The following is a 62,244-nucleotide window of genomic DNA, read 5'->3' as shown; positions in this document are numbered from 1 at the left end:
CACTACTTATCAGTAGTTAGCACACGAGGCAAACAGTTGCACATGCCGTGCACTCAACTGCACCAAGAAGCAAGCCCGAGATTTTGTCTTTTTCCATTTCATTTTTAGATATCATAACACTCATAAACTCACAGGACTACTTGCACATTCCAGAAAGTCTATTCTCTATCTGACAAGGACAGGGACAGAGTACTAACCAAGTTGTACGGATATTTGCGATTTTGGCAGCTTATAGATATATCAATCTCGTTAGTTAAGCTCTCTTGTTGGATAAAACCTTCGAGTTCTGCTAGAAAGGTTCACACCCCCACGCTCTACAGGACAATGCAAGCCACCCATCATTGGCTTATTTACAAGATTACAATGCTCTCTTAACATATCATTCATGCAGCTGCTTGTTTACACGACAGTACTGCTTACTGCAGGAAAGAGGTATCTGATAAGCGACAGTTTCTCCACATTCCACAACCGCATTCTATGTCCGTTTCTGGCAAGCAGTTGTCTTCTTACGATGCTTTGGCTGCTAATTCTGCAAATCGATTTCAACTTTCATGGAGCGGGAAAACTCTTTGTACATAGCAAGTGACATCAACCCTTATTATGTAGTGCAAAATTTCGTGCAAGTGTGGCACAACAGCTATTCCTTTGTGAGCAACATCACTGTTGGAATCGCAGACCAGGGGTGCTATTCTGGACATTGTCAAATTCCGCCATGTTGTCAAATTCCGCCATGTTGATGATTTGATTGGTCACGCGAAGTCGTTCGCATTGTGGCGCTGCAATGGCGTTACGACACAGGAATCTGCGATGACGTAACGTGCCAAAAAATAGTAATTTTTTCCGAAGCAACGCTTCGCCGTACTCTGTCATGTAGAATAAAGGTTTGGGTGAAAGAACGAAACCGAAATATGGTACTCAGCTGTGCCTACGGTCTACTTGCGGTTTATCGAAACTACTGCTCGCTTGACGAAGAGCCGCCATGTCTGCAACACGATTGGACATTGCACTGATGGCGCCCATTGCGTCACAGGATCTCACTTTTTGTAGCGTCAAATTGACGTTGCGTGACGTTGCATCCTGCCAAATTTGCAGCTTAAAATGTGAGAACGATGAAGTGCCCAAAATTGGCCGCCCATATTGTTGTAAATTGAGTTGCTTGTTCGATGTTCAGCCTCACGTACGTATGTGTAGATGCCATTCCGTGAGTTACTTTACAAGCATGTTTCGGTTAGTAATATTATAAAGTGTTGTACATGAAGGTTGCTTGTTAAAATAAAAGGTTATTGCTTAATTTGGCTTGTTCGAATTTGCGGTTCTCGCCGCAAGAGAACGCCAGATAAGCGAAGAAAAATGGCGCTGCCCTTTGTTGTGTAGTGGCTGGAGCTGCAGGAAGCATCGCGAGTACCGCGATGCTTTTGTGATGACCGATCAATTATTTCACTGTGGTGCCGGCTGACGAAGGACACTGTGCGATGGCTTGTGCGGGGAGCTTCGCCAGGACCTGGAGAGGCGGTGTACGGACACGAGAACAGCCCGACCGTTGTTGTTGTTTTTGTTGAGCTACAAGTGCTTTGCGCCCTTCGCTTGTTCGCCACCGGCAGTTACCACGACGCGATCTCGAACAACGAGGACGTGCCGACGAGCTAGTCCAGTGTGGGTCTCACGATTCATGCTGTCATGGAAGCGATCGTCGAGCGCCTCGGCAATGAGTGGATCGCCCTCCCTGCCAAAAGGAAGGCTTTGTCCACGCAGATGCAAGATTTGAAGGCTGCGTTGAGGTGGTCGACGACACGTTCGTGTGCATAAGTGGGCCGTATGAAAAGGACGACGGCAACAAGGCTGCTTACTTTTGCCGCAAGAACTTTTACGCCCTCAGCGTCATGGTGGTGAGAACAAATTCCATCTTATTCAATCTCGCGCATGCTGTCAGTAGAATGCAAATGAGGAACGTGCAAGACAGCTTTTCGCCACTCTCCAGTATTTTAACGACATTTGCCGTGGCTCCAACTGCAGTGATTGAAAAGAACGCAGTAGTCGCGGTAAACGAAGTTTCCGTCACTATTTAGTTTTGGCAGGGGTGACGTGACACCATAAAAAGTTCATCGAGCTTCATATTTGATCGTGGTAGCTTTTAAGAAAAATAATGCATGAAAGGAAATCAACGTGCTGATTGCGCTCTAATTTCATAAACAGTGATATGCAGACTTGCAGTAACTGCCACATATGAAATGAAAGATACAGCTGTCGAAGCTGCGCTCCGAAAGCAACTCGAGAGAAATAAGTGCGTTGGACCACACAGTTACAGTTGTTCTGCATGTAGCTGGTTGTATTGCTGTTGCCGACTTCCTTCCAATTGAAACAACACTCTGCAGGTATGTGACCAATCCTGCCGATGACTGCCCTCGCACTCGGGGCCCGTGCACGACGCCTTTATGGGGAAGACATCCACCGTGAGCCAGGACTGGGCAGTGGACGCCGTGGCCAGGTTGGTGTATAGCTGCTTGGTATGCGAGCGTGAGAATGCTTGTGTGGTGTCTTAGTGTAGCAAAAACATTATTCATGGTAATTTTATTACACGCTGCGTGGTTCTTAACTACTCAAGTCTCTTTGTCCAAATTTCTGCCCCGTATGTTATTACTGGCAGCTACCTTGGTCGAACACTATCTACTTTAGTGGCACTCGTGTTCCCTTGAATGAAAATTCTCTCATGCACACATTTGAGAAAACAAGTCATACTGAGACCCGAGGCGGCACACAATAATCCGACTTGCTCTCAGTGTATAATTGCAACTTGTCTTTCTATGGTCATGGGAAAGACTACTAGTGCAATAGAAAGGTCAAGCATGAAATAAACTTTCATGAAGAGATTGTATGATCCTTTATTATAAAGTGGTGAAATAATAAATAGAAGCATGCGATGATACAGAAAATGCTACACTCTGAGGTTATGTTAAAAAAAAAGAATACATCAAATACAACTGCCATAGATGTTGTACATTCATAAATACAATTATGTGTAGAAAGGACAACTTGTATAAAAAATACAAATAAGCAAGCACAGCCATGTGCTATATAGCAATAAAATAAGTCAACTGACAACTCAAAGGTATTTCAGTCATGGTTCATAAAAAGCACTAAAAAACAACTCAAACGGTTGCAAAAGAAACCTGCTGTCACGTTTCATTGACGGCCTAAGCACAAAAAAAAAGAAATCTAACGGAAACCAAGCCTTGAGTGCGCTGACCGTCTGCAGCCGCACATCAGTCCCATGCAATCAAAAGAAAGCACAACACCCTTACCACCAAAGAAGATGCGCCTTCTGTCACTCGACCCTTCTTCTCTATGAAAGAAGTTAAGGGCTGCAGTTCAGTAGCTTCGTTGTCATTCCTCCTGACGAAGGAATTGAGTTGATAAAGCCATTTTTTCGTTGGAGCATTTCAAAAGCCGTAATTATGTAACCTAACCAGACAAGCAATTCAGTGAATATGTCTAGCTGTAAAAAAAAAGGAACGCAGTGCATATCAGTGACACGATGTCTTCGAATAAGTTAAAAGAAGTGAGAAAGGAATAGTACATATTCATGTATACATTCATGTTATGCTAATTGGAACACTGTCCTCCACAGGTGATAGTGCATACTCGCTTCAACCTTGGCTGCTTAACCCCATCCCTGGAGCACATCCTGCAGAATCCTCTGCTGCCCGGTTCCACCGCACCCACTCTTCACTGCGGTGCGTCGTATAACTGTCCACTGGAGTCCTCAAGGCCCACTTTCGGTGCTTGCAGAGGTACAGAACACTGTACTATGGCCCACTCTTCACGTCGAAGATCATCGCAGTTTGTGTCGTGCTTCACGGCCTCGGTGTTTGGGAGCAGCTGCCTGAGCCAGACGACATCCCTTGCACTGAAGAACTCGAATGAGAATATGCGGACCTTTACAGCAACAATAGCGACGATACGGCTGCAGTAGACATGAACCAGGCGGGTAGGCAAATGCAGGATCACGCTGTGTAGTGGTTCACAGCTGGGCACGACTCGATGTAATGGGTGTACATTCCTGCGAGGTGTGCACAGAAATGTGAAACACAAGAAGCTCTTGCTGTTTCTCATGACAAAGTAGCCACTTGCATTGTGTTCGATCCTATACCTATCCCCTGTACTTGTGTTCTTGCAGGAATTGTATTCTGACAAAAGCTTCATTGTGTTCGTTCATTGAGAGCATGCTAATTGTACCAAGCAGTTAGGCAAAAGCATGCTCAGTTTCTGCCGCAAATCATAGCAGAACTAGTTTGTTGAGACCATAGTGACTCTGTAAACAGCCTGTGTTATTTTGCAGCAGTGCATGCAACATTGAATGCCATTCCAGAGCATTGTTTTCGGAACTTTATTCACAATGCGAACCCATGTGATGACTGTACGAGTCTGGCAGGTGTGTACGAAAGCTCTATTCATGTAGTAGCCACTCGTACATGCAAGAGCACAAGCTTGCTATGGTTGGTAATCTATGTAAACGCTTATAGGCACAAAACGAACCAGTACCGAAAGGGGCAACGTGGGCACAGCACTGTGTAGCTACTTTCTGTCCTGGTTTCTCTGGTGGACAATAAAAGTTTACATGCAAGAGTAATACATGATATTTCATAATGTATTGTGAGTCAATTGATCTTCTTCTGTTAATTCATCATTGTGAGTCATTTCATCATCCTTGCAATAATAAAAAGCAGTCAAGTTGTCTCATTGCTTACATCATTGTCTTATCATTCACTGCTGCCAACAACAAAGGCTGCCTCTAATATTGTACCAACCAGTTTTGAAACCAGCACATCTGCATAAAAGACATCGCTTTGAATGCAGTTTGTGCACTTCTTAGTGTTGCCAGTCCAATGTAACATCAACTGCATGAAATACTACAATTCCACTTCTTTGTTGTGGCCATTATGCACTTCTTATCCGTATGTTGTAAGCAACGTGGAAGTACCTTCCACAGTTAACACCTTCGGAGGTGCATCACTTCTGTGGATTGAGATTCGCCTAGACTTTATCTTTCAGATTCAACTGATCGCGCGTAACGTGAGGTCCTGAAACTTAACTCTTATTGCTTCTGCTTATGTATATTTACATGATTGCAACTTTTACTTACAGTAGTCCTTACGCATCCTCAGCAAAACATATAGCACCATCTTAATGATCACGACAGTTCAGGAAGATACTTCGCGCATCGGAGACGTTATAAATAACTCAGCTGGCTGTTGGGCTAGTTGGCACATTACTTAAGATAAACTAGACGCGGAACAGCCACCGCAACAAAAAAGACAGAAGGAACAGAAGGGGCATTATTAATACTTGCAATGCTGTGCAGCTCCTTATAGCGCTTCTGGACGCCGCGGGCCCTGGGAACGAAGGGCCACCGCAGCCCAAGACGGGGTCGACGCGCATACTTGTAAGGATGCGGGCGTCGTCCACCGAAACGTGCGTCGCCAAATCGAACAGCCATCCGCCTGTTCTGCAATAAGCATGTGCATAGCTGAAACTTCAACACCACCCGAGTGAAACGCAAGCTTACCTGACTGCACCGTCATTCCGCGCCTCGAGCTCGAGCTGCCGCCACTCCGGCGGCGCCCTGCTGCTGGGGCCCAGGTGGTAAAGGCGCTCTGTCATCGTCTGTCACGGCTCCCATCGTACCTCCGGTAGTAAGTTGCAAACGACCCTCCCCATACAGGGACGATCGGTAAAAAAATGCAACATCGCGGCCCACTGTTCGCGATCTGCCGACATAACCACAGAACACGTACGCAAAACAACCAGCGAAATAACGATGTCGGCAATGTCGACGCTGGCTTGGCTGGCTCGCTTATTGGCTAAAAAAGTTACTATGGCTCTGTCGCTCATCTCCAAATATGGCGCTAAATTGCAGACGTTATCGTCTGCTTCACAACTTTAAAACTAAACGCTTCACTTTTCTTTTATTTTTTTGTTGTTACATTAACAATTTCAGATACAAAATATTATTTAATTGCACGTTTCTTTGCATCTTATGTCCCCTTCACGTCACGTTTCGCAAGCATTTCATGCGTTTGCGTCATCATTGTGTACACGTCACGCCTACGTCAAATTTGACAGAAAATGGCGGAAGTCCAGAATAGCACCCCAGGGCAATGGAGCGGTACTTCCTAATCGGGACCTCTGCGACTAACACCTTTGTTTGAGTGACGTGTTGTGTGTGAATCTTTCCAATGTGCTATGTGTTCCGTTGAGTTGTTGCGCTATTCAAGTACAGAATAAAAAGGTTGGCATCACGTGCTAATCTGCAAGTCGTTTTTTTCAGCTCGATGCAAGCTGAAATCGATTTGCAGAATCAGCACTCAAGCACCAAAGACGACGACTGCCTGCAAGAAACAACATAGGACACAGTTTCTGGAATGCAGAGAAGCTGTCATTTATCAGATACTTCTTTCATGCGGTAAGCAGTATGCCGGGAAATGGGCCACTGCAGGAATGATAGGTTAAGAGAGCATTTTTAAAAGAGCCGAGCGAATGTTGGGTGAGTTAGTGTCTCGACATAGTAAATACCATCGTAAGTAGCGCAACTAGACAGGACAACAGTGTTCGTCTGTTCCTTTCTGTTGTCCTGCCTAGTTGCGGTACATACAATGGCATTTATAAGACAGCATTGTAATCTTGTAAACACGATGGACGTCTGGCGTTACAGTGTAGAGCATGTGAGTGGGAACCTCTCTTTCAGAACACAAATGTTTTATCAGCTAATAGAGTTGATAAAAAGGCGGCCTCAGCAAGCGATCAAGGAAAAGGGGAAAAGAGAATTGTCGCTTCTACACATCACACACATGGTCCAAGAACTAACGAAGTTGATAATAGAAGCTGCAAAAATTGCAATAGGGGGTATCAATTTTGTTAGCGCTCCTCGACTGTCCTTCTCGAATGAAGCACTGACTTTCTTGATCATGGAGTAGTTCGCGAGGTGATCAATATGCCGTATATTTTGCTAAAATAAAAAGGAAGAAGACACATCTCTCTGCATGGCACCTTGGTTAAGCTTGAGGGAACCACCCCATTGTCTACAAATGCCTCGTGTGAAATAAACCATTTTTTTTTTAAAGTTAGTGCACAGATTGTCCCACTTTTTTCGGCTTTGTGTTGCTTATGTGCTAAAAATTTTTACCAAGTGTGTTGAGGTCACTTATGAGTACAGAAAACAAGATACTTTGGAAATTTCAACCACAAATACACACAAGCACAACAGCAAAACCTAGTTAACAGTAGAAAACTTGTAACAGCCAAAGGAAAGTGCAGCTGAACAGTTGATATTGCCCACACAATGCGCTTAAATTAGGTATGTTTCAGAATCCCGGGTAAGCAGAATCAACGAGTTCCTCCACAACGGTGGCCATCACAATCGTGTCGTGGTTTCGGCAATACTCAGAACTTTATTTTCATCCTGCACGCAAATGGCACAATGAAGTCAGCCAAGCATGTGCGTGCAACAGCTTACCCTATGTCTTCCAAAAATTATGACAAATCGGAACATTTTCGAAGCATATGTTTTGTCGCCTTCTGCACATCCTTCTAAGGCCTCACAGCAAAGTTACTTGAACACGGGCATGAGCTGGCGCTCTCATGTATAATTCGTTCAGGTGACCTGTCGGCGGGTTCAGGTGACGCACTTTCACATTCATCACCCTCAACACAGATTGTAGCCAGGCAGGCATTGTCTACGCTTTCAGTAGTTGAGTTTTGTGCTGAAAGGTTACTTTCATTATTTTGCATCGAGGCGGTCTGGCGAAAAAGCGGCTCAACTGCAGCATGAAGTCGGCGATGTTTTTGCCGACGCGATAGGGAGCCGATAGCTTTCTTTTTTCTTTCCATGACAGACCCTTTCGCGCGGAAAGCTAAAAATGACACTTACGTCTGTTGGATGTCTGGAAGACAATGAGGTCCTGGAGTTTTGACACGAAAAAATAGCAGGACGAACAAGAAGCACATTCCGAAAAGACGGAGAAAGGATACTCAACTTGAAACGCTTGAAACTACACTGCGCAGTTATCGTCGGTGGCTTCGGTGGAGAGGGAGCGAGAGCGCCAGAGCGGCGTCACGGGCGGCCAATGAGAGCGCACGACGCGATGACGTAGAATGACGAAGTGTGTGGCGACCAATGGCGACCATGGGTGGCGACATGTCTCGACCATGGCCTCCGAGATGGCGGACGCGCCCGCCATCTCGGAGGCCATGTCTTGCCTCGCGACGGCGGGAGGATGAGGCGAGGTTGTAGAGAGGAAAAGACGCTTTTCTTTCGCCCTCGCTAGGAGCGCGCCTCAGCAAGCATGGTCTGCGCGCGAACGAACTAACTGGGGATGACGCTCGAAGGGTCCGGGGGCACTCTCGGTCCCCATACTGCCCATACATTGTATCACATTTTATTTCATCAATTAAGCGATGGTGATCGATGTTCGGCGAATGATTTTGTATCCTTCACGTGCATGGTGGGCTAAAAGATGGGAAAATTTGGTTTACCGATCTTCACATGTTAAAATGCGGAGAAATATAAACGCGCTACCCTTTCTTTTTATTGCGCATGCGGTTCAGGCGACCAATATTTGCGATTACGAACGTATACGAGCGACCGAAGTTCATATGTGCGCATTTTAATGGCAAAAGCTCTAGAAAAACAGGTTCACTAAACGTTTTAAAAAGACTTCTTGTAAAAAACGTTTTTTCACCGTCTTCTAAAAAACTTCTTGTGAAAAACGTTTATTCAACGTTGCATAATATACCTAGATGTCTGCATACCTTTTTAGTCGTTTCAAGAAGTTTTTTAGAGGTTTTGTGTTTCGTGGGGAGCTTCTCGTCACGTGCTCGCACAATATACAGTGACGTTTCCACGGCCGCTCCGCAACGTGGCTCCGTTGGTGACGCAGAAGCGGACATTTTGGAAGTTTTGATGACGCACAAGCGGCCATCTTGGAAGTTTTTGTACCTAACGTCATCACAACTAGCCAGACTGCTGCGTGAAGTAACCAGAATTTGTACTATAGCCTGACGTCAAGCTAGTGTCGATGTCAGTAGGTGCGCCATGGAAAAATTGACTTTAATATCAAATTAAAATACCTTATCAGCATTTTCTGAGCTTCACACTTGCTCAGAGCCGTCTCTGCATACAGGTGATATGCATGGCACAGTAAACTCGCCTTCGAAAAAAGGTGTCAGTACCCCTTTAACGCTGCTTGCCCTTCTTCTCGCGGCCGCGCGCCCAGAGAATGAGGGGATGACGTACATGAGAAAATGGCCCTACGTAGATGGTAATGCTGTGACGTCGCTCCTCTGCGTAACGACTGCGCTCTGACGTCGCCAACAGTAGCACGTGACACTGCGATAATTATTTGACACGACGCGTACATTGTGTAATTTGTTGCTTGAATGGATCAATAAAACTTGAGAGCAATAATAAAACACACAAACGGAATGTGTGCGTTTTATTTTTTAAATTTTACTGCGAATCGAAGCGAGATTCTAGACTAATCTACCTCCGTTTCGCACGCGTTCGTGTTCTCGTGCTTTGCGCATTGTGCAGACGCCACCCTTTAAACGAAACTAATTTTCTGCCACGTTCCAGCGCTCGTTAGGTTCATTTATCCTCCCACGTCTAACTATATGTTCATGCGGCACACCGCTTGTCTCGCGTCCGTACAAATGTCGCAGCTTTCGGGCTCAGTAATAGGTTGAAAGCCAAGTGATCGGCGAGGGCGCATTCGGCAAACCTTGCAGAGATAAAGCGCAAAGAACGCCGCCACAACACCGCTCGCGTCTCGGGGGCTCGGGCTGGTTCGGGCACGTCATGCATTCGGGACATTTTGTGCGCATGACGTGTTCATGCGTATGCGTTATGTGATCCTCCCGTTCGCGTGCCAAAGAGGGCGGGAAGGGATTTGGCTTGCAAACGCTACACGGGGCGAGCGGCAAGGGTTTGCAGCTCGCCTCCTCGCATCACGGTTTCGCGCCTCTACAAATTGTTTTTCTCAGCTTCTAATGGACCGATTAGAAAAAATTTTGTGGCATAAAAATTCAGCAGATCCTACGTACCGTGGGAATCGATGTTATGCGAAGCATGCGCGGGAAAGTGACTATGGCGTATCTTTTCACATTGAGCGAAACGTGACGGAATGACGCTAGAGAAATGTGCAAATGATATACGCACACAAATATGTTGAAAAGTCATACATGTATTATAACCAGTTGTTTACCGTTGCGCAACGATGCAACGTGGGTGCAACAGCAACATGGGTGTAAACAACACCAGACGCGGTAAGCTGATATGTAGTGCTTATATTCTTCATTACTGAACAGCACAAATTTGAACAAGACAAAGAAGGAACACAGATAAACAGGACAGTCGCTACTCGTATTCAGAAAAATTTGTCTAGATATATACACATCCGAGTGGCACGCGCCGGTGCACTGCACGTACACGTTACAGTCACAGTTGTAGCTGTTACAGTTGCGCTAAAGTTGTTATGTTTATACTTATGCGTTATGACGGACAACGCACGCACGTTTGACGAACTCGTGGGCATGTGTGGAAGGCGTTCTTGACAGTTCTTTCAACAAGGTCACCATCACCGTGATCAGTGAGCACGAGCAGCTGGACAGGACTTGTATCAGATCCGTTTCGTCATCGCGACTAGAGGGGTCTAAGTGTAGTGAAGTGCGAGGTATAGTACAGCTGGTGGAAATCGTGGATGCCTCTTCCGAAGAAATGATCTGTGATGCCTCCTGTCCTGGATGTGGCAACGAGGTCTTGCGATGCCCTGTTCACATCCAAGCCGTCTTTCGGCAGTGCTAGCAGCAGGCGCTGTTGGGTTTGATAAACCAATGTTGAAGTCACCGGTAATGATGAGGAGTATGGTCCTCTCGGCAGAGTTATTGTAGGAAGCATTGACCCCGGTTTTTACGTAATCCACGTGGTCTACGTTGCGGACCACCTGGACGAGTGGATGGAAGTTGAGCGTCTTCCAGGGGTGTTTTGTCTTCAGCTCCCTCAATTTGTTTGCGTCGCCGCGGTGGTGTAGCGGTTACGGTGCTCGGATGCTGAGCTGAAGGTCGCGGGTTCGATCCCGGTCGCGGCGCATGCATTTCCAAATGATAAAGGGGCGAAATGATAGAGGCCCATGTAGTGTGCGACTTAAGCGCACGCTAAAAAACACCAGATGGTCATAATTTCCGGAGTCTTCCACTACGGCGTCTCTCATAATCATATCTTGATTTTGGGGCGTAGAACCCCAAGAATTATTATTCTCACTTTCTTCGCGTGTCAATGTGTGTGTTCGCAGTTAGTCTGTTGACTGAGGCTCTGTATCACCTGTGGCACATACCCGCATAACATGAACTCTGGTAGGCGGGTATGTGCCACACATGACTGAGAGAAAGCTTTTTATGACGTACGCGACAGGTATTTTGCGTTATTTATGTCATGACCAGTGAATCGTGTTCTTCATACACTGCTTCTCTGCTGTGCGAACTTTGGTATATTACAACCTATCGAGACAACCAGGAGAGCCCCCAGACGTAAGCGGCTAGATAGATAGATAGATAGATAGATAGATAGATAGATAGATAGATAGATAGATAGAAACGGCCAAAGTGCCTCGCGTTCGCTAAGGAATGCTTCGCATTTTATAATCTTTATTGGGATCGCAATAACTTGCAATGTCTAACTGAAATTCGTTAGGTCACCTAGTGAGGGGCCCTTTAAGTTAAGAGTTGTCCATGATACATATGTCATCGGAGCATAAAAGTTTAGGTAATACAAGAGCCAATAAACTGTCAGACTAATGAAGGAAAATAATCAAATGAGTTCATTGAAAAAGCAGACAGTTTGCTTCTGAAGAGCTGGCGGATCATATCTAAACCACGCGCTTCTATATACGTGCCCTCTGAGATTCGCTTCGGCAGTGCTACGGCGCGCTGCTGGAGTTGATTGCGGAGGCCACGCAGTGGTAAGGGCAGCTCAACTCGTTGATTGCGTTTTAAATTAATTGAAAGAGTTCACTGAAAAAATTTGGCCGCGTATCTGCGTGCTTCGCTGCAAATGTCGTGTAAAGACGATAGAAGAAACGCTGCGTGAGATATGAACGCCATCTGGCAATACGTCAGGAAACGTGAATGCTGTGTTGCGGGCTGGTAGTCCCGGCGCAGCAGCAGGCAAGACCGGCGGGGACGGCCAGCCAGCCCGAACACGCGGTTTGGCGCGAAGCGCCGAAGCAGAAGAAACGTCCGCACTCAACGAGTACTCTCCAACACTCTTTATATTCACGTCGCCTGGGTAAAGCAGGAATGCCAGAGCGGAAACTGAGCTCGCTCGCTGGATTTCAAGCAAGACGGACGTGCCTGCGCGATGTCCTTGATTACTCCTCGTACCTCTCGCGACCGGCGCCCCGTGACGGACTCCTCGCCCGCTATGCCGTGCGCCGCTCATCGACGGGGCCTTTGCCCGCTTCGCCGATGTGTGTGCACCGTGCCTCTAGCTGTGTTTCGCGGACCCGTCCCTGAACTCCCGTGACGTTTCCCATCTTTCCTGTCCTCTTTTCTCTTCGTTGGATGGATGTGCTCTATCACTTTTCTCTCTATTTTCCCACTATTCTTTATTCCCTCCTACACCCACCCTACACGGCACTGCGCCGTGTCGCCTATAGGCAGAGAGAAATTAGGTGCTTTTTCCTTTCCTTAATAAACAGACGAAGAAGAAGAACTGAAACCGAAACACAAACAATGAGCTCGCGCAGAGGGCAGGCACGGAGGAAGCCAAGTTTCGGCGCCTAGTCGCATTTTCAGCGCAGCTTTAAGAACTAGGGTCTCTAGAATTAGTATCTATGTTATTTTCTATTAAAGGAACACACCACCTAATACTTACCTAGTGATGTTGCGCCTCAGATATGCGTAATGTTTGCTTTTTGATCAACCACTGTATGACAAGTACTGAACATAGTGAGCCGTTCACGTATGAGTTGGCCCCTTGTGCAAGGGGTTCAACTTTGGCCGAGTGGCTGAATCGAGGGACGTGCCGACAAACAGAAAGACAGACCAAAATTTCTGCGTTTAAGTTCCCCAAGAAATACTATCGTCTTTAAAAGCAGGCTGTTTTCCTGTGGGGGTGTGCCATTAAGGTGGCACGTACCCTCGACAGAAAAGTCTCATTTCGTTCTAAAGTCTTCCCGTGTGAACCAAAAGTTGGCATAGCGCTAGAGGCTAGCGCCAATAAAGACACTTAAACGGCACATTAAGGCAGCCTAAAGTTTTTTTTAAAGTTCTTCATCGGCGAAGCTGAACAATATAATCAAGCCTGGTTACTCATGTACTGTGATTTTTCGCTCACAACCAATGCCGACGCCGCCAGCGCGGTTTCTGCGCGACGGGCTCTTCAACCACTGTCACGTAATTACACGGATGTTTGTTCATTTCTCGACGGCAAATGTGCCCCCATGACCAAGAATCGAACACGAGTCCTCACATTTTAACAGCTAAACATCACTTTAGCTGCTGAGCTACTATTGTTGCTTCTGTGTGAAATGCGAATGTCCTGAATGAAGGTAATGTTGTGAATGCTATCAGCTTCCGCACTGACATCTGCGAGACGTCCATGAACGACCTGTGGATGGTAGCTGCGACTCTTTCTCAATACTGCACGAATTATGACCACTTTTACGTGAGGATAGCCACTGTTGTTCGCTTTCTTAAATCTTAGTAATTTGCTACCTTATTTCATTAGGACTATTTAGTACGTAACAACACTCGCATTATTTGTTTCGACGCCAAGGAAAGTTGCTAGCAATATTAAGCTACGTGTATTCGTGTAGGAATTCCATTGACATTGAAAGATATTCATTTTTACATTTGCTCCAGGAAGGGGATAGCACTGAACCGGCATTTTGAAGCTTCACGCCTTGTGTTAACCGAAAGCCATGAGGCAAGAGTGATCATGTTAGGAGACTCGCCATGCCGGTACCTCTGAGTAGAAGTAGCAACAAACAACATCAATAAATAAACAAAAAGTGTTGGATGTCAGTTTTCCAGCTTTTTCCAACATATTTGTCCCCCGTATTAATGCAATTCCTAGCGGCCGTACCTTATAGGTTCTTTAACCATCTCCGCCCCGCCACGGTGGTCTAGTGGTTATGGCGCTCGACTGCTGAACCCAAAGGTCGCGGGATGGAATCCCCGGGCCGCGGCGGCTGGCATTTTCGATGGAGGCGAAAATGTTTGAGGCCCGTGTACTTAGATTTAGGTGCACGATAAAGAACCCCAGGTAGTCGAAATTTCGGAGCCTTCCACTACGGTGTCTCTCATAATCATATGGTGGTTTTGGGACGTTAAACCCCAGATATTATTATATTATTATCTTAACCATCTCTGGAAACTATGGTCGGATTATTAGTGGTGCGAGCAACGTGTCACGCTCTTGTTTCTATGCAGGAAACAAGAGTTTCTTTCTAAATATTAAGAAAAATCTTGTAAAATATAAGACTGGTACGAAATCAATTTTTTCCGATTTAAGTTACGAGATGATACACATAATATCGGAGAATAAGCTTCCTCATGTGAATAAACTCTAAGGATAAATAATGAAAATTAATTCAATTAGTTTATTGACAGAGCAGACGGTTTTCTTGTCAGCAGTTTGGATCCTTGCGGTAAATGGCGGAACAGATCTCAACCACGCACGCTGCTACTTTTACCTGGGCTCCGAGATCCGCTTCGGCAGTGCGACAAACACAAGGTTAACCCAAGAATTATTAGGACAGACGAACGCCGAGGTGCGAGTGCCATTACCGGCACCTAAGGGAGGATCATACTCACCTCTAATTTTTCCTTTACATTGAATGACACCGAAGCATTCAAATTTAATCACAGTGCCTTAGAACATGCACAAGCGTACATCGTTAAGACCAGACACAGAATACTGCATTACCACCTATTTGTTGGCACGAATTCTTGTAATTTTTTAGTATTGCGCGAACATTTGCATAATAAAAGAACAAAAAATTCCAGCTTGTCATTCCAGCCATCCCCACGCCGTGTAAAACCGTCCGAAAGGGAAGCTGTCGTGCTTTGATTCAGGCATTATGTTTTTATTCCTATGTTTTCGGCGTGTTCACTAAAGGCACGTTCACACCGGGCGCAGATCCCGAAAGCGGATGCGGATTATCCGGAAAAGGCGGAAACTGCCGCTGCTTGTCCGGATCGCTCCCGGTCACAGCAGATCTCACGAAGTATCGTGTAGTTTCGCCAGATCTCGAAAATTTCTTGACTGAGACATATAAGGCTTTCGACTTAAAACGCAAGGCGACCTTTATGTAAGACATGTGGCTCGAGAGTGCGCTGCTTCTAAATGTGTCTGCAAGCTTGAATAACTGTCAGCCATCTTCTTTTTTTCTCAGACAATGTATTAATGCGTGCCCCCCTCACTCCCCCAGCCCCTCCCCCACCTTCTAAAGCTTTCTGCATCTGACGTGGTTTGCACGTCCTCCATGATCGTAAGCATTGCAGGGCTTTTGCACATCAGGTGGAATTGCACTGCCTCCGGGATCTGCATACCTCCGACTATGCGATGACTTCTGTGATCACGTCATCACATGATGTCATCTTATGCAACGTCAGTGGCACGTCACGAGAATCATAATGACGTTACAAGTGCTCGCAATCTGTGTCTTCATGATGACGTCACGAACCCGTAATCACCTCATCACGTGACTTTTTTTAAAATTGCGTCGACGCCGACGGTCACTTTTCTCGCTTGGAAGGCAGTCTAACTCTTTTCCCTGATGAGAAGGAAGCAAGGTGACTTTTAAGGGCTCGTTTTTCTTTGTTAGACACAATATTTATGAGAACTAACAGACAACGACAACCAGAGTTTCGTAACCAGTTTGCCGGAGCGTTTTATACTGATGTCAACTAATTATATGACTTTAGTTTTTAATTTAAGATATACCTTAATACCAATCTATCATAGATGACCCTTAGCCTAACACATTTCTTATTTTCAATTTTTATCGACATTTTCACACAACTGTCGCCGGTGATTGACAGTGTGACTCGGTACACTTACGATTAAAAAATTTGGGGCAGCTGCTCATTACTGGTCCGAATGCTGTGGACACAGGGGAGTTGGTGCCCGTTTCCTCCTCCATTCCCTCCTCCTCACCTCACTTCACTTCTCTTCACCCCCACTCTTATTCTCACCCCCATGCTATACTGTAGTATACGTGGCTAAGCAATGCTTTACCCTCTCCCGTCCTTCCGTCCCTCCTGTTCACACTCATTTCCTTTCCGATCCCGTCACTATATTATATCATGCGTGGCTCTTTTTCAATACCTTTTTTCTTTTCTCTCTGTTTTCCTTTTCTTTCTTACTTTCTTTCTCGTCTCTTCCTTTTGTTGCTCTTGTTTTCTGGTTCTATTGCTCTTAGCAAAAAATAATGTGGTTCCCATAAATGCTTTTTCTCCTACCGTGCCTGGATTGCCGAGTGGTTACGACACTTGTTTTCGGAGCGTGGGAACCCGGGTTCAAATCCCACCTCGTCAAGATATTTTATTTCGTTTGATTTATCTCTACTCGTGCTCCTTTCTAAACATCTACTCCTTCTTTCTTTCTGCTCTCCATACCGCCGAAGGCAGTTTTCGCTAAACGATCGCTCCCTCCTCCTTTCCGGCTCCTCGCCTCAGCACTCCTCGTTTTACTGCGCTTTACTCCCTCCCGCCCCAGGCTCTAGCCTTCTTCCCCACCACTCCCCATCACTCTCCATATATCCTCTCTGTCCCTCCACTGTCTTCGATTTCCCTCGCACCTGCTGTGCGGCATAGTTGCGCAATTCCTGTAGAGCATACCCGCCCGAGTTTCGCAGACGGCACGCGGAGTTCTGCCAAGCTTCAGCAGCTCCGCTGCGAAAAGGTGTCGAGGTGGTACACAGAGAACGCGTACAACTACAACGCCGTGTCGCAGCGTCATCACGGAACGGGTGTATTCTCAGCCTGGGCAAGGAATGAAGCTACAAACTAAGTTTTGAAGTATCATTCATCATCATCAGCCTGTCTGCGCCCACTGCAGGGCAAGGCCTCTCCCATGTTCCGCCAATCACCCGGTCCTGTGCTTTCTGTTTGCCACGTTATACCTGCAAACTCTTAATCTCATCTACCCACCTAATTTCTGTCCTTCCCCTCACGCGTTTTGCCCACTCTTGGAATCCAGTCAGTTACCCTCAATGACCACCGGTTATCCTGCCGACGTGCTACGTGGCCGGCCCACATCCATTTCTCTTCTTAATTTCAGCTATGATATCCTAACCCCGGTTTGTTCCTGACCCACTCTGCTCTCTTCCTGTCTCTTAAGGTTACACCTATCATTTTCCTTTCCATCGCTCGCTGCGTCGTCCTCAATTTAAGTTGAACCATCTGTGTAAGTCTCCAGGTTTCTGCTCCGTAGTAAGTACCGGTAAGATGCAGCTTTTATATACCTTCCTCTTGAGAGATAGTGGTAGACTACTATTCATGATTTGATAATGCTTGCCAAATGAGCCCCATCCCATCCTTATTCTTCTAGTTATTTCACTCTCATGGTTCGGCTTCCGCGGTTACTACCTGTCCTAAGTAGACGTACTCCTTTTACAACTTCCAGCGTCTCGCCACCTATCGCGAAGCGCTGTTCTCTGCCAAGATTGTTCCACATTACTTTAGTTTTATGCATATTAATTTCAGACCTATTCTTCTACTTTCCGTATCAGTTCAGTATCATGAGCTGTAATTCGTCTCACCGCGTTACTCATCAATGCAATGTCATCAGCGAATCGCAGGTTACTGAGATACTCTCCATTAACTCTTACCCCTAATTCTTCCCAATCTAGGGCCCTGAAAACCTCCTGTAAACACGCGGTGAATAGCATTGGAGAGATCGTGTCTCCCTGTCGTACGCCCTTCTTTATTGGGATTCTGTCGCTTTCTTTATGAAGGACTATAGTGGCTGTGGATGCCGCTGTAGAGTTCTTCCATTATGTTTATATAGGCTTCGTCGATGCCCTGATTCCGCAGTGCTTGCATGACTGCTGATGTCTCCACCGAATCAAATGCCTTCTCGTAATCTATGAAGGCTATGTATAGGGGTTGGCTGTATTCCGCGCATTTCTCTATCACCTGATTGATAGTATGAATATGGTCTATTGTTTGAGAAGCCTGTACGAAATCCTGCCTGGTCCCTTGGTTCTTATTCATAAAAAATATAGCTGGCAATATAGAGGAATACTATAGCATTAATGAGAGGGTGTTATGTATCGTGATTAAGTTTAATAAGAGGTACAGGATGAAGGTGATTACAGGCCTACGCGCCAACATCCAGCCACGATGATCAACTGGTTGAACGCTTCTACGAAGACGTGAATCAGCACTGAGTAAGGTAAAGCACAGTATACTGTACTGAGGGGCGACTTTAATGCAAAAGTAGGCAAGAAGCAGGCTGGAGATCATGCAGTTGGGGAATATGGCATCGGCTCCAGAAATTGCCAGAGGGGAGTTACTAGTAGAGTTCGCAGACGCAATAATTTACGGATCTTGAATACCTTCTACAGAAAACGGACTCGTAAGTGGACGTGGAGGAGTCCTAATGGCGAAACTAAAAATGAAATGACTTCATAATGTGCGACCACCCGGGCATTATACAGGATGTGGAGTAGTTAACAAGATCCGATGCAGTGACCATAGAATGGTAAGATCTAGAATTCAACTAGACGTGAGGAAGAACGCAGAAACTGATACGCAAGAAGCCGATTAATGAACTAGCTCTGCGAGGGAAAGTACAGGAATTCAGAGTTTCACTTCAGAATAGGTACGCGGCTTTAACCGAGGAAACCGACCTTAGCGTTGACGCAATGAATGATAATCTGACTAGATCAGTAAGGAGTGTGCAGTGGAAGTCGGGTGTACAGTCGTTAGACAGGAGACACTGGTAAGCTATCCAAGAGACGAAAAACCTCATTAAGAAACGTCAAGCCATGAAAGCCTAAATGCAACAGACAAAAATAGAGCTGGCGGAGCTTTCGAAGTTGATCAATAGGCGTAAAGTAGCCGACATAAGACAAGTATAATATGAGAGAATGAGCATGCTCTAAAGAACGGAGAAGCCTCAAAGCTACGAAGACAACTGTGCATAGGCAAAAATCAGATGTATGCTATTAAGGGACAAGGATGGCAAGGTCACAAACCAATATGGATAGAATAGTTGAGGTAGCGGAAGAGTTCCTACAGAGATCTGTACAGCAGCCGAGACAGTCAGGATGATAACGTAAGAAGCAGTAATATCCCAGAGGAATCTGACATCCCACCAGTATTAACAGGAGAAGTAAAGAAAGCCCTAAAGGGAATGCAAAGAGGCAAAGCCGCTGGTGAGGATCAGGTAACATCAGAACCTGTTGAAAGACGGTGGAGAGCTTATGTTAGAGAAACTGGCCACCCTGTATACGAAGTGTCCTCTCGACAGGGAGGCTACCAGAATCTTGGAAGAATGCCAACTCATCTTGATCCATAAGAAAGGGGACGTCAAGGACCTGAAAAATTACAGGCCCATCAGCTTACTGTTCCGTTGTCTACAAAGCTATTCACAAAAGTAATTGCTAACAGAATTAATACGACATTAGAGTTTGAAGTATGCTTGCCAGCAAAACTGGGCCCATAATATTGCGTTGTCAGTCTTTGGATCGTGCTTGCGAAAAGGTGAATGAAAATAAACTTTTTTTCTTCAGGAAGCACATAGAAGCACCATCCCTAGCAAATATTGTTCATTAGTCACTAACTAAGTATCTGAGAAAAACTAGCAAGTTATTGCTAAAGTGGATGAGAAGCTTTGTTTCATTAGACATAGGCTTCTGTTTAGAGAAATCGCTCCGACAGCGCTTCCAGGAGGCGCAGGTACTCTCCAGCTTTATATTGTCACGTGGTCGCGACGTCGACGAACAGCAGCAGTCGGCGTTTGTAGGATGAAACGTTTATTTGGCCGAACTTGTGGCCGGAAAATGGAGAACTAGAACTACAGCAATGCACGCCGTACAATGATAGCGGCGAACAGGGCGTCGTCCGGTCGATCAACTGACAAGCGATCAAGCGCGGTCGGCTTTTATACGGCGGCTATCGAACTTTCCAGCAATATCGCTGGTGGCGGCGTTATCTTAGACAAAACTGGAACATTCGCGTGCGGGGCCGCAATCTTAACCAAACCGATCTACTACAATCGCGACGCTTCTAGAACACTACTTCGCGGACAGCGCTCGAGCGTTGATAACCTTCCCGTGATAACCGGGCGACGGTGAGCGGGAAGGTCGTCGTTCTGCCACTGTGTGCCTGTGAGGTAGTCGTCGATGTCGCGAGGCGTTCGCCTGGCTGCGGGCGCGGCGCGTTGACGGGGAATCCGCGTAGCCCTATCTGACGGTAATGGCAGCGCGGTACGTGTGGCCGGCCTCCCCGCAGTGGTAGCAGAGCGGGCGGTTGTCAGGGGCACGCCAGACATCGGTCTTCCTCGGGGTGTAGCGCTGGCCGACAGGTGGGCGGTAGGGCGTCGGTGGCGTCGGCCGCGTCTGGCCGACAGGTGGACGGTAGGGCGTCGCTGGCGGCGTCTGGCGACTGTACTGCGGCGGTGTGTCGTCTTGGCGTGGGCGTGGAGGAGGAGCATGACGGCGGGCTGCAGCAGCATAGCTCTAGCTTGCGGCTGCGGCTCTGCTAGCTGAGGCGCCACGACTGAATGCTGGATCTCCTGGCGCACGACCGTCGGCGATGGAATCCACTTGAGGTTGCGACGAAGGTAGAATTTTTCGCAGCTCCTCTTCCACGATTGCTCGAATCGTCTCACGCAGGTCGGCGGATCCTAGTGGTTGAACGTCGGCGTAGCGTGTGGTCGAGAAGCTGGCGGTTGTATTGCCGTGTTTCGCATCTCAAGCGTTTTCTCGATTGTTGTTGCTTCGGAGACAAATTCTTCGACGGTATTCGGCGGTATCCTCATAAGTCCAGCGAAGAGCTGTTCCTTACTCCTCGCATGAGGAAGCGACTTTGTTGTCCTCGGGCATGGCAGGGTCAGCGTGGCGAAATAGCCGGGTCTTTCCTCTGCAAAGATGGCCACGCTTTCATTTGGAAGTTGGACCCGTGTCTCCAGCAAGGCTGCGGCCCTTTCCTTTCGGACGACGCTTGTGAATCGTCTCCAGGAAAGCGCTGCGAAAGGCGTCCCAGGTTCGAAGAGTGGACTCCCGATTCTCGAACCAGGTCCTTGCTGCATCTTCCAGGTAAAAGTAGACGTGGCGCAGCTTGTCCTCGGAGTCCCAGTTGTTGAACGCTGAGACCCTTTCGAAGGTCTCGAGCCAGGTTTCCGGGTCTTCGAATGACGACCCGCGGAAAGTTGGCGGCTCCTTGGGCTGCCGGACGAAGTATCGGCGCAGGCTGCACGGGGCGGTCATCGTCGCTGCGGCGGTGTTGGGACCTGGGGCTGCCTGGTGTTCTCGGAAGGAGCCCGTACTCTGGCTGCAGTCCCTTCTGCCTTCGGCTTGTTCGCGATCCGGGTTTTCATTTGCCGTCGTCCTCCTTCGCGGCTTGGGCTTGGGTCAGCGCTTCGCGGGGGTGTCCGGATCATGGAAGAAGCAGCACCTCCACCAGATGTCACGTGGTCGCGACGTCGACGAACACAGCAGTCGGCGTTTGTAGGATGAACTGTTTATTTGGCCGAACTTGTGGCCGGAAAAATGAGAACTAGAACTACAGCAATGCACGCTGTACAATGATAGCGGCGAACAGGGCGTCGTCCGTCGATCAACTGCAAGCGATCAAGCGCGTCGGCTTTTATACAGGCGCTATCGAACTTTCCAGCAATATCGCTGGTGCGGCGTTTCTCTAGACAAGCTGGAACGTCGCGTGCGGGCGCAATCTTAACAAACCGATCTACTACAATCGCGATGCTTCTAGAACACTACTTCGCGGACCGCGTCGAGCGTTGATAACCGTCCCTGCCGGTCAAACCCGAATACATCAAAACAAGACAAGAAGTGGGCGTGGCAATATTCGGGACGGCTCACTGCACTCCCATAGAGAAGTACATAGAGTACTGTAAATCGTCAGCCATTTTTCCGAACGCACAGAACGAATTCAGGAGCAGAAGCCCTGACAGCGTATTAGCAGCAAATGGGAAGCCAGTATTTGCCTGTGGTATGCCTCGGAAACATAGCCTTGTGCGCTTCATCTTCAAATGTCAAATGAAAAGGCAAATATAAGAAGCGTGATCCGTTATAACTTCTCGCTTGATTTTGAGTTTTTTTTAAGAAAAACAGGAACGCCGAAGCTCCCGTTGAGTAGCCTCTGCCAGGAAAAAACCAGCCACATTAAACCCGTAAGGCGTGTGGCGAAAACGCTGCTCTTTCCTACGCGGACCTACCATGCCTGTAGTCAGATGGGCGCAGGTCTAGCTTCACTTCGCGACATAATTTTCACTCCAGCAATCTTTTTAAGAGCGAAGCTGTCCTTAGTCATAGTAATACGTGTTTTGAGCGAGTGGGCGGGCACAAACGAGTCATGGCCGCACTTGAAGGCGACCATAGCGTTCCAGTGCTGCCAGCGAAAGAGCATGTCGTCGCGCGGCATCCACAGGCTAACCTGAAGCACAAAGAAACAACAAAGAAATCCTGAGTGAAAACTTCTAAGAATGCAGCTGCCTGCAAAAGTGGAAAGGGACTCCCCATAGCTTTACATAGAGTGTCAAATAAAGAGCATTGGTAGAACAAAAAATACAAGAAAATATTGGCACAACATATAAATACTTTGGAAAGTTCAAAAATAGAACAAGAACGGCAATAGCCTGCCGAGAGAGGGCATAAGCTTCACTCTTTCGACGCCTTTCACGGAGTCGAGCACAGCATTTTTTTTATAAATCTGCTTGCGGTCTCACACGGTGGAGTACATTGCGCTCTAAATCGTCAACCCTTCTTCAGCGAAGCTTTGATGAGTTACTGATTATCACTGAATTACTCCACATTCCGCAACAAACACGGCGCCGTCGAATGTAAAGGAATTTGGCTGCACACAAATAGGCCCTCAAACGTGAGCCGATCACAAGCGTATTCGAAAGGGCCGTTTTACATTTTACAATAACTGATGCTCTATGAGTCGTGGGCTTGTTGGTGATCATTCGTTTCTGATATAGAAATGTGATCTTTTATTGAGGTCATCTGTCGTTTCACGTTGCCAAATGTCATTATCGCCTTATTGTTTCATTCCACTGTTTCTCGCATGATCGGCGTGGTTGCCTGTGGCAGCAGAAGTGCTGCGATACTAAACACGCGGGTTAAAGCTCCCCTTCCTTGCATGGAGGATGAAACAAGTTAGCAGGAAGCATTGCAGCAATGCGATAGAAAGAAAGAAGGAAATAAATATACAAATAAATAAACAAGGAAAGAGGAAAATTAATTAACAAATAACTAAATAAATAGATCACACTTCGCTCGCCCACTTTCTCGACAGGGGAAGGGCTCCTGCTTTTCCTTCTAAACAAAGACCAGTACGCATAATCGAAAATGTTTCCTTAGGGGCAGCATACCACTGTCCCATAATAATAGAGTTCTTATATTCTAATGGTTTTCGTTTTTTTCAAAACGAAACTATGATGATGATGATTGTTGTGTCAGCGCGTGCGTCAGTGCGTGCGTGTGAGTGCAGCGCAGTGCGGGTGAAAGTGCGCGCGCGTGTGACTGGACAGACGATCACTATCGCGATCCTTATAAAAGGCAGCACTTATGTTTTCGCACTCTTTCTTTTGCTTTCTGTAATAAACCCTTATGTAAAGATGATGATATCCTATGTTATTGGCGCAAGGGCCATGTGGCCAAAGAGCGCCAGGTCATCGTAACTGATATGAACATGGTAGGTGGCTGAAAGTTAAAATTCCTCGCGCTAAAGGCGGGTAAAACGTATAAGTATTAAAATCGACGACGTGAAATGTATGGGTAGTGATTGCTGAGCTTGTATGCGAAGCCTTTGAGTGGGGGAGCTCGTTTGGGAGAGCCGAACAATCGTGTCTACTTCACTCATATTGGTCTTACTGGTACCAATGTCTGACCTGGGGGGTTTCCTGTTCTTGCCTATATCGCGAACCAAATCAAGGGCGAAATGGACACATATAGATACACGTAGACTCAAATGCTGAGGTGTCATTTCCTTTGTTTTTCAGGCGAGCTGTCATAACCAATCATGAACCAACTAGCCCACCAGTGCGTCTTAAGCTGCCGTCTGGTCTATGCACCCCCACGTACTGTCGGCTTCGTGCGCACCTTCTCAAATGGACCTGTGCATGCAGACTCGTAAAGCGGGAAGACTGCATTGGTGACAAGGATGGCTTACCGGATAACGGTAGGTCAATACTTCTTCTATTTTCGATTGTGTCAAATGGGTATTTCTGTTGTGGCTAAGACAATCAGTTCAGGTTTACGCCTCATGAAACTTGGCGCGCCATCATATGACTGAATTTATTCAACTTTTCTGCCTGCAAAATAGAGTGAAATGGCTACTGCGCGACGTCCAAACTCCAGCGGTTATGAACAAGATGCGGATGTATGATTAAGTTCTTCTTGCGTTTAACAATTGCATTCCGCCTGCGTCGCATGTACGCATCGTCATTTTTACTGCATTGGCTGATAATAAACACCAACCTGCACATAACCTTTGACAAATAAAATATTAAGTGTTATTTTTCCGGTAATGGCTACATAGTATCACCAAAGCGATTCGCAGATCATGACATGACTAACGCAACTTGTTTGTGACGTACGTCATAAAATCCTTTCACCAGTCACGTGTGGAAGATGCTAGTATACCGCGGACAGTGGTATGCGTGTATGCGCCACAGGTGATTTACAGCCCATATCAATGTACACTTCATAAATCTTTACCCATGTCGCAGAAAACGCGGCGCTAGTGTCGGCGGCGTTGCAATGGATCAAATATCCCGATGGTCCGGAATCGAACCAGGGTTTCTGCATGACAGTCAAGCATTCTACCACATAGCCTGCCACTGCTTCAAACTGCGGCGGTAAAAGACCCTGCCGAAGTGTCAAATCAGGACAACGCCAATTGGGGTAGCAGTGTTGGCTTTCCGCGTTTATATCTGTTTAGTAAACATTACAAATGCGTACTTCTAAGTCCGCAAGCTGTAATAAAGCTTTCCCTGAATACGCCAACGGCCGCTGCTTATGAGATATGCATCATCGCACCATAGCGCGCACTTTGTTACGATAATACTGACGTCTGTGCTCTAACTTGAGTGCCGATGTTACGTCGGGCAATGAGCTACCATTTACACGACAGTGCAAAAAATGTGTGTGGTAAGCGCACGAGATACGCACGACTACTCAATTTACACAAGCACGGTGGTCGAACTTGTAGCAGTTGGCTCAATATGAAAAATCCGGCATAGGCTGCTAGTCGCTTACTGCTTCGCATGAAATTAATTCCTACAATGCGTAGGACCTCCCGCATTTTCTTTCTAAACGAATGAAAGAGAAACGCTCGTATTGTAGTTACAAATGCCTGTATTGAAACCAAGAGCAGCAAAATATTCTCTCACATCGTAGCTCTAACACAGGCGAGATTTGCAGGCTCGATCTCAGAAAGTTCACGACAACGGCGATATCCAGGGATTAGACATACAGAAATACCCAACGACATGGACGGAAAGCGCCTTCCGTTGTAGCTCAATTTGTAGAGCATGGGATGCGTAATTACGAGGTTGTATGATTGGACATCACACCGACGGAATGGGCGTTTTTCACCCAAGTAAGTTAATTTCAATTACGTCCTAGTTACTACACCATAGTAAAGAGAGCACTTAATGCCCCATACGCGTTCATTGGCCTGGTTGTCTACTGGGACGATTTGGTTTTGTTTATTCAAGGTAAACTTAACATTTACCAGCGCTGCCCATAATGACGCGCACGCTCAAATTTACGTTGTGATAGTTTTGTAGATTTAGAATTCATACAGCATAAAATGCCGTCTGTGGGCGTCATCATGGAAAGGGCCCATTCACAGCTTGGGCACAACATACGTCCCTACAAAAAAAAAAAAGAAAAGGAGTTTTGAAATACGTGTTAAAGCAATACTTTACCTAGAATATCATATTGATTGTTTCTTGGAGCCTGTTTCTGATAATAATAAACTAAAAGGATATTTTTCATAATTGGAAAATTGATGAACGTTTAACCTGGCAAATACAGGTTCCTGTGATCAACGAAGCACTTGAGAAAAATTTCGTAAGCTTAGCTAGAGTGGTTCACTCGGCTGTCTCTGATCAAAAGTTGGCTTTGGCTTCTGTAGTCTTCGGCACCAGATATTTTGGAGCGGCTTAGCGCTCTCATATAGACCACTATATTTGGGTGGCACGACCACCGAGTGACACTCTTGTTTCTCTTCCTAGCACTTCCGGTGGAGCCCTTACTTCCTGTTTTGAAAACACTCCTAAAAAGACTTCCAAAAATAGAATTCTATTGATCCGGTTCACTTTAAGAGTTATATTCGGTTCATATGATATATATTAGCATAACTTCACTTAAAGCATATTACGTGCCACGATAAATAACCAAAATTAATTTATTGATTTTTTTAAAGCTTTTGAGAGGCTTTTGCGGTGCCCGGCAGAGCAGATCTCAACCACACGCTTATTTCTACATGACCTCTGAGATCCACTTCGGCAGCGCGTGAAACAGAATGTTAACCGAATGAATATACCGGGACACACGAATACACCAGGGCACACGAAAGTCAAGGATTACGGTCGCCTCCAGGAACATGCTAAACACGTTTGCTCTATTGCATTAAGGGGCAAGTAACCAGTACGCGTAATGGAATAGTTTCTTTTTGTTGTCTTGGGTGGAGACAGCATAACAATAATCGTCGGCGTTTTACGTCCCAAAACCACGATTTAATTATGAGGGACTGCCGTAGTGGAGGGCTCCCGAAATTATGACCACCTGGTGTTCATTAACATGCACCTAAATATAAGTACATGAGCCTCCAGCATTTCGCCTCCATTGAAATGCGGCCACCGCGGCTGGGATTCGGTACCGCGACTTTCAGGTTAGCTGTCGACCACCAGAACCTATAGACAACCGTGCCGCATCGGAGAGAGCATGCTGCTCTCCTAAAGCGGAGTACGCAGTGCTCTGATGCGTTCCCATTTTCTAGGCACTATGTCGTGTCCATATCTTGTTGAACAGCGGCATTGCGTTTTGATTTAGTTGCCCTCCAGGAACGGCTGCACAGAGCATTCCCATGGTAGAGAACACAGTTCCTTAAACCCTTGTCACTTATTCTCTGTGCCAAGATCAGTTGCACGTAGTCTGGATGGGCTTGTATGTCGAGATAACTTATACCACGTAGCCAATCATTTATGTGAAATGTGTTGTCACATTAGGCCCTGGTAACATGTGCTAGTGACATCCCGCGGACTTTTCTCCGGAAATGTGTCATGTATGTAGTGCTCAGTTCTTTGTTTATGTTATTGCCATATAGTTACCATCGCTGTGCCTCAGTGTTAGCAACATGTTATGTAGGAATAACCGTTTTATAAAAACAAATTTTGCTAAACAGGGTCATTCCGCGCCACACGTCTCGGCCATATTGGCGACAATCTCAAATGCATTCGAAAAAAATCCTGCTGGTGTCTTGCACGGAAAAAAGTGAATTCTTGAATATTTCGGAGAGAAAAAAACTTTTGGTCACGTGTGAGATTTCCGAATTACGCAGAATGTCGTCTGAGTCTCTTTTGTTAGGAAATTTTTTCTGAGAGTATCGTTTCTTATTTCAATACCAAATTTGGTTTACATATTAAACAGACGCGTTTGTGAAAGGTTTTTGAAGCTCACTTATAGTACACCAAGTTTTCTGCAATGTATACCTCCAGACATTTTGCCGAAATGTTCCATGTTTCAATTTTTTCCTTTGTAATATTGCGCTATATATGAATATCTGAGTAATGAGTACTTCCTCTACAAAAGGTATATTTTTTGTTTAAAATAGAGACCAATGAAGTTTCTTTGTCTCATGAGAAAAAATCAGGAATTTGAGAAAATCATCATTTTGGTCTACATTGAGACGCGATTTACACCACGTGGTGCTCCAGTTAAAGGCCAGCATTATGCCTCTATCGGAAGGAAATAAGTAGTTCTTATATGGCGAGTTTTATCATTCAATGTTTGTTTTAAGGAACAAAGTGATTATTGAAGTTCCCAATTGACGGCTATCTTCCCATTCGGTCATACGGCCGCTTCCTTGTTGAAGTTTGCCGTTACCGTCGATGGGGAACATGAAAAATTACATTCTGCCTTAAAAGGAAAATTGTACGTATAGGTATAAATACACACATGTACCCCAAAAAGTGGACGGGAGGATGACCACCTCCGCAGCTAAGTGATGGAGCATCGGACGAGTTGTTCGAAGGTCGCAGGTTCGGTGCCTGCCGGCTACAAGTTCTCTTTTCGTCCATTTTTGTTTGCTTCACATTTACATTATATTTACTACAAATAAAATCCCCTGTACTTTCCTTGACTTTTTTGTCTGTTAGTTCTAACTAATGTTGCGTCTAACATAGAAAAACGAGACCTTAAAATTCTGCGTCCTTCGTTGAATTAGAATGGTGAGACATATTATGCAGAGAGATAAACGAAACAGTGCGCAGTTGCTAATTTACACGGTACGTATACGTGCGTGCTGTCGACGTCCAGGATTAGTAATCCTCGCATACGGAAACCCCGTGCAATGCGACCTAAACACTAAAATTTGGTAATAGCAGGATAAAAAAAGTCACACGGTCCGTTAGGCATTTGCCTAAGACGACTATGGTGAAATACGCCTTCTCGTTCGCATCGCGATCGGCCCTTCTTACACCTAGGGACGATGTAAAGTGATGACGTCATCTGAGGTCACGTTATTTGACGTCATAGGTGACGTCATGACGACGACAAAAATATTGGCGACTAGTGACGTCGTAACATCATAGCATGACGTCATCAGACGATTTCGTGCATCGCCGACTGTCACTATTCGCGTTTGATGCGGCATATTGGGCTTCCCCCTAAATAGGAAAAGCCTGACTGCTTGTTCAAGTTAAGCGGTAACATTTACCAGCACTGCGCAGGCTCATGACGAGAGTAGTAGGCTGAGCACCCCAAAAGACGCGAGTCTGGGCGAGATGGTTAAGGTTCATCTTTAAGGTAGCGCAACAGATGGAAGCACGAGACAGAAGACAATAGGACAAGCGCCTAGGCTTGTCGTCTTTTTTGTCCCGTGTTTCCGTAATTTGCTGCTATATTAAGGGTCAGTTGACCATGAACGCGGTGTTCTGTGGCAGCGTTATCGCAAATAGGCGCATTCCCGGCCTGGGCACGGCATGGACCTGCACTTAAACAAAGTTCAGAAAGACTCGTTGGAGCAAAACATCCCCCCTTATATTGCGGGGTTTCTCTCTTGGAACGCACTTTTAAGAAGATTTTATTAAAATGACTTACTTTGTGGAAGAAAAACTTAGAAATGCCATCCGAGACAAAGCTTTTTTTCAGTGGTTAATGAAGTACTCGAGGAACACTAGCAGGGTTTACTGGAGTGATTGATCTGGCTGTGTTTGATGAGACGTAGGCTTCGACATCTACAACTTGGCTCCAGCAGAGTTCCAGGGCGTCGATCGTCGTTTCTTAGAAAGTGTTAGTTTTTGTGATGTACAAAACAGTACTAGGCATAAGCTATTAGTACGTGCAGCATACCGCTCTCCTCGGGGAGGCTGCGCAGCAATGTGAATCATTCTCATTTATTAGAACACTAGATCGTGTGCATATATTTTGTGGCGCGAGCACCGTGCGATACACTTGTCTCTCGCGCAGAGCTTCCGCATCACCTACCGACTTCCTGTTTAGAAGTAAAACCTGCGAAAAATACAATCATATAAAAAGGGTGATTGTAGTTGAGGTTTATGATATGTATCATCTCAGAACATAGATTTAGTTTCAAATAAATGAGAGTGTAGCCGATTAACTACAGTGCCAGGCATTTTCAGCAAAATAACCCACCGAGGGCTATGATATCCTTGCAGTGTCGCAGTATACAGACAGTCGGGATAACTTGAAGTAGAATCCGAACCTCCGCAGTCCGCTATAGCAAGGTCAGCGTTTCGTATTATGAGGTGAAGCATCCGAGATTTACACAGGAGAAAAACCGAGCTCCTATAGATAAAGAAATGCCTGCAGTAAAAGAAAATAAATAAATATAAGTAAAATATAATCCGAAAATAACACAAATATAAAATAAAAGTAAAAAAAAATTAGCCGGCATATTCCACGCACTGTAGGAATCAATTACATGCAGAACAATCGAGAAATAGCAGTCCATGCAGCTTTTTTTTTTTGCTTTAAGCCAGTCGCTACGAGGTGGTTCCACGTCTTCGTGTAAATTGAGTAGTTGTACGCATATTGTGTGCTTACTAGGCCGTCCGAGTACTCTGCCCTGCCTTGTGGGCTTCCTCGACAACCGATGGAAGTGCAATTGCGAGGAACCCACTACGCTATAAATCATAATTTTTGTGATGTAGGGAAGCAGCGGCTATGCAATTTTTTACAGCGAAAGCTGTTATGAGATCATTTCACCGGCCGTTTTTGGCGCCGTAGTTGTCCGCCGCCGCCACCGCCGCCGCCGGTGTCCGTAACCAGTATCGCTCGAAATAAGAAAAAAAAAAACGAAATAAGAAAAAAAATTCCAGGACGGAACGAGGTTCGAACCCGGGCCCTCTGCGTGTGAGCCCAGTATTCAACCTCTGAACCATGCCGGTGCTTTTTTTCTTCTTTCATGGTATTTATTACAAATGTGTGTAATTAGCATACATAGCGAACAAAATACTCAAGGCGGCCTCTACCAGCGTACAAGCGTTACACAGAAGTCCTAAAAGGGTATTAAAGCTATACATTTCATGAAGAGTGGATACCAGTCCGGTTGAAACTCTAATTGTTCGTAAAAGTCTTTTAGCTGAAGAGCCATTTGAATGAAATGTAACCGCGATGATACCATGGGTTCCGCATGCCTGTCTAACATGCGAGTTTTCCATAAACTGTGCATACCCATTAGTAATAGCATGTCAACAGGCACAGAATGGCTTTTCGGTGGCATGAGATAACGTATGCTATACGAATTTAAATCGAGTTGTTTTTTAAAAGCCCTTTGTAGAACGTCCCAGAAGAGTATGGCGTCTTTACAGCTGATGAAGCAATGTTCTATAGTTTCCGGAACTTCACAGAGGCGACAGTTAACTGAAGATACAAAGATGCCTTTGCTGCTTAACCAGGTCTTCACAGGCAGCGTCTGTGTATGCACTTTGTAGAAGAATGTCTTGGATGTTGGTGAAATAGGCATTTTATTCACACGCACAAGCACGTCGTGTCCAGGCAATCCAACATGTAGTGAGCGGTACAAAGGTGCAGGAAACAACATATCTAATATGGAATTATATAGATCTTTTCGTGAACTAGAGAATAAATAGTCGTTAGAGAATCTTACTGTCAAAAACCGCACTGATTCATACACTTCACGCATGAATCCTTGCAAATAGGGAGGCGAGGCACAATTAGCAGATACCACTAAACTTGGTAAAACATCGACGAGATTCACTTGTAAAAATGTTCGAAGCAGCGGATGATCGCAGTCCCGAAAGTAGAAAAAACGGGATACCAATTGTCTAATAAAGAGATGCACCAACCCAAGACCGCCTGCACAAACTGGTCTAAAAACATTGTCACGCCTCATCGGCTCGTAACTTGATGACCAAATAAAGGTAGCAAAGATTCGGTGAAACTTCTGAATGTAAACCCTGGAACAATGTAGTATTTGCAAGTACGTAGAATAATTTTGTTGCCAGGAATAGATTGCATGCTTTAGCTCTGCCAAAAATTGAGAGGTTATGGGGAATAAACGTCTGGGCGTAACGCTTTAGGCTGGGTACACGTTCTTTCCAATAATGTGCGCTTGACTTATATGCATCCAATGGAACGCCAAGGTATTTCGGTGGCACACAAGACCATGCAATGCCCTCGAAATTCGTTGGTTTATAAGCCCACGGGCCAAACCACAGTCCTAAACTTTTAGCAAAGTTCATTCGTGCACCAGAAATGGTTCCGAATTCCCGAATAGTGGACACCACTGTTTTTATACTGGAAATGTCTGTACAAAAGAACGCCAGGTCATCCGCATACGCTAATACTTTCACCTCAATTCCGTAAACACTGAAACCATGAACATTGCAAGATCGAATCACGCTTAAGCACAGTGGTTCCAAATAGAGGGCAAAAAGCAGTGGCGACAACGGACAGCCTTGCTTCACAGAAGAGTGAATCGACACAGATTTTGACAGGTGGCCATTAACAATCAAACGTGTTGAACAATCACTGTAGCATAGTTTTATACCTTTGAATATAGTGGAACCAATGTTAGCATGGTCTAGAAGAGAAAATAGAAAGGAATGACGAACCCGATCAAACGCCTTCGCTAAATCTACTTGTAATATTGCCAGTTGGTCATACGAGTGGGAAGAATGTTCCAATACTGTGCGGGCAATGTGTATGTTGGTTTGTATTGAACGACCTTTCAGGCCGCAAGTCTGGTGGGCGCCAATAAGAATTGACATTGCAAATTGTAGTCTGATAGTATTTTTGCAAAAATTTTATAGTCAACGTTACACAGTGTAATCGGTCTGTAGCCGTCAACATGACGAAGCTTTTCTCTATCTGAGTATTTCGGAATTAGGACGGTGTGGCTTCTTGTAAAAGATTGAGGAAGGGTCCCCAGATTCAAACTCTGCGTGAAAATGTCCAGCAGTACCGGGCACAGTAAGGATTTAAAGGTTTTGTAAAACTCGGCCGACATTCCGTCGGGTCCTGGCGTTTTCGACATCGGTAACTGGTCAACGGCGAGTTCTATTTCTTTTAAAGTGATAGGCCCACTAATAGACTCACACTCTTCGTCCGATAAAGGAGTCACAAATGACAGAAACTGCGTTACTAGATCTTCATTCTGTTTTTCATAGGAATCGCTGAACAATGCTGTGTAATACGCTTCAAATTCTGTCATGATTTCACTTGTATTAGTTACCAATGACCCTTGCGAATATAAATCTGGTATAAATTTGCTTTTTGCGTTGCGGTATTCATCGAGTAAGGCTTGACGTGTGGGTTCCTCTGAATGCAAGGTACGAGTATTGCGTGATCGAACACGGGCACCTCTGTAGCGTAAGGTGTCGTACCTCTGGAGTGCGCATTTGGCATTAGCGATTTCGTCTGTGTAACAACCAGGCGCCTCACATTCAAATTCATATAAGTTTTGAAGATTCTTTAGTAACAAGTTTTGTTCTAACCTTCTGTAAAAGCCCCGCACTGATCCGATTTCGATAGCTACTGTCCGAACTTCTTGTTTGAAAAATTCCCAAGAGGCAAACAAAGGCATGTCAGCCGACAAGCATCTCCTAAGGGCTACGCGCACGCGAGCAGTAAATTCCTGGTCACTCACAATTGAAGAGTTGAGTTTCCAGAGTGCCCACTGCGGTCTGAAATATGATCGAGTGTTATGACCAATCTGCCCCACAACAATGCAGTGATCTGAGAACGAAATAGGCTCCGTTTTGCATGACAGGTCGCGAGAAATAAGAGGCGCTGAAACATAAATGCGATCTATTCTAGTGTGAGTACTACCCTGTGCATGTGTATATGAGGGTAATCTATTCAGTGCTCCTATGTCAACAAGTCCCGCATTTTGAACTATCAGAGATAGCACTTCAGCACTCTTATCGCTGCGGCTAAACCCAGTACGATCACACGGACTGCAAACACAGTTGAAATCACCCATGAGCAGAATGTTACGGTCAGGATCTAGCAAAGTGGCCAAGCTTTCAAAGAAATTAGTGCGCCGAGGTGCATCATTGAAGGCATATACATTGATTAGGCGCCACGGCAAACCATACAACATAAAGTCGCATTGTATAAGCCGCCCCTCTGCATCAACATTATAAGCAACAGAAGAATAAGGTAAACTCTTCCTAAGAAACAAAAGGCAGCCCGCCGATAGGCCTACAGCGTGCGAAACAATTACATCAAATACGGAGAGATATGGCCGCAAGGCCCTCTCCGTGTCCACTTCACTCTCGATCTTCGTTTCTTGAACGGCGACGAAGTCAAGGTGATGGCTGAACAGCAACCGGCGGAGCTGCACCTGCTTCTGCTTGGATCGAAGTCCACATACGTTGATCGTTGCAAAAGTGACTTTCTGCGGCAGCGCCATGGTGTCTACACTTTTATCAGAGCTGCATACGCCGGTCTGGTGGGGAAGGGGCGCGCGAATGCTCCCCGTTACCGCCGCCAGGCCTCCTTGATCTTGAACGTCTGCACTTTCCTGCATGCTTTGATGATCTCCGACGTCGTGATTGTCTTGGGCCAACCGCCGAGTCACTTTCCTCACTCGTCTCAGGGTTTGACGATGCAGGGCGCTTACTTATAGAAACATCGACGGATTCTCGCACATCGGCACTAGTTAGCTTCTCATGTGGCTTTTCTACATCAGCATTACTGCTGCGGCTTTCCTTTTGTGTCAAGACTGACTCATGTGCAGGTACTGCTTCCTTCTCTCCGCTGTCTGTCACATCTACGGTGTTTGACGCTTGTTTAGATTTCGCCGCTCCAGCACAGTCACTAGCTGCGTCCTTGTCAACAGCACAGGGCTCAGCGACGGCAGCACGTGGAAGGTCTCCCGTTGCATCGAGGACTTCCGTAGCGTCCATGATATGTTCTGGAAACGCATCTTCAGGTGGTCGCATGCGATGTCGTAATTTATTGGCATACGTCGCCACACATTCTTCAGCCGTATGTCCAAACCGCCGACAATCTTCGCAGCGTGGTGTCCTGCAATGTCGACGAATATGTCCTACTTTGTTGCAACGAAGGCATAAAGGCGGCCTGCCAGGAATCAGCACTAGGCTTTGTAGACCACAAACTGAGAGCAGATGCGGGATGTCGGAGACACGCACTCCGTCACCAAGTGCCAGTACAACGTCTCGGTTAAGGGTCCTCATCTGTTCCATTTCTGACACCCTCCAAGTTTCCGCTGAAATCGACTTGATCTTTCCGAAAGGCTGAAAGGCTTCGTGCACATAAATATCTTCCAGGCGTTCAGGGAGCCATAACAGCTTCATTTTAACTTCTGTGGGCTCAGGGTCTATAACGACGCATCTTCGTCCTCGAACAAAGAATTCACCACAGGTTACTATCTTCACTTTAGATAGCGCAGTCCTGCAAGTCACCATCCAGACATGTGACATTTGAAACTGTCCGATCGAGGTTATATCAGCAAGGTCTATGATATTCCGGAGGGCATCTCGAAAGTCCTGCGCTCGGTATGGACGGCCAGCAAGGTCTGCATGCAGGAAAACGGAGTCTGCGACGAGCTTACCAGTAGGAAGACGGGGCAGGACGATACGGTAGTCATTACTGCTGGTAGAAACCTGGGCAGTACCTCGGCTTGAAGCCGATTGATCCTTTGTAGCGGAGAACATCAAAAACACAACCGTTCCGAACTGCGTCTTCGTCTTTCTTTGAAACTGCTTTGCAAAAAGGTCCTATACAGGCTTCATGTCGGGAAGGAACCACATTAGCATATGCAATATAGCGTGGTAGAAGAGTAAAATAAGCACCAAGCGTCGCACAACGAGAATTCTGTAACCAGGCGTCACACAATACGAATTGCGCAACGAGTAGGTTATTCAATGCTTCCAACCCATTACAAAGGGCTCTGCCATAATTCTTCGTCGCCATCAGGCACAGCATAATGCCTTACATGCGTTTAGCAGGTACCACGGCTCTCCGTAGAATGACGAAAAATGGCACAGTGCCTGCTGCCCTACTTCTAAAAAATTATAATGATTTATAGCGTAGTGGGTTCCTCGCAAGTGTACTTGTATTGGTTGCCAAGGAAGCCCATAAGCGCATGATCCATTTCCTCGGGGTCTCAGTAAAGTTCTTTGGCACCCCCCCCGTCTCTCTCCCATGTCAACGTATGTTATACAGCATGACGGGAGAGGGAAATAGCGACCGGGCGTCGCCCCATGCAAATTACATAACTGGTGGGCCGTTTAAAGCTGCTAACCCATTACAAAGGGCTGATGCATAATTCTTCCTCGTCATCAGTCGTCGCGTTAACAAAGTGCACATAATGCCTTACAGACGTGTAGCTGGTGCCTCGTTTCTCCGAAAAATGACGAATAATGGCTTAGTAGGTGCCTCCCAACTTCACAAAAATTGTGAATTATGGCGTAGTGGGTACCTTTCTAGTGTACTTGTATTGTAGCCCCAAGAGAGCTTACAACGGACTCTAGAAACGCCGCTCTTCCAGCTTTCGCTGTGACTGTGCTGCGGTTTCAGCGCAGGCCTGGCGTTTTTTTCATTCCGCGGGGAACCGTGGTACCCGCTAAATAACTGTAAGACATTATGTTCACTTTGTTGATGCTTTGGCTGATGACGATGAAAAATTAATGCCATATCCCTTTGTAATGGGTGGAATCCATTCATCAACGCTCTCGTTGCGCAATTCGCATTGTGTGACGCCTGGTTACAGAATTCGCGTTGTATGACACATGGTTGTTATTTTACTCCGCTACCACACTACATTACATATGTTAATGTGGTTCCTTCCCGGCATCAAGCCTGTAAAGGGTCATTTTGCAAAGCATTTGGAAGCACCGCATGGCTCTGAGGTTGAACACTTGGCTCCCAAGCAGAGGGCCCAGGTTGGAACCTCGTTCCATCCCGGATGTTTTTTTTGTATTTCGTTTTTTTAAATGCGAATGCATTTCTTAGTCAGGCTATGTCAGGTGTACGGCGTTGTCCGCGCGCCTCCCGCTCTCATTCCCTCTCCCATAGCAACAGCTGCGGGCGCGCGCGCTTATCCTCGCCACTAGCAACCGGAGCAGGTGGTGCGGGCCGAGAGTGAGTGGAGAGGAGGAGCGCACTCGGGCGTGTGAGGGCGCTCGCATCGCGGGAGCTCGGCGGAGCTCCCGCGTGTGTGGAGAGAGTGTAAGAGAGGGTAGGTGTAGTGCTTCGCCGCTCCTTCTCTCGCCGTTCGCTCTCTTTCCTCCCTGCGCCACCGCCTCAATGCAGTGCGTTTGAAAGGCGTTTGTAGCGTTTGTGCTGCCTTGGCACAGCCTGAAAACAGCGCGTTCTAAACGCGTTTGTGCTGCATTGAAGGCGGTGGCAACATCCCTGAGGTGATTACGAATGCACGTAGGAAGCGTTCGTTGAAAGATGCGCCCAAAAGGGAGACCCTTGAGCGCGTCGATGTGCCCAGCTTTACGCCATTAAAATTACTACGCCGTCTACTCTCGGCCCAAGAAATGCATTCACATTTCTTCACGATTCCCTTCGGGGAGGTGGGGGCATTTTTTTCTTATTGAGTGAGTGAGTGATCTATCGATTGATTATGGGCGTTGTTCTTGAAGCTAGTTCCAGCCCTTCCGCGGATCGCACGGTATTGCGCTACCCCTGCGTTTCGCACATGCTGACCTTGCTGTCAGGGTGGGCTCGAACCCATCAAGTGGCCACCGTGTGCTCTGTAGCTTGTAAGCTCCGAACTGATGCTTCCATTTGCTTTAGATTCATGTCCTTAAGCTTCGACAGCAAAGTATTCGTGCCAATTCGGCCCAGTTTTTCAAAGCCATACCCAAATAATCGATGTTGTAGGTTTAGCGAGTCGAACTGGGCGCATCCGTATGCTCGGAGGACATAGATTACGCGTTTGTTAATTGTTTTTATTCCTCCAAAGCTGGCGCCACTCGACCTGGCGCCAGCTTGGGGACACGGTATTTGGTTTTACGCGAGGCTTTTTTTGATGCCGGACACAGTAAAACGCTCTATTGACTGCTGGAACCTTGCCTGGCCACGACACGGACGACATCCGCACTACTAGCGTGAAAAACACGGAGCAGAAAGCATGCAGCTCGAAGCATCCCGCGCCAGACGCACACGACGTGGAAAGCCGAAAGCAGACGACGCGACGCGCCGTAGCTATAGCAATCACTCCTCCGTCACTGATTGGCCACGTCCCTCTCTGGCAGCCGGAGAACGGCGCGAAAATGCGCCTCGGACGTGTTCTCCGAACGGCAAAGAAGTGCTGACGTGCGCGAACGAAACCGTTTGCGCACGGCAGCCTGAGAACGGAAAGCGGCAAACGGCGAGCTGCCGTGCCGCTAGCGTGAGAGGGCCATGCGCGTGTTTGTTATCACGCGACGCTCCTACATTTTCTGTCAGTTTGAAAGCTGCTCTTCAGACGCGAACGAAAAAGTGGCCCTTTTCTCTACTCACTCGCCATGTGGAACGAAAAAAAAAGAACGCCGGGCACACCTAGGCCCGTATTCACAAACGAAACTTAAGTGCCACCTTAAGTGCCACTTTCGCTGTTTTCTCGTCAAACAAAATGGTCGACTAGTACGGCGGTGTCGCCGACTTCGGCAATTCTGCTGGCCCTGTGGAAGAAATTACTCAGGATGAAGTGTATCGTTACGCGCCGCCGTTACGTCCAGTTCTCACGGGTCGGCAGGATCTCATAGAGGCGTATAACGACGCGGTATTCCTGCCACGGTACCTATTTCCCATGCGACCGGTGTTTACTCCTGTTGGAAACGCTACCGCTGGGCACAAATGTCGATGGACGCGGGTAACCCCCTCTGCCACTGCATGCTGATGGGATGCGTGAAATATTTTTGACAGGTCAGGCTCTTACGCTTGATTAAGCGGTTTTAGTTGCGCGTCCGCAGCTCTGCAGACGCGGGCTTTCGTCAATGTGGCTGGCAGCTAGAGCGCGTCCGTAGAGCCGGTGCGGGCGCCCAACCAAATCTATTAGCAGCATGCGTCCACAGAATTGCTGCGGATACCCAACGAAACTATACAAAGCAAGCGAAAAACTCACGTCTGTCAAAAAATGTTTTTTTATTATTACAGTTGGCTCATCCCGTTAGGTCACACTCCCCTCATCAGAATAAATTGGAACGCATATGGGCGCTCATATAATTGAGAAGTTAGCGAGATACACCATACGTTTAAAAGTAGAAGAAGAATGCAAGGAGCGAAATGCACGCAAGATGACAAAAGAGCCGCTCATATAGGACGCGATATCCACACAGTAGCAAAAACACATGTAGATGACAAGATAACCGTGAGTGGTGACGGTCACTTTATAGCGACGGCCGCTGAGCGTTGGCTGTCTCTTGTGGCCAGCCGAAAGCTGAAAAATCGACAGAAAAGAGAAATGTTTATTCCGTTTCTTACGAAATGTGCCTTTATAACTACTGAAACATTTACATCCGGTGTTGCGCTAAATTGTTTTCGTTTTTAGTTCTTAATGCAGTGAATTGAATTATGATATATTCTATAGCCTCGTTCTCAGGAGCCTTGCTTAACCAGAAAAGTGGTACTTTCATAAGTGAGCCTGAAGTGCAGTTTCTGAAACTTTCCCCACACTAAACTTAAACCTCTATTTTCCTCGTACTTTCCTCAGTGGCCCTTTCGCGATACTTTCGTGATACGAAGTTCCGTAAAACAAAATAGTTGACTACTACGGTAATCAGGCTGACTTCGCCGATTTTGCTGAGCGTGTGGAGGCAGTTTCACAGGATGAAGCATACCGTTATGCGCCGTCGTTACGCCCAGTTCTGAGGGATCGCCAGAATCCCATAGAGGCGTACAACGACACGGAATTCCTCTGCCGGTACCGATTTTCCAAGCAAGCGGCGATACGCCTCATGGAAATGCTGCCGCTGCACCCAAGAGACAGCGAACGCGGCCACCCCGTTCCGCCCCTGCTCCAGCTCCTTATCGCGCTGCGATTCTACGGTGCTGGAACCTTTCAAGTAGTTACCGGGGGCCTTGTGAATGTGTCGCAAGCAAGCGTATCACGCATCAACGAACGCATGTCAAGAATGATAGCCGACACATTGTTCCCGCAGCTTGTGAAATTGCCCAACGCCACTGAAGCGGCCGTGGTAACGGATGGGTTTGATGCCATTGCCGGTTCCCCTGGTGTAAGTGGGTGCATAGACTGGACTCATGTGCCCATGAAACGTCCTGGTGGCGAAGACGCAGAGGTCTTTCGGAATCGAAAGCGCTACTTCTCAATCAATGTCCAGGTATGTTTACAACACTGCCATTGATATAAATAACAAAGATGCGAATGCCCGATCGATTATGTTTTCATAACTAGCAGTGTAACATTGTATTCACAATATGAGTTGCACTAGGTTTCAGGCTGCCTAACATGAGAAAAGCTGTCTTGTTTTGCAGGCAATCACAGGGCCTCAACTTCATTTTTTTGATTTGGCGGCCAGCTGGCTGGGCTCAGCTCACGACAGCAAGATACTCGACAACAGTTTGGCCAGAGTGCAATATGAGAGAGGAACTGTGCCTGGTATCCTACTTGGCGACAAGGGGTATCCCTGCAGGTCCTATCTCCTGACTCCATTTAGTTACAGAGGCACGAAAGGCAGCCCTCAGCACAAGTGAGCTGGAGTTGCATCGATACTATCGTGTGTACGAAAGAATGCTTAAAATAAAAAAATTAAAAAAACTGCTTTCTTTAGGTACAACAAGTCCCTGTCACGGACTCGCTGCAGTGTCGAGAGGACATTCGAAGTGTGGAAGCGACGCTTTCCGTGCCTGGACATGACGCTTCAGATAAAAACAACTTCTGTTTCTATCGTCATCAGAACTTGTGCTGCACTGCACAATTTCGGCCACCTCCTAAAAGAACACGTCCCACCTCCACCACAAAGCCCGGGAATTCATCACAGCAGTTCGGCGGCTTCTACCTCATCTGTTCCACTACCACCACCAGCCATGTCACCTGTGCCAGACACAGCAAGTGGTTTCAGAATGAGGGAGCGCATAGTGACACGGTATTTCACTTAAACGAACTGACACGAGATCACTGACATGTGACTTTATTCGTACTGTTTTTTCAGTACATCGAGCTGCAGCTTTAGCATTTCTGCCTTTGATTTCTGATTGTCTATTTTCAGTCGACAAAGCTCCATTTTTTCAGTGTGTAGTGCTTTCTTCTGTTTGTGCTCAATGCGCATAAATTTCAATCTCAATAAATGTTTTCTTTTTTGCTGACGCTCCTCTTTGATGACATCAAAGCGGGCACCCAGTTCAGTAGAGACCGCCGTTTGCCTTTGGATGCGGCTAGCTGAGCGTTTCGAAGCAGGCACAGCGACGCTAGAAGTCGACGTTGCAGCGGCGCTGGCAGGTGTTGTTTGTGGTGCGGCTGCAGCTTCTGATGGGCTCTGTGAAGTGTCCGGTGCTTGGCCATGGGCGAGTGCAGTCCCCGTTGAGGTGTCTGCAAGCGGACGGCTGATGTCGTCCCATGACCATGGATCCGTAGGTTCCTCGTAGTTCTCACAACCTGCAGAAACAGTTGAAATGAGCACAGTGTCACGTGAATACTGCTTAGCTACACCAAAAGTGTCGCATTGTTCTGAACTTCTTGCTGATTATGCACACTATGCAGCTTTGTTGTGTCAATTGTAGCCATTCCATTTTTATGAATGGCCCGCACTGCAACCTCTTAATGTGTTAATGTTCAAGCTTTCACGTTCCATTGTTCATTCCTCACTCAGGTGTACTCCATTACGTCAGCCGCTAAAGAGTGACAGCATCGAGAGAGAGAATATAGGGATAAAAAGGCAGGGGAGTCAACCAGATTGACAGCATCGAGGTCTGACAAACAAAGTATTGGGAAGAGAACTGAAATACTGGACGCTGCATATGTGAGCGTCATTATTCCACCGGAATAAACGATGGGCATTTTTTACAACCAATTCAGCAAAACATACCTAAAACATGGGCAATGAAAAAAAATGTCGTCTAAAGACGATAGAAGAGGCGCTGCGTGAGATATGGACGCTATCTGGCAATACGTCGGGAAACATGAGTGCTGTGTTGCGGGCTGGTCGTCCCGGCGCAGCGGCAGGCGAAGACCGGCGGTGACCAACGCGACCGGTGGGGACGCCGGCCAGCCCGAACACGCTGTTTGGCGCGATGCACCGAAGGAAAAGAAACGTCCGCACTCAACGAGTACTCTCCACAAACTCTCTTACTTACACGTCGCCTGGGTAAAACAGGAATGCCAGAGCAGCGTCCCCTGTCATTCGTACAATGCAATACAGAACAAAAACCGAAACACAACATGAGCTTGTGCAGAGGGCACGGAGGAAGACAAGTTTCAGCGCAGTCGCATTTTCAGCGCACCTTAAGAAACTAGGGTTGTAACATTGTAGGGCAAGTAGGGCCAGAAGGACCGTCACGACGAAAACCTGCCTCCTCAGTCGTATTCGCCTGGAACGTTGGTGTGGCTTCGCGTTCCCTCCTCCGCTCCTGGCCTTTCCACAAAGCTACTGCCTAAGTACGAAGGCCCCTACCGCGTCCTACGTCAAGCATCCCCAGTTAACTATATGACTGAGCCTGTTCAATCATCTACGGACCGCCGTCGTCGCGGCCGCGAGACTGTTCACGTCGATCGACTGAAGCCGCATTATGACCCACCAGTTGTACCTGTTCCTTAGGTCGCCAGGATGGCTCCTTTTCCGCGGGGGAGTAATTTGTAACATGGTAGGGCGCAGAAAAGAACGCCTGCGAAAGAAGAAGACGAAGACGGTTGTTGTTGGCGCTCGCGCTTGCTCGGCTTGGACCGCTGATCGCTTCAGCTGCGGCAATCTTTTATTAAACGCGTTACTGTCTCAACGTTAAACGCATGCCATCAAGGTCTTTAAAATTGGGTATCTATGTATTTTCTATTAAAGGAACACACCATCTAATACTTACCTAATGATGTCACACCTCAGATATGCGTAATATTTCCTTTTTGATCGACAACGTTCACAAGTATGAACAGCCGTACCAGTTCAAGATGGGTGGGCGGTAAGCAAGTGGTTCAACTTTGGCCGGTTGGCTGAATCGGGTGACGTGCCGACAAACAGAAAGACAGACCAAAATTTCTGCGTTTAAGTTCCCCAAGAAAGACTATCGTCTTTAAAAAGCATACGAGAAAGTCATACCACCGCACTCTTCCACAGGCCTCTCTTGGGTCTCTGACAGCAGAGCAGCGACAGCCGGTGTGCACTGCGCTTTCGAAGACTCGGATTCCCGTGGCACAGCATCATGTCGGCTGCGGTCGCTGTCGCAGGGATTAGCTTGGCGGTGGTGTTCGACCCCCTGAAATCGCAAAGACCCAAAGAAACGGGTGCATGTTGGGTAAAAATGAGTCTCCCAAAGGAAGTTTCTTTTCTAAAAGCACATCGTCATCAGCAAACGTTGAACAAACGCGCAAAACACACGAAGCAAATGTGCAAACGCAGCGATGCATGCCGTGCTCAGTGGATTAAATACCGTGATTAGAGCTATTTGCTGTACAGCGGCCGTGGCTGTACTCAGTGCAAATGTAAATAAACGCGGTCGCGATTGTAGACGCTGCGACAAAATTACAGCGCGCCAACTCTAGCTATTTTGATGCATTCTACTACGGCGAGACGTGACTGATGCGCTGGCGTCCCTTCTAATTGCCTAATAATAAGAGTGCGTCTCTCAAGCCCGGCCGTGGTTCAGCTTATCGAGGGCAATTGCACGTTGGAAATTCACACATGCAAGATATGTCGCCAATATTATGGCAATTTAAGCCGAAGTAATGCTTACCGGTTGCAAAGCTTTCGGGCATGTCCTCGGCGCTGGTCCTCCGCCACTTGTCCTTCATATTCTCCCAGCATTTCTTCAGCTGAGTCTTTTTTCGTGGCGTGACGCTGTGGCGGCAGTTGAACTCATCTTGTATCTTCTTCCAAGAGCCCCGTTTCCTACTCATGGACGCCGCATCCGTCCTCTTGTTCTCGACGACGCTGCTGTGACGCGAGAGCAGGTCCAGAAGCAAGGTGCGCTCTTCCTGGGAAAAGCTTTTTTTAGGGGCGAAGCTCCTTTAAGCGGCACCCGTTCGTCCCTCGTAGTCGTAGTGCGTAACCAGTCGTAACGCTAGTACCAGATCTTGACCTCCAAGGTGGTGCCGGTGGGAGATTTTTCCAGTGCGTTGTTGAACAATAAAAAATTCGCAGCGTGCGCGTTAACTAAAAACCGATTTCTTCTGTCTCTCATTCCCATCAGCAGCCATTGTTTACCTCCAAGGTAGTGCCTGGTGAGATTTCTCCTGTGCGTGATTAAACAATAAAAATTTTGTTCGAAACGCCGTTGATTGATGAAATGAACCAACGAAAGACGCCAGATGTTTTCTAAAAGCAAAACGAAAGAACGCCAGATGTTTCTAAAGCAAAACGAAAAGATGCCAGCTGCTTAACGAGAGACGCCAGATGCTTTCTAAAGCAATGGTTTTCTAAACAATGAAAATTCACAGCGTACATGTAAAATTAAAGTGAGCTGCAAGTCGTCATAACTCTCATCGAACCTTTAGTATAAACGCGCCCGATCTCACGTCGGTGATGATGTACTGGGCAGAATTTACGGAAGATTCACGGTTTACCGATGAACCTCCGCAGCTTCGCCCACTCATCATCATTCACTCCGTGGATATGCTATGATTTTTGTCTACTCCATCGTCGTGACGAGTAAAAGCAATGACTGCACACACCCCGTAGACGCAGCACAGGAACACTGCAAGTCACATCACGTAACAAACGCAACGAACCTATCTGCACGGCAGGAGGTAGCCGACGACCGGGGTATAAGCTCCTTGGGTATAACCGATGGTACAGTAACCGATGGTAAACCGTAGGTGACTGCAGGTCAATGTGGCCAGACGAGTTCTAACAAAGAATGAAAAGGCAGTATGTTACGTTCTTTCACTCAGAACCATGCGCATGACATCGTCGCAACATATATTTCCACTTAATTTTCAAGTACAAGTTATTATTTTGCAATTAAAAACATCTTATACGTCAATTATTTGCGCAGCCTCGATACCAGACGACATACTTCTCCCGAAAAGTGCTACTTTGGAAAGTAATACTTAAGTGTCGATCACGACATACTTTCGTGAAACTTTCCTTATACTTGTACTTTCCTCAAACTTACTTTCCCTCCACTTAAGTTTCGTTTGTGAATGCGGGCCCTAGAGTTATATACATTAACTCTAGGCATATCCAAGGAGGTTTAAAAAAAATGACCCCACCTCCCCGAAGGGAATCGCGAGGAAATGCGAATGCATTTCTTGCGCCGAGAGTAGACGGCGTAGTAATTTTATTGGCGTAAAGCTGGACACATCGATGCGCTCAAGTGTTGCGCTCTCTCTGTTGGGCGCCTCTATCAACGAACGCTTCCTACGTGCGTTCGTAATCACCTCAGGGATGTTGCCACCGCCTTCAATGCAGCACAAACGCGTTTAGAACGCGCTGTTTTCAGGCTGTGCCAAGGCAGCACAAACGCTACAAACTTGTTTCAAACGCACTGCATTGAGGCGGTGGCGCAGGGAGGAGAGAGAGCGAACGGCGAGAGAAGGAGCGGCGAAGCACTGCGCCTACCCTGCCCTACACTCTCTCCACACACGCGGAAGCTCCGCCGAGCTCCCGCGGTGCGAGCGCCCTCACACGCCCGAGTGCGCTCCTCCTCTCCACTCACTCTCCGCTACTCCGCCCGCACCACCTGCTCCGGTTGCTAGGGGCGAGGATAAGTGCGCGCCCGCAGCTGTTGCTATGGGAGAGGGAACGAGAGCGGAAAGGCGCGCGGACAACGCCGGACGCCTGACATAGCCCGACTAAGAAATGCATTCGCATTTAAAAAATCACAGCATATCCACGGAGTGAATGATGATGAGTGGGCGAAGCTGCGGAGGTTCATCGGTAAACCGTGAATCTTCCGTGAATTCTGCCCAGTACATCATCACCGACGTGATATCGGGCGCGTTTATACTAAAGGTTCGATGAGTTATGACGACTTGCAGCTCACTTTAATTTTACGCTGTGAATTTTCATTGTTTAGAAAACCATTGCTTTAGAAAACATCTGGCGTCTTTCGTTAAGCAGCTGGCGTCTTTTCGTTTTGCTTTCGAAACATCTGGCGTTCTTTCGTTTTGCTTTTAGAAAACATCTGGCGTCTTTCGTTGGTTTATTTCATCAATCAACGGCGTTTTGAACAGAATTTTTATTGTTTAATCACGCACAGGAGAAATCTCACCAGGCACTACCTTGGAGGTAAACAATGGCTGCTAATGGGAATGAGAGACAGAAGAAGTCGGCTTTTAGCTAACACTTACACTTATACTTCTACTAACGTTTCCTACTGGAACATGCCAATGGCTGCTAATGGGGAATGAGAGACAGAAGAATTCGGATTTTAGTTAACGCGCACGCTGCGAATTTCTTATTGTTCAACAACGCACAGGAAAAATCTCCCACCGGCACCACCTTGGAGGTCAAGACCTGGTACTAGCGTTACGACAGGTTACGCACTACTACTACAACGACTACGAGGGACGAACGAGTGCCGCCTCAAGGAGCTTCGCCCCTAAAAATTCTGGAGTGGAAGCTCTCGCAAAGCCTTGCCAGCGAAAGTGAAGCCAGCTTTTTCCCACCAAAGAGCTCGAAAGCATGCTCTTTTCTGGTGGTGCCTACTTAGAGATCAAATGGCTTTGATCTGTTGGTGTCAATACTACGTTAATTATAAAATAAAAGATCGTTGTTGCCGACAAAAATAACCTGTCGAGAGGAGTACTGGCGACTGATCTCCGATAAAATTTGCCATGATTTTGAGGCTTATTTAAGAAAACTAGTAACACAAAGACACACTTGGAGCAGTATCTGACCCGTAAAAGTTGCCATATTAAACTCGTCTGGCGTGTGAGGGGAACGCTCGCTTTCCTTCACCAAACGTTTATGGTTTATGGTGCACCTACTAAGATGGCGGGTGCAGCCGCCATCTTTTGGTGGGCACGGCTTCACTCTTGCGTAATAATCGCCACTCCAGCAAATTTTTTTTAACCTCCTTGGGCATACCTTTCGTGAGACGCCACCGCGTGGCTGGAGACGCAGAGGGGCCACTCCACGCGCCGCAGTTTAAAAGAAATCTAATAGCATCTTCGACTGGTCGTTTTCGAGTGCGCAGGCGCTGATAAAAGTATGTAAAATAGCAACTCACCATTGCTGCTAACATTATCGGGTCAAAACGTGATCAGGAAGGAGAAACATGACTTGCATACCTGCTTGTTCTCGTTGAAAAGGTTTAAAGCTGTTGAATTCAACAGTTTCAAACACAGTCAGAGCGCTCTCTAATGACCAGTCGAAGATGCTGTAAGAGCGTCGTGTTCTGCCTGGTCGACGCTTGCAGCGCGCTGCTTAAACACAAAGACGTAACAACTGTGACAGTTGTTAGTTCGCGCTTGTCCTGTGTATACCTGAGCGTTATTTCGAGCGTCCTTCTGTGTGTTTCAGTGGCGCGCTGCAAGTTTGAAGCTGCTTGGCTTTCTTCTTTTGGCATTCCAATTTCTTGCTATCGCAATCATTGCTTCGGCTTTGCGGCGAAACTGTTACTATGTAACGTCAACGCTAGGTTAATTCTAAAATTAGAAAAAGGTGTTCTTGAGGGAAGTAAGATATCGAGAGGAGTACTGCTGACTGTTTCCCTCCCCCATTCTCATGATATGGGAAGGGCTCCTAATTTTATTGCTGACACTTTTTTTATTCTCGAGAAAAAAATGACACCTCCTCCTGAGCTTTAACAGATGATTTGGAGAAGCACGCCTTGCGCTACGCAAAAAAATAAAGAAGAAAGAATGGCTGCGGACTTTCTTGCATAGGGAAGCATGTCTGTGAAACTAATGAATAAAATATGGGGTTCGGAGTAGCGACGGGAGAATATTCGAGCGCTCCGAATATTCGAACGAATATTAGACCATTCGAAGTGGCTTCGACACGAATTTAAATGCTTCGAAATTTTGAGGTACTCCCACCAAATGAATACACGTATATATTACCCCAAGCAACTCCCATGAAAAGGTGGTTTCACTGCAGCATGAAAGTGTCATGCTGTGAAACTACTTATTCAAGGTGAATCCAACCTGCCGAGAGTGCACACTTCAAGTTTAAATGTAGGACATATTACCTGCACCTGGATTAGTTCATTTTTCTAAAGTTTAAAAGTGTGTTATACGGGCTTGCATGGAATAAGTATAGGAAATTCTAAAACGTAACGTATCTTACCGCTAATAGCATGCTTCCACTTTGTTTCGGACCAAGAAAGTCACATTCGCACAATCATACTTTTAATCCTCTAAGATTGTGCAAGTCTTGAAAAAATATTCCTGTTTTTTTATCTGATGTCAATATTCTATTCGAACTGCTCGATTTGAAGTTCTTCGACCAAGTGGCTATTCGCTCCGAAACTCATGTTTGCTATTCGCCAATCCCGATTTACCAGCTCATGAAAGACGATATGATCCCGATGCACTGCATAAACTTCGGATTGTTCACACCACTAGAGGCTCGGTAACGTTCTCTTACACCTTAGTGCGCTTTTATACTGCGCTTTGCCGACAGTAAAATATGGCCGTGTCCAGGAATAGAACTTGGGTCCTTGATCTTAGCAGCTTAGAGACTTTGGCATTGCATGCAATGAGGCACATGCTTACAGATGCTCGCAGATTTAAGCACCGTGGAAATCGGCTTAACGACGAACCTTGGATAGCAGTATAACATAAAACATGCCAAGCTATCCTAAAAGCAAAGCCCGAAAGAAATCTTTCAAATATAAACCAAACGGAGCAACGGCTTGCACTTTTGTCATTCTAAAAGATTTCGCAAAAAAATTACACCATCTCCCGCTAAAGGGGACCATGAGGCGATGCGAAGCCGGAGTACTTGCACGATCGCGTTTCGATGGCGTTCGTTGCGAATGCTACCGACCTCGGTCAGATAGTTATCGAACCAAAGTCGGTCGCACACGTTGCAGCTGTGCCCGAAGCTCCGGTCGAGGAATGCGCGCTGGAACCGGGTGTCGGCACCGTCGAAGCCCGGGCATTGAAGTTGTCTAGCGAGGCGTTCTTCACGGGCGTTGGAATCGCGTCGTCTGTCTGCAGCCGACGCGTTGGCTCGACGCTGACGCTTGGCTTCGACGTCGGCGTTGCGTACGGCGGGGTTTGCTTGCTGACGCTGCCGTTGCGTTTCGGCATGTCGAGCCCGCGTTTCATTCGTAGCAGTTTCCCGCCGACGTTGCCGTTTGCGCTGGGCTTCCCTAGCCCGGAGCTCAGGATCCGCTTGCCGATGTTTACGTTGCGCTTCGGCGCGTCAAGCTGCTCCACCCGCTGCTTCGCGATCTCTGAAGGCGTTAAGGTATTACTGCAACAGGCACCGACGCTGACGTTGGAACTCATGACACCGGCGCAGTAGCTGAGCGTGCATACGACCAAACGCGAGCCTTTTATCGAAACGAGGAGAGGGGGAGAGAGGAAGTGGAGAGGGAGAAGGGAAGTGGAGAGAGAAAATGGGGAGTGGAGAGGGGGTGTGGAGAGGGTATGCGCATGTGCAGTGAGGGTGGTCACACCGCACACCGTTTGAACTCCGCCATAAGATGCTTCGCATGTAAAACGCGGTTCGTATAACGAATATAGGGCCTAACGCAGATTTACCCAGTGGAGGAGTTATTGTATGACAATGGTCAAAAATAATTTCCGGAACAATAAACGAAACAGCAGATTGCTAATTTGCACGAGACTTAAAAGGACGACATCGTTACGCATGCTTGATTTCAACTTCCAAGTTTAGTAATCCTCATATCTGGAAACCCCGTACAATGCTACTGAGACACTAAGCTTCGGTAATGGTAGGATAAAAAAAGTCACACGGTCCATTATGCATTTCACTAAGGCGACTCGAAGGCGAAAGCCACCTTCTTGTTCTTCATTTTCTTCTCAGTCGAATGTGTTGATCAATAACCCCGCCTCTCCTGCCAGAAAGCTTTCTGCATTCAACGTGGCTTTGTGCTGCTTCCGTAATCGAAGTCATTGAAACTTTTCTGCACTTAACTCTGAGTAGCAGGTGAGAAAGCTGATTCAGGCCAACCGCTCAGCTTTTCTGTCATGATAAATCTCTCTCTGACGCAGTTTTCCAGTGCCTCCGGGATCACCCTACATTCGAGCAACCGTGGACATCGTTTGATGACGTCATCACGTGACGTCATAGATGTTTCATGTTGACGTTAAAATTTTCGATATGTGACGTCATCATGGCGTCATAGGGTGACGCCTTGAGGTGATGATTGTTTCCATCTCTCGTATAGACAAGTTTCAAAACCTTCAGAGGTAGCTTTCCTGCACTACAAAAATTCCTGCACAATGACGGTGCGTCCCGTCCTTGCTGAAACCGACGCCTCCTCTATTTTAGAGGCGTTGCTACAACACTCTTAAAAAAAATGGAGTGACCCTCTCTCCTTTAAGGGAGAAACGGCGACGTCCCCAACGTTCGTCTTCAAATGGAGAAACCGTTCCTCCCTTTTCAATGGAGAAACCGTCAAAATCAAGATGGCTGACGCCAAGCCAGTGAAGCGAGCAATAGATTTAGGCCTAGCGAGCGCATCGATTCTCGACTGATAAAGAGTATGCGGCACCGGCAGTCACAAAAAACGGTCCCGCTGAGCTTAATATCGAACGCTATGACAATAAAATCAAGCAGACAAACCTGTAGTGATGAAAACCTCGCGAAACGGAACGACGGAACTCGTACGTTTCGCTCGGCCAGCGAGACGGCGTTCACTTTAAAGAGACGGATACTGCAAAGGGGCTCTCACCCGGAGACTGTACGTTACGCTTGCTGTCTTTATTTGTCGAAGCGTCACACGGTGTAGCGACGTTATCCACGCGTTTGTGCCTCCAAAATGTACATTCTGTCTACAGTGTACTAGTACACTGTAATTCTGTCGCATCAAAACAATCCCGGCGCAGCAGAGCATAGTTTCGATAGATAGATGTTCAACTTCATATAAGTAGGTGGAGCTATGAGAGCGCCTCGGCCGCGAAGTAGGTGGTAGCTGGCGCCATCTAGAGGGATTAAACAATACTAAAAAAAAAGTTGTTTCTGACTGAGGCGGCGTACGTCGATACTGCACACGGCATTTCGGGGAGGTGGGCCCATTCATGAATTACTCAAGGACACCGGAAAGTTGATACGCACATGTTCACTAGGCAGACACATAGTACGCACGTTCAATTCAATACATACACAATTCATTCGCATGTATAAAACCTACAACACAAACAATTCACTACAGACGCATACGTATAGACGAATTCCACCGGACATACGTCACGGAAATGCGGTGGCGCTGCCGTCGGGCGTTTAGTTTCGCGCGGTAGGCAAAAGCCGCCGTGCCTACCGCAGTTGCTGCTGTGTTAACGCGATAGCGTTAAAGAGCTCGTATCGCAGAAATTCCGCCGTCGGCGTCGGGACCGTTGGTTGTGAGCGAAAAATCATCATCTTGTCCGTGACCGAAAAATCGAAAAAGCTGCAAATAAAATAAATAATAAAAATGTTGGGTCCGAGTGAGAATCGAACCCAGGCCGACTGCGTGGCAAGCAGGTGTTCTACCACACAGCCACGCCTCTGCTTGGAGAATGCACTGAAAGTAACTTTCATGCTTCCCAAAAATACGCGTCCTGTGTACAGGTGTCACAGTACGAGATGTAATATGGCAGTAATATTGCGTGGTACAAGCGTACATTGCCATCGGGCGTCACACGACGTCAGTATCATAACGACTTGGTGGTTTAAAGACAGCCACCCATTACAAAAGGCACACATATTACTGCGCGTATTCCCTTAAGACCACGTAGTGGGTGCATCGCAACTTCGAAAAAGTTTCTGGCGATTAATAGCTCCTGGTTTAAAGCATGCTACCCATTACATAAGGCACACACCTCAGTGCGCGCAAACTGTTAAACACTCGTAGTGTTCGAACTGCGCACTAGGAACAGAATATCGCTATCGCGTTCAACTCTTAAAGTCTAAGCTTAAGCGTCCCCCAATTTTTTTCGCTGGTGCGTGCGCTGTTTGTCGTCGTGCAAAGAAGAAAAAACGGTGTAACGACGAGCAGCGCCACAGTTATTTGTGCAGGAGGGCAGGAGAAGGATGGAATAAGTTTTTTTTTCATTAGTTGTTTACGAAGACCGTCGCACGAAATTAGCGGCAGCTGTAAAACGCGAGAAATTGTCTACGATGCCGGTTCATCTGTTATGTTTTGGGGCGGCTTACCCAGCAGAAAGGATTAGCCTTGTCAAGCGGTTGTCATTGAAATGTGCAGCACCGCATTTTTAAAGACGATAGTCTTTCTTGGGGAACTTAAACGCAGAAATTTTGGTCTGTCTTTCTGTCTGTCTGTCTTTCTGTTTGTCGGCACGTCCCTCGATTCAGCCACTCGGCCAAAGTTGAACCACTTGCCCAAGGGCCAGCCGTCTTGAACTGGTGCGGCTGTTCATACTTGTGAACGTTGTCGATCGAAAAGTAAATATCATGCATATCTGAGGTGCAACATCACTAGGTAAGTATTAGGTGGCGTGTTCCTTTAATAGAAAATGCATACATACGTAATTTATGGACCCTAGTTTCTTAAGCTGCGCTGAAAATGCATAAGAATGGAAGCTTGAGCGAGTTGGTATGCGTTCATCTTTGTTGAAACAGCGCTCACTAGACGACGACGAAGTAAAAGAAGGCACAGGACAGGCAGCGCCTGTCCTGTGCCTTCTTTTACTTCGTCGTCGTCTAGTGAGCGCTGTTTCAACAAAGCTGAAAATGCGACTGCGCTGACATTTGCCTTCCTCCGTGCCCTTCGCACGAGCTCATTGTTGTGTTTCGGTTTCGGTTCTGTATTGCACTGTACGAATGCCATGGGTTGGTGTTGAAAAACTTTAGTTTTGAGAAGGCCAAGAAGGTGAAAAAAAATATTTAAAAAATGAAAAAGAGCGTTGTGGGCGGCCTTCAGGCTGCCGGTTGTGGGCGCCGCTCTGGCGTTCCTGTTTTACCCAGGCGACGTGTAAATAAAAGAGTGTGTGGAGAGTACTCGTTGAGTGCGGACGTTTCTCTGCTTCAGCGCTTCGCGCCAAACCGCGTTTTCGGGCTGGCTGGCGTCCCCGCCGGTCGCGTTGGTCACCGCCGGTCTTCGCCTGCTGCTGCGCCGGGACTACCAGCACGCAACACAGCACTCATGTTTCCCGACGTATTGCCAGATGGCGTCCATATCTCACACAGCGCCTCTTCTATCGTCTTTACACGACATTTGCAGCGAAGCACGCAGATACGCGGCCAATTTTTTTGGCATAAGCCTTGCGTACGTTTACGTTGTAGATAGCATTCTCATATATGCGGAGAATTCTTCACAGTTGCCATTGTTGATATAACTTTTTTCCATAGTTGATATAAGTCTAAGACGCGCCAAAAGGGTTTCATTGTACTCGCGTGAACTAAAGCGTGGCTCGCTCATGGCGCATGTGTTTCTTTCTGCTTGGGCACGGTTCATTAACACAGCCGCGACTTCGGCTATGCTTTTCCAAATCTTATGCGGCTGCGGTGATACACCTGACAAAAGTGTATCGTGCAGGGCTGTTCTGGCTGCTGTGCGCTTCACGGTATGTCCATGTCTGTCAGAATTCACAGAAAAACAACACTTGGGAAACTTGCCGACTGTGTTTACAGGCTGTACGCATTTCGCGGTCTCGACTTGAGCGAAAGAAGGGAGCCGAGGACCGCGGTTGACAGACCTGACAGGTACGTAGCCGCCTTGACCACAGCATGTAGTTGAAGCATTATCGCAAGCGAGTCACGGATGAAAGTGTCGCCGAGATCGTCCTTGCATTAGTTAACAAATTAAAACGTACACGTGACCTAGACTGTCGCAACGGTGATGATATTTCGCAAATGAGTGACATTCCCGCCGTCAAGATACCTCATGTTTTGATGAGGTTCACAGAGCTGGAGCAACACGTCAACACGATGTTCATATCAGAGTCCCTCTTACAGACACAGCAACTTCCTCTGTTGCGGCCACCGCTTGTAAACATGCGGGAGGCGCCCCGACGCGCGGTGCTCGGAGGCAGCTTTTGCAGCTGCTGCGCCAGTTGTCACGTGATCATAGAGGGCGGTAGCGCGCTTCAAGCTGGGCCGGCTGGGCGGAGCCTACGCGCCGTGACGTCGCTACAAGGGCCCTGAATATATCGACGGCGCCTACCGCTGTTTACAAACATGGAGTAGGTCTATAGACGTTTACACATACCCCTCTAAGAAGCGCTGGCCCTTATATAGTCACTGAATTACAGTGGACCATAGTGGCACAAAGATGCGTCATTTTTCTTCAACTCTTTACGATTTCATGGCTGCGTCACGATATACGCCGACATTATTAAACGTTAGCTATGGCTTAGCCAAGCGCACCAGTTAATCTAAAGCCGCATGATAATGAACAATATAATTACAGAGAGTTGATTAGTTAGTGCGAAAACGACCATATTGTGAACCGTTCATACCATTCCGGCGACATTTTGAAGTAGCGCCATTTTCCGACAGCGGCCACACATGAAGTTTCTCTTCTTATTTCTTTATTTTCAATAGTTACTGTGTGAGGGCGCAACATCGGCAACATAGTTCAGATTCCGTCGCCTTCGTCGCGTCGACTTCGTTGAGTGGTTTGGCGTTAACATCTGTTCACATTCTGTTCATGCGTTGACCACAAGTATGACGATGGGCCATGGATTCTTTCAACTGCTAGCCCTTCAGTGACAATGCTTCTGATGCGGTACGGCCGTCTCATTTGTGTATACGTACGTTACAACGCGGGTCGTGCGAAGAAACAAGACAAGATGGCCTCGCACCGGACGGTGGTCTTTCGAGAGCGATGTCAGTGGCTCTTGGCGTCGCGGCAGCTCGATTACTTGAGTAGAGAAACTGGCGCTACACCGCGCGAATTATGGAAAAGAACGCTACCCACACTACGTGTTCTGTAATATTTCAGTACGCTGTACCTCCATGCTGCTCTGCTACTGTTACGTCACGGTATTCGCCTGGCGTGTGAAATTGTGGTCATTGTGCGCATAGAGTTTCCTAAAATTAACTAGAGGGGACTCTGGCGCTGCGATCGTTCAGCTACCATGGGAATGATGGGTAGTACACAAATTTGCCTAGTCTTCGTGCTTGCGGCTTCAAACGTACTTGTGGCTTTGTTTACTGCTGTGTTTTGGCGTTTGTTTCGGATAAAAGAATAGACCGTTGTGAAATTCGTGACCACGTTTGATTTGGTTAGCCTAAAAAAGTTAAAGTGGTGAAGTGGAACTGCTGACTTTTGCTGAATTTAGTTTTGCGACAAAGCGGATGCAGCCGACGCGGAGCCAAACGGAGCCGAAAGAACGAAGTTTAGACAAATTTGTGTACTACCCATCATTCCCATGCTGGCTGAAGCGTCATGCGTTGCAGCTACCATAGACACTAGCGCCAGAGTTCCCTCTAGTAAGTATTGTAGGAAACTCTATGATTGTGCGACAACTGTGTAGTTGTCGTTGTGGCGGTGGTTTGTCTTGAGTTAGATTTGGAATACTCTTTTCACAAAGGTGAGTGAGAGTGTTAGTGATTACCCACTGTGCACAGCTGTCATTAGAAGCGCATTTTGTGTTGAGTTTCGCACGCCAAAACAAAATCCTGAGAACGAGAGATACATACTGCACGCGTGCATAAGTCGGTCCTAATTCTCAGTGATGGCATGCGTATTCCAAAACGCATGTGATTGAGAATTTTGGCTTAATTGACAGAAGTCATTGACTTATTTTTCAGATATGTGCAATTATGATGCAGGTTAACGTTAAAATGCAGCCACGGCGGCCACATTTCAATGGGGGCGAAAGGCAAAGAACACCCATGTGCTTATGTTCGGGTGCACGTTAAAGAACCCCAGTTGATCGAAGTTAATCCGTAGTCCCACACTACGGCGCGCCTCATAATCATACGGTGGTTTCGACACGTTAAACTCCAGCAATTATATGTTATCGTACTTTCACGCATGCACTGTCCAGTGGTATCACGTTTGCTAAAATGTTGTAAAAATTAACCGTCATGCTTCTTTATATTGCTTGTTGCATTGATAAGTGCTATAAGTGCTGTGTAAAACTAAAAACGCGTTGAATTAAAAAAAGTTGAATGAAAAAAAGTTGAATTATTGGTGTACCGTCGAAGGTGTTCATTAAAACAAGACTGTTTTGTGAAGCGGGACTTACTGTATTTATGACAAGCAGATCGTGCGCAAGCGTATACAAACAACACGAGACACACGGAAGTATGCGGCGCATCGCGCACACGCCGAGCCTATAGAAAAAAAAAAAAAGAACTCCACACATGTTACTCAACACATAGAACAAAAACAATGAACGTCACTCGTGTGTTGCTCGCATCAATCCTAGGTACAAGTAATTGCACGCGACTGGCCGAGATCGGTAGCACTGGATAGTCCGGTCTGAGGCTGCCGAGTGACCGCGAAAGGGCAGCCGCTCTCCGCAGCACGGAATCACGATTGAACTCGGCGTGCGCATGCGCGCAAGTCACGTGGTTGAGGAGAAAAGGAGAAAAGTTTCTCCCTTGGCGCTTACCGCAAGAGGGCGCGACGAGTAAATCGTCCGCAAAGGAGAAAGTCGCGGCTCCGAAGGAGGAACGGAGCCCGTTGCTCCATTCTCGCTCCCTTTTTTTTTAGAGTGAACTGTTTCGTGAAGTGTAGCGCTTCGCGTGTGTGACGGACGCGGAGGCGCTGGTTCGGCCCACTGATCTCCACTAGGGGGAGCTGGATGGCGCATCGAGCGCGCGGGCGTGAAGCCACCGGAAGCCGCCGTTTTTGTCCCGGAAGCCACCGCCATGACCAGTCAATTGCTGCCAGCGCGAGAGCTTTCCTATTCTTTTTTAACAAAATGCCTGCCTGTAGCGCGGTACACTGCAAAAATCGACCAGAAAAGTCGTCGGGGAAGACATTTCACGCGTAAGTACCTCAAAATTGTGTTACTTTTTACACATTTTGCGAGGAAATCGTGGTATTTAATCGCTCGTGAGGTGTGCTGAAGGTGTATGGTTTTTGTCACGCAGTTTCCCACGCTCGAAGCCGGAAATATACGAGAAGTGGGTCATTAACTTAAAGAGGGACAACTGGACGCCGTCTCCAGGAAGCAGACTTTGCAGCGACCATTTTGCCGAGTCATGTTTCAACCGCTCGGGTTCAAGAACTCGTCTTCGGAACGATGCCATCCCAACGCTGTTTTCTTTCCCAGAGCACTTGCAAAAGGTAAACCTTTGCGCTCCTGGCTACCATTGCACTCATTGCTACCTTTTCAGTAAAAAGCAAACTCTATAGAGAATCTTCTTTCAGTGTTGTCTCAGTGATGCGTAATTGTAAGGTTTGTTGTACGTTTCAGCACTACGCTGTATTCAGACAGTGTCGGCACGGCGTCTGTCATCTTTCGTGTAGCGTTCGTTGGCGTTTAAAGTGATGCGCAGTCGTAGGGTTTTTTGTACGCACGAGCTGTACGTTGCAGCACTCCGCCGTATTCGGACGGTGTCGGCACGGCGTCTGTCATCTTTCGTGTAGCGTTCGTCGGCTCCTAAAGTGATGCGTAATCGTAGGGTTTGTTGTACGCACGAGCTGTACGTTGCAGCACTCCGCCGTATTCGGACGGTGTCGGCACGGCGTCTGTCATCTTTCGTGTAGCGTTCGTCGGCTCCTAAAGTGATGCGTAATCGTAGGGTTTGTTGTACGCATGAGCTGTACGTTGCAGCACTCCGCCGTATTCGGACGGTGTCGGCACGGCGTCTGTCATATTTCGTGTAGCGTTCGTCGGCTCCTAAAGTGATGCGTAATCGTAGGGTTTGTTGTACGCACTAGGTGTACGTTGCAGCACTCCGCCGTATTCGGACGGTGTCGGCACGGTGTCTGTCATCTTTCGTGTAGCGTTCGTCGGCGTCTGGAATGGTGTAGTATCGTGTCTAATAATACACTATTTCGAACATTGTCTTGGAGAATGCAGGATTTGAACACAAAGTAGATATAATATTACCAAGAAGTGTCTGCATATCTACTGTAGCTCGATGTTTGCTTCCTCATTAGTGGAAATGACTGGTGTTATACATCAGCTGAATGGTTCATTTGTGCACGCATTACACCTACGTGGAAAGTAAATGTTTTAAGAGCGGAGCTCTTTAAGCTTTTCGTTTCGCCGGGCAGTGCAAACAGGTATTATCATCTTCATGAACCGGTACACGCTCGCTTCGTCCTCTTCACATTCTGCTTCGCTCCCACAATGCGTGCGCCAATGTTTCCAGCGTGGGATACAATAACTATGATGGGCGATGGGGATTGGAAATCACGTAACATCACGTTACGACTAGTCACGGGACTAAAAATCACGTAACACCATGGAAAATATGGTACCGTGAGTAAAAATCACGTAATTGCTCACATTACATGTTCCCGCCTGAATCACGTAACGCGTGCGTTCTGTGGCGAAGTGACCGAAACCAGAGAAGAATTTTCAAATCTAGCCATACTTGGTAGTACTAATAGCAAAAACTTGGCATATATAGCAAAAGTTTGACATTTCTAGTAAAACCTAGCTAGACCAAACACTAGCTCCGCTGTTAATACTTTAGAAATTTATGTCAAGACGAGTGGTAGTCCCCATTCCTAATGCAAACCTGTCCTTTTTAGAAAGCTCCGGAAAAGGAACCGCCCAAGGAGAGAGGCCACACCCCTGACTTCACTTCGGAAAACCAGCCACCAAGCAGCCCAGCGGCACCTTCTCTTGAGGCGTCAGGCAAGGTAAAGCTCTTATTATTGCACCATCCCAATAAGAAGCAAACACGGTTGTGAAGTTGTAAACAATCATCAAGCTTTACGATTGGTGTTGACAAAACTTCGGAAAGGAAAAATTAGAGTTGTCTTGGTATATATCTGTCTAATACGTATATTGTTACGTGAGAAAAACTTTTGAGCCGATAACTTTTGAAGATTTAGTTGTTTATTTATTATTCTTCTTAAAATGCGTACTTGATTGTTTGTGAGCTCATAATATTTACTACTTTCAGGTATTTCACCACGACTACGCCGTCTTGGACACTCCGAAGACTCTGAAAAGAAGGCTTGATAGAAGCACAGACACCGTAGAAGGAATGAAGAAGAAACTGAAGATTAGCCAGCAGCGAGAGCGTCGGCTGAATACCAAGGTCACATCACTAAGTGAAATTGTCGACCACCTAAAGAACAAGCGTCTTGTTTCGGAGGATGCTTGCACCATGCTTGAGAAGTGCTTTTCAGGAGTGCCCCTGGAAGTTACGCAACGCCTCTTAAAACAATCAAATGAAAGTGATGAACCTGCCAGGCCAAGCCGGGACAAGTACTCATCGACACTGCGCATGTTTGCTTTGACATTGCAGTTTTATTCAACGAAAGCATACAATTACGTGAGAGAAACTTTTGACTGTGCTTTGCCGCACCCATCCACAATAACCAAGTGGTATAGCTCTCTAAATGGGGAACCCGGTTTTACTGGTGAAGCCATAAACGCCATTCGCGCGATGGCCACTGAAGCCAGAAAGAACCAAAAAGAGCTTGTATGCAGTCTCACAGTAGATGAGATGGCCATCAGAAAACATGTAGAGTGGGACGGCCAGAAGTTCAGAGGTTATGTGGATATCGGAAATGAGATTGACGATGACAGCAATGATGTCGCAACTGAAGCAATGTTTTTCATGCTTGTCTCTCTTGATTCTCATTGGAAAATTCCCTGCGGCTATTTCCTCATCAATGGCATGAATGGAAAAGAGAGAGCGAACGTTGTAAAACTATGTTTGACAAAATTGTACGATGCAGGCGTTCGTGTAATGTCACTTACCTGTGATGGGCTCAGTTGCAACTTTGCAATGTTTAATGAGCTAGGGGCTTCTTTGGTGAATAATCGTGCGCTGGTGACATCATTTGAACACCCTGTCACAAAAGAAAACGTGTACTGCTTTTTCGACGCATGTCACATGCTTAAGCTTGTGCGCAATGCCCTTGCTTCACTTGGCTGTCTCAAGGATACGTCGAGGTCATGTATACTGTGGCAGTACGTGCGAGAGCTACACCACCTACAAGAGAATGAAGGCTTGCATGCTGCAAATAAGCTGCGCGCCTCACACATTGAATGGCAGAAGCAGAAAATGAAAGTAAATCTGGCTGCCCAAACGTTGAGTTCTAGCGTAGCTGATGCCATTGACTTCTGCCGCGATGACCTGAAGCTCCCTCAATTTAAGGGATCCGAAGCAACTGTAAAATTTATTAGACTCTTCGACCAGCTTTTTGACTGCCTTAATTCACACAACCCTTTGGCAAAGGGATTTAAGGCACCCCTCAGGCCTGGTAGCAAAGGTATATGGATGACATTTTTGGAGGTGGCCAAAGAGTATATCAGAGGTCTCACCGGCCCAACAGGTACACCAATTTTCAGGACCCAACGAAAGACTGCTTTTCTTGGTTTCCTTGTTACTATTGAAAGCACCATCCGTGTGGCATCTTCCCTGTTGTTCGGCGAAGCTCCCACATTACGTTATTTACTAACGTACAAATTCTCGCAAGACCACATAGAGCTCTTCTTCTGCGCCATACGCTCCAAAGGAGGATGGAACAACAACCCCACAGTCAGGCAGTTTATGGCAGCGTACAAACGCCTCATCGTGCACAATGAGGTGAAAGGAGGGCGAGGAAATTGTACTGCTCTTGATGACACCCGAATCTTGTATGTGAGCAGTGCGACAGGTGCTTATGATGAGGTGGACATGACCGTGTCAAAGCAAAACGGTAGCGGATATCCCCTGCATGTTAATGAGTGCTCCCAAGAAAGTGACCTCGAAATCGAGGCGGAGCGCCTCCCTTCGCTTTCACCTTACGTTGGGAATGTCAGTGGCTATATTGCCGGGTTTGTTTGCCTGATGGTGCGGAAGCGGATCCCCTGTGCGACGTGCTATTCGGCGACAGTGTCAGACAGCAGTCCTTCGGCCTTCCTTAAGCGCAAAAGCCGCGGCGGACTGCAGGTGCCATCATCGTCAACAATATACATATGTCAGGCTACAGAGAAGATGATCCGGCTGGAAGATAAGCTTCGTGGAACCACGCTTCAAAAGAAGGGGAATCTTTCTGAGATTTTGATGGTTGCAGTTATGAGAGCGCTTTCAGGAAAGCTTCACCAAATATACCCGGAGTTACATGAGCACATGATTGAATCATCTGTTGAGTCGAACCACTTTGTGCGTCTTCTTAAGTTCGTGATATCATCATACATTAGATCAGGATGCATCATATGGCGAAGACAACGACGGCCAAAATTACTGGTTCGTACATCCGAAGGCAATTCACGAAACTGATTCTCTTCAATCACCAGTAGAAAATTGGTAATTTCATTTTCGAAAAGGACTTCGAAAAACACAAAGAAGCTACACAGCGGCACACCCATTCTGTACGAGCACAAGCTTTGGTGCAAGAGAATTCATGCCTGTCGACCACACAAGGCTGGCACACAATAATAAACACTGTTATCTTGTCTGATTTTTCCCCCGGTTTCTTGGGCATGTGCAGCATACTTAGAATGCTTAACTGATACGCATATCATAATCAGCACAAAGTTAACAGTTACTGTAACTGGGCACCGAAAGTGCTTAATCTTACATATGGGCAAATTTGGTGCTCAGGCTTTAAATTAGTCGTTATTATGCATCACTAGCTCAACCAGTTCCTTTTCCAATTCTAGTTTGGTCAATGCTTAAGGCTGTCATAGATGGAATAACTGTATCAGTCGTCATAAATTAGAACTAAATGTTTTGGAATGTTAAAAAAACTTTACTGTAAATGTTCTCGGCAAGTCCGTTGTAATCCACAAAGTGAGAAATAATGCCAGCAATGTGACAATCTAAAAGCCGCTATTCGCACACTCAACTAGCTCACCTCGGATCTATAGAATGAAGTTTATATGGTATGTTGCTTTTCCGATGAACACTTTACCGCTTAATGTGTTCTTGCGCTGTAATTCTAATGAGGGCCCCGAAAATGCAAGCACCTTTTGCTCTCTACATCTGGGTAAAGCGACTCG

General features: G+C 46.8%; 2 protein-coding genes across 2 annotated transcripts; one reads left to right on the top strand and one right to left on the bottom strand.

Annotated features, from left to right (window-relative positions):
* Positions 1–4,001: 4,001 nt before the first annotated feature.
* LOC119397214 (uncharacterized) lies at positions 4,002–35,649 on the bottom strand. Its single transcript, XM_037664651.2, has 2 exons — positions 34,588–35,649; positions 4,002–4,057 (listed from the first exon to the last, which is right to left on the bottom strand). The coding sequence occupies exons 1-2, from the start codon at positions 35,642–35,644 to the stop codon at positions 4,002–4,004; spliced, it is 1,113 nt and encodes a 370-aa protein (XP_037520579.1). The 5' UTR covers positions 35,645–35,649.
* Positions 35,650–39,880: 4,231 nt separating this feature from the next.
* LOC119397213 (putative nuclease HARBI1) lies at positions 39,881–40,637 on the top strand. The gene is made up of 2 exons (XM_037664650.1): positions 39,881–40,264; positions 40,419–40,637. The coding sequence occupies exons 1-2, from the start codon at positions 39,881–39,883 to the stop codon at positions 40,635–40,637; spliced, it is 603 nt and encodes a 200-aa protein (XP_037520578.1).
* Positions 40,638–62,244: the final 21,607 nt, after the last annotated feature.

The sequence above is a fragment of the Rhipicephalus sanguineus genome, chromosome 6, assembly GCF_013339695.2.
Source record: "Rhipicephalus sanguineus isolate Rsan-2018 chromosome 6, BIME_Rsan_1.4, whole genome shotgun sequence".
NCBI lineage: Eukaryota > Metazoa > Arthropoda > Arachnida > Ixodida > Ixodidae > Rhipicephalus > Rhipicephalus sanguineus.
This window is presented reverse-complemented; position numbering and strand designations above follow the sequence as displayed.

What these genes read in the sequence shown, in the direction of transcription:
- LOC119397214 (XM_037664651.2), bottom strand. Translation starts at nt 35,644, where the DNA reads ATGTTCTCCGCTACAAAGGATCAATCGGCTTCAAGCCGAGGTACTGCC. An exon ending in ATCCGTCGATGTTTCTATAA is followed by an intron (nt 4,058 to 34,587) that starts GTAAGCGCCCTG and finishes CACACCTCGCAG; the next exon opens with GAATGTACACCCATTACATC.
- LOC119397213 (XM_037664650.1), top strand. Translation starts at nt 39,881, where the DNA reads ATGGAAATGCTGCCGCTGCACCCAAGAGACAGCGAACGCGGCCACCCC. An exon ending in ACTTCTCAATCAATGTCCAG is followed by an intron (nt 40,265 to 40,418) that starts GTATGTTTACAA and finishes CTTGTTTTGCAG; the next exon opens with GCAATCACAGGGCCTCAACT.